At 37.3% G+C, this 60,948-nt stretch overlaps 1 protein-coding gene and 2 pseudogenes across 1 annotated transcript in view; 2 read left to right on the forward strand and 1 right to left on the reverse strand.

The window, feature by feature from the left end:
* LOC122353124 (sodium-dependent phosphate transport protein 2B-like) overlaps positions 1-2,926 on the reverse strand; it is a 6,121-nt gene extending 3,195 nt beyond the window's left edge. Inside the window, 5 exon segments of the mRNA XM_043251042.1 lie at positions 547-690; positions 1,177-1,305; positions 1,486-1,596; positions 1,677-1,740; positions 2,706-2,926. Of these exon segments, the coding sequence (XP_043106977.1) occupies positions 547-690; positions 1,177-1,305; positions 1,486-1,596; positions 1,677-1,737 (445 nt within the window). The 5' untranslated portion in view covers positions 1,738-1,740; positions 2,706-2,926.
* A 42,974-nt stretch (positions 2,927-45,900) lies between these two features.
* Positions 45,901-50,831, forward strand: LOC122353139 (annotated as a pseudogene).
* Positions 50,832-54,439: 3,608 nt separating this feature from the next.
* Positions 54,440-58,766, forward strand: LOC122353211 (annotated as a pseudogene).
* Positions 58,767-60,948: the final 2,182 nt, after the last annotated feature.

The following is a 60,948-nucleotide window of genomic DNA, read 5'->3' on the forward strand; positions in this document are numbered from 1 at the left end:
TGATTATGATTTTGTGTCAAATAATGACATCAGGTATGCAATCCTGATTCGGATCAGTTCGAATCAGTTCTATTCAAATATTTTGCTACAAAAATAAGCTCCAGGCACATAAGTAACAGTACAGTATAACACGATAGTGAATGGTTTACAACTGACAATGGAAGTCAGATATGAAATACTGGTAACACTTTATTATAGGGACCAATTCTCATTATTAACTGGTTGCTTTTTTTAGCATGCCTATTGTCAACATACTGGTTGTTTCTTGAAGTACATATTCTGTATGACCATATTCAACATACTTAACCCCAAATACTAAAGTAAACAATACATTTCTAACTATTAGTAAGCAGCAAATTGGTAGGTCATTGAAGCAAGTAGTAGTTAATTGTTTGTTAACAGCTTAACAGCGAAAATTAGACGTTTAAATAAAGTGTGACCGCATGAAACTCTGTCATTTTTAGAATGCATTGATTGATTCATCTTTACATTATCGAAAACTGGTCATACTTCTGATTGCCGGTGTTAGTTTGATCTGATACTCACATCCGGAGGAGACCATGCTGACCACAATAGACGAGGAAGTGCTGGAGCTCTGGACCAGGAGCGTTACCAGCATCCCGATAACCAGGCCTGCCAAAGGGTTTGATAACACTGTATTCTCCTGGAAAATGTCCCCTGCTGCCTTACCACAAAAAAAAATATTTGGAGCTCTAAAAAATAGTTTGACGTTAACCAAGGAACATTGCTGCAGCCTGCGTGTTAATTTAAAGGGATAGGTCACCTAAAAATACAAATTCTGTCTTTGACTTCACCTTCATGTTGTTCCAAACCTGTGTGACGTCTGTCTTCTGCGTAACATTATGAGGGTATTTAAGGTACATTATGAGGGTACATAGCCTAATGTCAGTTACCAAACAGTTTTAGTTCCAAATTTGACTTCCTATATGTATGTATGTATGTATGTATGTTTGTCCATACAGTGAAAGTCAATGGTAACCAAGACTGCTGGGTTACCAACATAATATATTCTTATATGTTCCACAGAAGTCACATGTGTCTGGAACGATGATGCTGAATAAACGATGACAGAAGGCAAATTTTTGGGTGGACTGTCCTTTTAAAGCACCAGGAAAGTAACGCATTATTCACTAAAAACTAAAAAGCATAGCCTACCTCCAACAAGCTGGAAAGCTGAGCTGAGGATGTCCAGTGAGCAAACAAACATGTAGAGCAAACCAAGCAGCAGAATCAGCTTCGCTGCTGTGGTTACAACTCTCAAGATCTTCCCTTTCGTGTCCAGATCTAAACAAGTAACAGAAAGAGAGAAAAATATGAATTAGCAGTTCATTAATTGTTTAATCTTTTACAGCTTTAAAAAGAGAAAGCATTAATACCTCACTTAAAGGCCTCAGAAATACAGCAGGCTTTAGGGTTAACAACTAAATATGTATTTAGGTTAGTTTTGTAAAACATTCAGCTTACCTGCCCATTTAACTCCAGTGTCCTGCAATTCAGGCATGTCCCAGGGATCATCCTCTATTAGAGCCGCTGTGGAGACAGCAGGGGCCATGGAGAGAGACTTCTCTCTGGGAACTGACAGAAAAGAGGGACATTTTACTAAAACAGCTTTGATTTTGATACACAACTCATGTTTAAATATTCACCGTACGTACCATCAAGTGTTTCTGTAGGCTTCCCCTCAGATTCATTCTCTTGCTTTGTTTGTGGTGCCATTGCCTGTGAAATATAGATATCAGTTATGTTACTGTTTTATTGATTCATTTTCAGTTTTATGGACTGAATGGTTTGGCAACTTCTCTACTGTATCATAATAGTAATGCTTTCTAATAAATCAAACTTCATAATTGTCAGCAATACTTCAGTCAGGTTCTGTAAAGATAATGTACTAATAATTACTATCATAAAATTTTTATTGGTATGCAAAATATACAAGATATATACCAAAAAAATATATATATATATATAATTTTCAGGTTTTAAATATAGTATTTTCTTTTTTGTTATTTCTTTTTAAGTGAATGGATACTTTTCAAAGAGCATCACAACAATCAGAGCTTCCTCAATTGATTTACCTCACATGGTTTTATATTGATTTGTGCTCTGTGCCAAATAATTTCCACACTGGCTTCAGCGCTGGCAATGAACAGAATACGACTGACATTCTCAACTTATTGGCAATATATGCAAAAATTTAAGCTTACACAAGCTTTTAAAGAGTAACAACTAAATTGTTTGTTTGAAATAATAAGAAGCGTTTGGTATTTTCCTAAAAAAGAATGCAATGATGCTGCTGCTGTTGCACAACAGGTTATTTTAGGATACATTTTAAGTCTGCTGACATAATCAATAACGAGATATGTGTGCTATATTTTCATTACAATTATAAAGATGGTTTAAACTGCCAGATTATTTTCATGCTTAGTCTGAAACGTAATGTTCGAAATTCTTTGTGATGTATTATGCATTGCATTTAACTGCATTTGTAATCCTCACTGTTTTGATGTTTGCTTTTTATGTATATATTTTATGTAATAAATTACATACAGTAAAGTACTAATTTAACTAATTACAACATGCATTTTCAGAATTAAGATTATAAATCGTTTTAACTGATTAATTTAATATTTTAAACATAAACTTTAAACATAATTCAAAGGGATTTTCACAGATAAAGCACCCACCTGAGGTATAGTCTGCTTGCCCGTGTTGGCTTCTCAAACACCGTCCAAACGCTTGTGAATTCCTTCTGCCGCGTGTTTTGTCTTGAGCCCACTTCACCTGCCTTTCAGTATGTGACTTCTCTCTTCTGAACTGTGTTCCCTCTCTTGGTTGTTACTTGCAGACCAAACGAAAAACCTACAGCCAGAACTGTAGCACTTTTCTTGAAGGAGACCACTCCAGGTGTCCAGGTGATCAGTCAAAAAGTCTCCTGTTATTCAGAGTGGCTCTGAGTCCAGCCTCTGCTCCGTCAGACACATTTATAGCCCCCAGCAGATCATTTAGGATTCCCTGTCCAAGGTTTACCACGTCAGTGATAGCACTCGGAAAAGGGAGTGTGTGCATGTGTGCCCATTCATGTGGTTCAAAGTGTCCGAGTGTGGCATCAGATAATGACTGTGTAAAGGTGTCTGGTTTTTAAAGTCTGTGATATGGAAGACCCAATGTACAACTGTGTTCTGTGATGTGCCATTATGTGCTATGTGTCATGTTTTTTATACGTGTGTGTGTGTGTGTGTGTGTGTGTGTGAGGCACACACACAGATAAAGTTACAATAGCTGTGCTATGCGGTACTTTTCAAAAGGTAGTACTTTTAAAGTACTAAAATAGATTAAACATAGATTTGTATACACTTTGATTTGTATGTTAACCTAACAAACTAAAAAACTAGAGATACATTTCAAATAAAAACTGAAATGAAATTGCTTGGCCTAAAACAGAAAATAAAATATGAGTAATGATATATGAGCCAAAATGAATGGTTAGCCAAAATAAAAGTTTTTATTTATGATTTATGTGTACTGTTTATATTCATTACTTAGATGTAAAGACGCACACATGCAGCATATAATAGAATTTTTTTACATGTATTTATATGTAGATGTCTGTAGTTAATATATACATGTGTGTATATATAATTGATACATCTGCATGTGTGTGTTTAGTGCTGTCAAACGATAATTCACAATTAATCACATTCAAAAGAAAAGTTATTGTTTACACAATATGTGTACTGTTCATATTTATTATGTAGCATGTATGTACATGTAAATAGTTCTTAAATTTTGTAGTTATTGTGTGTATTTATATATTATATATACATAAGAAATTTGACAGCACTGTTACATAAATAATACACAATACACACACACACACACACACACACACACACACACACACACATATATATATATATATATATATATATATATATATATATATATATATATAGATAGATAGATATAGATATAGATATACACGCATATATATTATGCATGTTTATTTGTGTCTATATATGCATATTTGAGTCCCAAAGGCAACAAAAAATATTATTTGTGCTTAGAAATAAAATTTAAATACAATTTAAATTACAAAATTATATAATTCACTATATTTAAAATTATTCAAGCAATGTTCCTACACCATAGAAGGATCTAGGAGACGCCATATCCCCAAAAAGCCAAGAATTCCTTGGAGAAGAATCTTTATTCATCATACAAAACTATGGCATATATTGTTTTTAATAAATATTAAATCATAATGTCCTCTGAAGAGAACAAATGTGAACTGCTGGTTCTCAGGAGAGTGTGTGTGAGGACAAAACCAGTGTGTGTGTGTGAACAGTGAATCTAGGGCACTGATCAATACATTTCTGTTGCCCTGCATCTGACTGGATCACATGACAATCAGTTTCTGAATGAATGAAATCTTTATTATGACAGCATAGGGAAACATCTATCCATTCATTTCTATAAAGTCTATTCCAGCATCTCGGGCCATTTGCGTGAAATACCCTGAGCAAGGTCTGTTACAAGAAAATATGGAAAACTTTCTCCCCTGAAACAATTACATATCAAATGTCACATTAGGACAAACAGGACAGAATATAATAAATAGTTGTTAATCAAACTTATAGTGCAGATGTATTTCTCAGTTTTAGGCTCTGTATAAGGAAGTTGTGTGCAGAGTGAAACTGCAGTGCTCTCTGCTGGTTTAAAAGCACTGGTTAAGTAAGCAACAACTCATTTCCCTTTTTCTTTCTTTTTTTCCTCTTTTTTGTTTAGGCTATCAAACCATAATTAACAGTGAATCATTTGTGAGAGTTTTGAATTTAGTGAGGGAAAGCACTTATTTAGTATGGTATGAAATATTCCTTTTTGACAATTAGTTAATTATAAACACAAAAGCTATAGATAATTTTTTATGCACCAATACTGTATCAGAGTTAATTTTAAACAACTTTTATAAACTATTATATGATTATAAACATAATAATAATAAGCAATTTCAGTGAACGACATGAAAAAATATATCAGTGTAAATGTCATTTTTGTATATTTTCTAATATTTTTACACTGATAATGTATTTAACCTATATAGTACACATATGTTGATAAAAAAAAGTAGTGAATATATCAAAGACTAAAGGATTATACTTTTAAAAGAAAATAGATTGGAATTCTGTACTTGAGAATGTCTCATTATTACATTTGTTACTTGCCATTACTTTTGTAATTGTTACTAGCAGTATCGCTGTAATTTTCCAGTCTGCATACAAACAGGCGAACCCTGTGACCTTAAAGAGAAGAGTAGCAATACAACTCTGATCGATCACTACACTGAATAAATGATTTTCCTTTAGGACTAATGGAGCCACCAACTGTTTTCAGTCCAGTTATCTTCACTTCTAAAACCACCAGTTTTAAAACCACTGATAATGACACAGAATAAAGTACATAAACTTTGCTGTGACATATTTTCTTTATAAGCTATCAATTATCTAAGACTGAACAGTAAAAACAGCATTGAGTGCTTTTTAACAAGTGCGCTTAAGTTAATCATTTTAACTGATTAACTTAACCTAAGTGTTAACTGTTAACAACTTTTCTGTCAAGCTATTTATGGTCTCAAGTGCTTTTGGAGCTCAGCTTAATCACAGTCACTTAAATCATATAATTTATCCTCAGCGATCTGATAATTTATAATCTCTCATGCAGAATATGAAGACAGTCGATGCCATTATGTATATATTCAATACTGGAAAAACAATGCATAGCTAGCTGTGAGTCTAAGACCTAGGATCATGCAACACAAAAATTCATGCTCTCAGTATGATTTGCATTACAAAAATAAATATATAAATGTATAAATAAATAACAAATAAATAAATATATATATAGTATATATATATATATATATATATATATATATATATATATATATATATATATATACATATATATATAATGTGACAAATGACTTAGTGTGACTTCTAATCAGTGATATTTTAGTTATATTATTTACATTTATTATTATTTTGAATTAGACTTTGCTCAGCAAGCTCATATATTTGATCCATAATAAAGCAAAAAATAGTAATAATGTGAACCAGGTATTTAAAATAACTCTTTTTCTTTCTCTCAATATATTTTCAAATGTACTCTATTGTTGAGACCAATTCAGAAATACATTATCATTATCACCATCATCAAAATATTTAAACAGTTTTCAGTCCAGGACTGTTTGGTGAATATAAAGATCAAAAGATCAGCATAATGCTATATATATATATATATATATATATATATATATATATATATATATATATATATATATATATATATATATATATATATATATATATATATATATATAGTACAACAAAACAGTAAACTTTTGAAAAGTGTATACTATTATACACTCACTCACACACGTACATACATTTTGAATAAATACAAATGAAAATAGCTGCTTAGACCACCACGAAAACCAGGTCAACACTCCAGAACAACAGTTTATCAGACAGAGCCCAAAAAAACAAAGAACAAAGCACAACACCGCAGTAAACAACAACAGCAGCCGTTGGACATGTTTGCCAGCAGAAGGTCAGAATGCTGCAAGGAGAAAATGTCTGTGACCTTTCGATAAAGTTCAATCGGTTTGAGCACTCAAATGCAAAGCTGACGTCAGGCCAGATCCTATTGATCAGAAAGGCCAAATACACAAGCAGCGGCGTTACTGCCGCAGCCCAGTACAAGTGATGTGTCGTCCCAGCTAGGAAGAACCTTCTGTCTCTCAGTGGGACCAGTTTAGTGCCTTTCTATGCCTACGTAATTGAAAAGAGAGAGGGTAGATGGGAAACCCTGCACCTGCCTGTGTCACCACCCGACATTTACTGAGATTGTTTTTATAATGCTGTGATTTCCCGGGAGTTCTGCTCGTGCTCGTTCAAATTTCTCCAAACGCCAAGGTGTTCTCGAAGGTCTCCGATATCTAATCCACATCCCCTCCCGAGCAGAACTCTGTTGCACCGGTATTGTGTCACCAAATCTCTTCCACAGACTGGATTTCTCTGTAATTACAGAGCAGCTGTCTCAGGGCCTCTTGACAATGCCAGACTCCTCCAAACTCTACGCTTCACTGTTTTCTCTCTAAGGCTTTCACATTTCACTTAACCCTGAGTTAACTTCTTTTTAACCCATGTGTCACACTTTCGAAGAGGGTTAGCATTGCACTAACCCTGGGTTATAAGGTCTGTTGACCCTGAATTCTGAAGCAAGTGGTACAATGACACTGGATTGTTGGAATATGTTGGCAAGACTTTTAAATAAAGGTTTAAATGGGAAAAAGTTTTTTCAAGTGGTCTCAGGCTTTTCATGTCAAGCCTGTACTTGTCAGGCTTTACACTGTAAAATCATGAAGCGTGACTAGGTTTAATTGACAAACCGAGAATGGAGGTAAGGCCCAGTCTTGGTATTAATACTTTAGGTTCATTTGTCTGAGTGCTAGATTATATACCAGATGATCTGCTATTGCACAATGAAACGCCAAACAGGACATCTGTATGAGTTTTACTGTGGTCGCTGTATCATTTCCACTCATGTTGTTCTGTTTACAACGCGTTAATTATCATTAAGCAGATGTTTAAAGCGGCAAGAAATGGTGATAAAAGCAGGTAGGAGAGACATCATAACTCCCACATTTACCACAATACATTTGTAACAATAGACATTAGTAGTGCCACATGCGGACTGCTCTCTGGACTACATGAAAATCCAGCAGGCTGTGGAAGAAAGCCAGCGTATAGGCTGTAATATACTGATTTAAAAAGTATTTAAATGACACTGGCTAGTGTCAAGCGCAGCCTGTAATCTGCGCTAACACTGATGTTTGTAGCTGTCCATGAGATCGTCTCAAAACCTGGGGATTACTCCGTTTACAGTCTGAGGATGAATGCCAAAACATTACAGGCGTGAAGTTGTTTAAAAATGCCTTGAGACTGAGTATATAAAAGATCTCTCTTCCTGTCAGTGCGCAGTTTTAATGTTTGATTCTGGTTTTGTTCTGTTAGAGTTTGTATTGTCTGGTGTCTTTCTCATTTTGAATACTGTTGATTTCTTGTTTGCTAATTCGTGTTGCGCATATAATATGCCGCAGATGTCTCTTGTTGAGAACCAAAATGTTTAGACTCATTCGTTGCATTATTTTTCAATGCTCTATCACAATTATTGCATGTTGATATTGTCTTACGCACCGTTTATATTCATATTCGAGGTGCAGGACATTCTTAAGTCTATCTTGAGACTTGGGGCCAAGCAGTAGATTGTAGAGGCAGATACAATGATATAATTGACATATCACGAGTTCACACACATGTAAGTTATACATGTCCCCTTTAAGAGTTTGGTTTGATATGTAGTTACCAAGCAGAAAGACTGAAAAATAAATATGACCGTTCTGGTATGATGCAACAGTCTTGCTTAGATTCTTAGAAATAATAATCTTAGAAAGCTACACTTGATGACATAAAGAAATCAAACGGTGATGGTGGGCCTGTATTTGTGTATGTACACAGCAAACTCTTCACACACACTTAAAAGTCTTATTGTCATGGTAGGGGAAATATTCATTTTATGTTTGTTTTATGACCTTTTTTCATCATTATTGCGTTGATTTATTGTTACAGTGAATTTTTGTTTTTGTAGTATGTTTTTGGGTTGTTGATTATGATTGATTTGGTTTAATTATTGGTGTTACTCACGGAAGAGTGTTATCTAATTGCTCTATCAGGAATTGGTGAAAAAGCACCCATTTCACACATTTTTGCTTTATCCTGTCATGATCTTCTTTTACTTTTGTCAGTGAAAGGACACTTAGGTTCAACTTGAGACGCTGTTTGATGCTGTGATATAAGCTGAAGGCACAGCGCATATGATCTGATATCATCTGTTCTTCACAGAGACACCTGCATTAAGTACATGTCCAAATTCCATCTCTTTTCTCTCTCCTAAGATGGGGCGTCTTTCGAGGCGGGAATCAAAGTCAGATCCACCGCATGGGATGAACCGCCTTTCATCGATCAGCTGGGATTCAGGTAGCTCCAGGCTTCAGGCGTTTGTCTCCTGCAAGAACAGCGGGTACAGATCATTGTTCTTTTTGTAAATTTCTTGGTGCTGGACTCGTATCAAAATGTACAGGACTGCAATTGTCAATCAGTCTGTTATTTAAGTGGTAGGTTTTTGATTTCTGAAGATGCTTTTATTTCTTTATTCCTGTATGTTGAATGTAATTTCCCTACGTTCTGATTGATATTGTGACATAATTTTGATGCTAATGAAGCATTTTTAAAAATGAGTTCTCATCGACGTAATGCAGAAAAATCTAATTTTCCTATATGTGTAAATTTATCACGACAGCTTTTTCCAGGTCCTTCAATCTTAATGGCTGATAAAGTGCAGGATATTCTAGTAGTAACCCAACTCCAACTCTTTAGCCATTTGTCATGGTATACTCCAAATACACAGTATATGCTATAGTTTTTAAGAGTTTTATTAGCTGATAATGTACTAGTTGCTACCTAAGAATATATTTGCTAAACGTTATTTGGAGATGTGAGCTCAAGGCAACTTAGCCCGGCTGTTCAGTGCTCATAAATGAGTAGCTTTACCTTGGCCAGATCTTCACCAGGTATTTGCAGCTAGCTCTGACGTCTCTAGCAGTTAAACGCGAGATATCATTTGTTTGGGTAAATCTAATGGACAGTCTTTAATATCATCAATCTGTTGTTTCAGAGGAAGAATTTTGGCTTAGGGCAAATCTCATCACATTATACTTTATATAACATTTGTCGTGTATTAATGCTCCTTTACTTTACCTAACAGCTTTTATGATGGCTATTGTTTATTAAATATTACTATTCATTAAATTATGAAATAAGTAGTATTTAATATTGAAGGTATAATGTTAGTAATGGTGATTTATGTTACACATCATTCTGCTATTTAATGGTGAGTCAAAGGTAAAGACTTTTATATTAAGAGATTAAAACTGGAGTTTGTAAACAACAGGGTTATTTTTACTTTTAACAACATCAGAGCAGCCAATAAATACCCTGAGCAGCGCCATCGCCGGAAATAACCCTTAACGGATGAAAGGCTGACAAAGTCATCCTTTGTCATACTGATGAAGATACCGCTTTCCTCCAGCGGTTATTCAAACTAATGTTTTATTGTGAATGAGATTAAGCGAAGAATGAATGCTGTTATGCAGAAATCACTCTTGCTCAGTCGTTTCTCTCATAATACTCTACATACAGTGAGCTTTTAATACAGTAATACAATAAGTTCCATCGATATTCCTTCATTACTAGTTCTTAGAGAGACGTTTAGAATTAACTTAACGGAGGCTTGGTCTCAGCTGTTAAAAATAGGGTAAATATATACATTAGTATTCATTTATGTTGGTAGAAGTCACGATGATTTAAATGATAAATCATTGAAGATAACCGGACTTTCACATTTAAGCAATGAGAATGCATTATGAAAATGCGGCAGTAATCACGAACAATATAAAAAAAACTCTTTGTCACAAAATAGGCATTTCACTATACAGAAAAGTCACCGTCATAAAATAGACTTCGTTTCACTATTCAAACATAATTTCCTGTTTTGTTTGATCTGGGCTGAATAAGGGTGGATAGCTTTGTGAGATTCTTAAGAAGGGTGGTCTCGCAACCACAAACATGATTTGATTTACAAATGAGAGCGGACGGCCGACACAGAAAGTCGACCCGCTATCTAGGAATAAATATGTATTTATTTATGGGATTCTCAGGATCCAGGTTTAATTTTCATGAAGGCCATCATGGAAATAAAAACAACAGCTTTGTTTCTGCGAGAAAAAACAAAGCGGAATCGAGTGTGTGCGATCGATAAATAAGAGAGTCAGAGAGACAGGCAGGCGGTTTGACTGGATGAAGACAGACAGAAAGGTGGTTGATATGCTGGGCGGCTCTGCTCTTGCAGGTGGAGGTCAGCGTCTCCCATGTGCAGTGGATTGATTCAGTAACATTTCCCTGTTTATTTCCTCTTACACAAAAGATCAGCCTCCGTCTCTGGATATCACCAGATTCGATGTCACTGGCTGGATTAGCATCCATCTCTGTCTCACTCTCACAATTGCTTCACACAGTCCAAGCGTTTTGGATTGACCTTTGTATTTACTAATGGATGGGACTCTCGATTTCAACGGCGGAAGGTAGAATAATGTTTATTGATAGCGTAAGCCAATCCAGATCCTTGCAAATGCAGGTTAGAGGTAAAATAAGGAAACTTGCTATGGAATCGCCAGATTCATTGGTATGCGACGTTACGCCCTCCACGTAATTAATGTTGCGTGGCACTTGTGGAGGCGGTAGTAAACGTGCTGTACAGTCAGAGTTTGACATTGGCATGCTGCCCATAGCTAACAAGGCAATATCTAACAGCGGAAAATGCTGGACCACGCACAAATGTTGAGCAAAGTGCGTTCTTTTTAGTGGGCTGAACTATTTTTAGCAGCTAGTTTCACCGACGATTTGCAGTGCATTCTGGATTGGATGTTGCAAAACAAGGTATCTTAGGAGCAGCATAATGTGCGTCTGTCTTTCCAGAGCGGTTATAACACCAGGATCTACCTATAATGCCTTCAAATGCTGCCTGTATGTGTTGCCCAGCTTACAAGTTTTCAGGGCAAAGTCAGCATGTCAGATGTTGTCAACAAAGCTTGCATTGTTTTGAACCGAAATATTCCTCTAAGGTTTTTACGTGCAAGCGTTTATAGATAAGCGAATTCATATGCGGTACCGTTGCATAAAGCATAAGCTTGCTTTACGCTTTTTAGTGTCTGCAGCTTGTGTGTGTATTTTAGTGCATATGCAGCACTTGTTTATAATTGTACGTGTGTGCATTTCTCGAAAGCTGATAGTGAGGTGTCTTCAGGGATTATAAGCGTTGTCAAAACCTAGTGATGTACCAAATAGACTTTTTGCCAGAGGCTGTTCCAAAATGTATGCAGAAACATTATGAGCTTTTAAGATACTTAGTTTGGTTGACTGCAGCATTGCATGTATGCTAAATTATTCAGCTTGAGAGAGATATGAACATATCTCAGTACAAATTCCTATATTTAATTTAATACTTTAATACAGGATGAAAAATATTTTTAAATTGTAGACATTTCTGCTTATTAGAATAAGAGAGAAAGTTCTACTAAGGCCAATCTTATTTCTACCACTTGTATTTCGTTTCACCTGAAGGTGTAGTGGTGTCTCAAATCTCTTTTAGTTGGAGGGTAAGAGTAGGGCCAGATGGCATTTCAAACAAAGACTTTTGGGACCACACTTCAGCGAAATGGTGCCCAGCTACAACGCTTATATGCGTGGCTGGCGGACAAACAAAAGACAACGCAAATGTAAGCATTACGGCATTAACAAAAACTTTAAAGGGCTGTAAATTAGACCTGGGATTAAACAGAACAGCTTTGCGGCAGTGCAAGCCGTAAAAATAATACTGTCAGGATTTACGTTCGGTGACAAATTAACATTGAAAAGCATTCGACCTTAGTGAATATGCGTTTGTAAGAAGTTTCCCTTTCAGATGCTAAATTTACGGGGAGAATATAAGAAATAAATCATGCAAAGAGATCGACTAATATTTAACCATTATTACACTTAAAAAGCGTGTTTTGAACTATTTTAGCTTGAAATAAGAATAACTTCGTATCAGCGGAACCTTTTCATAGTACCCATCTACTTGTAGATCTACCCACTTTTTGGCGTGTTGCTACTTGCCGGAAACAACTTCTCTAGGACCTACCACTGGCTATTGGGAATGCGGAAAAGCCATTATTCAAATGTAGTTTGCCAAACCATGTTATTTTACTTTACATTAGGAAATGAGAGCGGCTTGAACCCTCAACTAGGAGTCACGCAATACCAGGTCTATCAAGTGCTTCTTGCAGCACTTTATTTTTGGCCTCGGTTCTTTTCCACACCACCCATGGCTTGTTTATTTGCAACTGCACCTTGGTATATTAGAGTGGCGATATAAACAAGATGTTTTAGAATCATATTTGCCATATGAAAAGCGGCACTAATATTCTGAAATTTTTAGCAATAGTAGCAACATGTCAAACTCCGTTTGGAAGCCATTATGTTTCAGTACACAGGTGAGAGCTATATTTGTGTTGAGCTGTTTTACATTGCACGTTTTTAAATAATGTCTCCAACAAGATGCTGTTAGTGTCTCTTTCTGTCTTGTAGCTGGCGTATCTTCCTCCTCCATGGGGCGACTGTAAGGCTACACCCATGGACTCTGATTTCTTCAGCACCTACAGTATACGCCTGCCGCATCGACTGCGGGGCTGTGATATCTGGTGGAGAGTACAATTGCCGCATGGTGCACATGCCTATTAGCGCACACACACACACACACACACACACACACACAGTGCAGTGTATCCAACAGAACCATATGATATCTGCAGTGCTGCAAATCTATGTGTGCTATTCTCTTCTAGGCAGCCAACAGACAAGGCACCAATTCTTCTCCTAAAGTTCCTTCATTTTTCATTTTTATTCCAGTAGCCTCGTTCTCAATTAAACAAACTTTGCTTTAAATTAGCAGCTGTAATGAAACAAGCGTGAGCATCTCAGCTCCCAGTCAAATCTTTTTAGCGTGCATTCTAGTTTAGCGATATTTCTGCCCAGCAGTTATTTTTAAAAAAAAAAGCAGGCAGCATTAATTGCCAGCAATCTTGTGGTTTGTTATTCCTTTCAGAATGAAACATTCTCAAGATAATAAACTTTCCAAGCTTCGATGGTTTTAAACCCTCACCGTAGCTAAAAGCTGTTTAGCGCGTCGTCTCGCTTAAATTCCTGGCTACTAGTTTTTTTCGGCTTAGCGAAAGTAAGAGGATTTTAACCTGAGCAAGTAAAGAAAACCTTAATTTTCTGCAGCCCTGTTTGGATCCGGCACCCCCACTGCGTTCTGTGCGTCCAGTTTGAAGCGCGGCACCTCTGATCATCTCTGAGGCCGTCATTAACTAGATCAGGGGGCTCCGTCAGACTAGGATTTGCTGTATCTTCGCCATCTACACTGTGACAAAACTGGAGGCTCTGGTTATAATAAACAAAGCCGTCTTACCGCATGCAGAAAGGCGCTGTAAACCAGAGAAAATCACATTATAGCTAAAAATGGTGCAGCCATCTTTATTGATTTTTAAGAGCAAACTAGTTCATTGTTACAGATGGATTTCCTAATATTGTCTAGCTTACTCGGTCTAGACTTGTTTTTCATTCCGCGTCTAAATCGATTGTAGCGCTCTTTCTCTCCCGCAAGAGTCCTTGGGCTCTTGAAACCTTCAGGGCCTGAATAAATACAATTAATTAAAAGAAATCTGATTTTTGAGGGGCGTTCAGAGCGATAACAGTAGCGTGATGGACAGCGACACGTTTTAATTGCAGACAGACGGAGGCCGTTTCATTCACCTTTAGTGAAACATTGTGTGCTTCTCTCTCTGCGGCCGTCTTTACTTATCCAGCTTTTCTTAAAAGGGTGCTTGCACAAAAACGCATTCAGCTCTTATTTCACCCCAAAATCAAAAGTAGATAAGAAAATGCATTATGCATGAAATGGGGCCTGTTTGTATATCTTCTTATTTGCATCACAGTCCTTTATTTCTCATCGCTTTAATTAGTGTGGGCATTTTACCTTAGGGTTTGTTGCGATTCTCATTATTCTTAATGATGTTTCTCATTAGATTCTCATTACTGTAATAAAGTCACAGAAGTGCTTTGTCTCTTTTTATTGACATCAGCACAAATTATAGGCCTTACAGATACTACTTCATATTAATGACTATTTTTTGAGGTAATTTTATTCGTATGCTGATATATACATATATATAGTTTTAGTTTGTAGCATTTTTATGGCAATTTACTTGCCCTTTACCTACTACATTTTAATATAAATCGCACTGAACTGTAGATGTTCTGAGAGTCTTCTTTGCTTATATAAGCTGTCTTTCTGTCTTTAGGAGATGCTCCATGTTGCACTCCGGAACAGTATAAGGAATGTGCAGATCCGGCTCTGGGCAGAAATTTGCGCCTTTATTTGAAACGTTTCAGTCACAGAGGCCGGATTCCTGCTTATCAGATTATCCATCCTCATTACTGATGTCTGAACCCGAGGCCATGATGGGACAACTCGATTTATGACCCTTCTAACCTCACCCACTTCCCCAGGCAGCACATACTTCATCTGTCCCATTGTTGTTTTTCAGCCAGGATTTTTGAGGTTAAGAGAAATGCTCTACCTTTTTCTGGCTATAGATTTTCTGGTGAAGAACCGCGACTACTGCGTTTCAGGCTTACGCCGTGCAACATGGCGCGCTCGGCAAGAGCGTCGCCGTCAAGATCTAGCAAAGCCTCTGCCAAATACCTGGCCAAGAAGTTCAACAAGACGGAGCAGTACATTCGTGAGTTTTGCTTAAATGCTGCTTGTCTCTGGCGCAAAATCGTCTAGAGCTTTGGCCATTGGGCTTCAGAAGTGTTTTGCTAATCTGACAATGTGCAGTTATATCGGAAAATGTTGAAGTTTATTGCAGATGCCTAAAGAAAATCACAAATATTTCTTACAGCTGCCAAATGCTTTTATATTTTGAGGCTATGTTTAAACATAAACCTCTAGAAATAAAGTTACAATTTAATATGTACAATTTATAGTTATTTTATTTACGTCCTATTTTAATTTAATTGTCCAGATTGGTGCCTCATTAGTAATTAACTTGGGATCTCTGCCTGCCCTCATGCAAGATCCAGACGGCCCAATCATCTGGAACAGTTTAAAATCCACACATAGCATGGCGGTAGTATAACACATCACTGCTTTGACAAATACGCTAGAAATGTCAGAAATGTCTCACATCGCAGCCATCTGGAACAACATGCATCCTGATTACGTTCACAGAGAGAGGTCAAAGAAAGCTGCTGTTTAGTTGGATGTCTATTCTACCAGCAGTTCTACTAGTTCGGGTGTTAATTTACATACTAAAGATAATTATTAAAGTCAACATGTTTTAAACAAACTGTTGTTCCTTAAGGCGCTGAAGTAAAACGTTTTTATATTCAGGTGTGCATAATTATTCTTTTACAGATAAATGATCCAAAAAAGATTTAACTCAGACTGAGAAAGTCAAAGAGTGATAAATACCCACGAGAAGGTACGATACCAAACAACGCTAGAATTTAAGTTAATGCATGACCATCAGGCTGGTAGAAGATAACTCATTGGGTCAGCACGGTCAGAAGAAAACAGGTGGAGAAGAAAAAGACACATGTTAACTACATAAGAATTAAGGTGAACAATTAGGTTTGAAGCGATCCAGGAACCATTGTGACCCTGGACCACAAAACCAATCTTAAGTGGCAAGCAATACATTATATGAGTCAAATGATGAAATTTTTTTATATGCAAAAATCTTTAGGATATTAAGTAGATCATGTTCTCTGAAAGATATATTTGTACCTTTCCTAAAATAAATAGATAAACAATTTTTTAGTAACATGTATCAAAAAAAAGATTTTCGATCTCAAGATAGTTTGTATCTCAGTCAAATAATATTGTTCTATGATGTAGTTCAAGAATTCATAATAAGATCAGAATGTCAGTGTGCCTAATATGCGCACTGTAAAAGAAAAAAAGTTTTTCTGAATTTATCAAAATAAAAAATAAAATACTTTTTTTTCAACTGAGTGTTAACTATTAGTTCTGTAAGGAAATTGGTTGTGCCGTTCCATGTTGACCTAAACTTTGAATTTGTAAGAAATTATCACGGCCTCAAGCACAAGCAGTGACAATCACGTTTCATGAAACCATTTTCTTATATTTGCATAGAACTAAATGGAGAAGAACTATTATTTGTAGTATTTTGCATTTTAGAAAATGAAAAGAGGAAGTCAAGTGGAACAATTGTAAATTATTTGCAGTATTTTACATTCAGAACAGGAAAAAGAGAGTTACTGAAAAACTTCCGGGAGAATTTAATCTTCTACGCGCAACAGCTGAATGCCTCTGTTTGGTTTTCTGCTTGTTCGAAGATATTGATGACTATCCATTGAAAGAGCTCAAAGTCTCTGCCATGGTTTCTTATGTTTGGGAAATGAATCCTTATGTAATCTTAAATCCACATCTTTGACAGAAACAGGGTTGTATATTAATCTGTAGCAGAAGATGGTTGTGTTTTTCAAGCCAAATAATGCATGTCTAGTTTTAAAGAAGGAACAATTTTTTTAATATACTGTTTTAAAGTGGCACCTCATTATCATTCTTTGAAAAACCTGCTTGAAAGAACCATTAAAGCTAACCTTTTAGTGTTTTTTTGGCTTCTGGTAGCTTTGAAAAGCTTAGGCAAACACTCATAAAATAACTGCAGCTGTCGCCTGTAGCTTAATTAAACATTTAATATGTATTCAGGACCAGAAAAAATTTCCTTTCACACCATCTGCAGTGACTGTGTGTAGGAATGTTCTTATTAAAACTCAATTTATTTTTTTAAGAAGTTGAGTAAATTAACCAATATGATATAAAGTGTAAACTGCCACTACTTGATGTGCAATAACACCAACAGATGTACCCAGAATCAACTCCAGCTGTCTAAAGGGCCGAGTTTCTTCTGGATCAGACTCCAACCGTCTGCTTACAGCAGTGGAAAATTAGAGGAATGAAATGCCCATGAAATTGGCAGAGATTGTGGATCGATGCTTGGAAGATTATTAAAAAGATGGGGAGGCTCGGTAGAAGTAAATGCACTTAGGAGTCCTCACCTTTCCGCTCTGTTCTGCTCTTTGAAACATCCTGGTGCTGGACATCTTCTTCCCGAGGACTCTGAACTACGAGACCATAGAGCAGAAGAAAGCCCTACGAGTTGCCCCTTCTTGGTGGCTTAAGCGATTTCTGAGACATCAAGATGAATTCACAAGCCTTGAAGTAATTTTTACCTTGATATTTCAGTTCTTTCACTAGCTATGTTTCCATCCACCTATTTTTATGTACATTTGAATATCGCATTAAAAAACACTGGATGAAACACCTAGATCTTTTATAAATTCTAAAAATGCGCATTGCTTATGCATACATTTGATTAGGATAAACTTTATCTGATTAAAAGAAAATTGCATAAGCCCGATGAAAGCTACATTAACTGAATCAATTCCTTCATGCAGTCATGTCACTTTGAGATAGGATAAAGTTAAACGATTTCATTCACACAGCAAGTATTTGTTGTTACATGGTTATTCTAAAATGGATGAAAAAAAAGTCTGTCATCTAGAGTATTTTCTGTATAATAACTATCTTCCCACGACTGACAGATTTTTGAATGGAAACATAGCTATTGTGCACACAGCATTAATTGCTTTCCCAAAAGATGTCAGTTCACTTTTTAGAAAGTCAAACTAACTTAAAGTGACATAAAGAGAACATAAAAATAATAAAGCTGTTAAACAAAAAAAAAAAAAAAGACAAACAGCAGCTTGATTACACACAATCCATTTAAGCATGATGTGGTGCAAGGCTTGTGTGTGTTCTATCATGTGGCTAATTACTGGTTGCACTATTTCCAGGTATTGGAGGACAGATGGGACTGTTCGCCGGGGCCAGTATCTTAACCATCCATAGACTCTTCGACTACCTGTATGAGGTAAGACCTCCCTGATTCACATCCAAGCCTGTACCTGCCAGTTCTTCTTTTCTCAATGTATTAAAGGACCCTTCAGGGATAATTATCTCGAGGCTTCGACAGCTGTGGAAATTTCTGTCCTCAAAACCTTTATATCTCCTTTCCTCATAATTGTGATTGTTCCATGACCTTCACACAAAGACTGTACTCTCTTAACATTGGAGCTTTCTTTCACCTAGTTGTACACTACACTCGGAATCTGAATGGAGTGTAAATATATGATTACTTTTCAAGCCTTGGCTCAGGATGTGATTGCTTTCAAGATATCAATACCTGAAAGGCGAAAGGGTGGAATTGTCTCTGATTGGGAAAAAGTGTCATCGGATGTGATAATGAGCAATCCAGCAGGCAGAAAGCAGAACAGTGCAGAAGCAAGCTACCAGAATCTTATTCAAAGCAAGCTGAGGACTCAATGTTGTTGGCAGATGCAATGCTTCAGGCGTTATGAAGAAATCGTGCATGCACACACTCTGTCATTAGCATCTTAATCAACTGCTTCTGCTAAGAATATTGTCCTCGAATCCTTATATTGAGATATATTTATTAACCATTGGTCTCATCTGCAGAAGTATTACACATGGGTGGGCGATATTTGCAATATTATTCCCCGATTGACAATTTTCCCAGTATATATATATATATATATATATATATATATATATATATATATATATATATATTGTTCATATATTGTAAATCATCACAATACTTATGATTTTGCTTTGTTATATTACCAAACAATCCTACCATGCATTAAACGCATGACTTTTTAAAACAGGGGGCGATGCCAGAAGAGCTATTTTTTCTTGTCTGGTCTCGGATGCTCGCGGGTATCTCTGTGGCAGTGATTGATAATGGATCACGTGATCTTTTTACCAGTGCTGACTTGCACATCTTCTCAACAGACTCACATGCGCCTTTGGTAAATAAAAGCACAAGCATTCAAAATGATTTCTGCTAAAAGATAAAAAAAAACACAAATACGGAGACGTGAAAGGATAGTTCAACCAAGAATGAAAAATCTGTCATAACTGACCCCAGCCAAATGTTATTCCAAACCCTCTTTTTTGAGTAGAATGCAAAACAAGATGTTTAGCAGATTGTCTGTGCTGATTTATGAAGAGTTTCTGTATCCATGCAAAATGTTTGTATTTATGAGTGGAATTACTGCTAAATCTCATCTTTCCCAATGGAGAAATTAGATGTCTTGTTGCCTTTATCAAAAGAGAGAAAATGTGGCTCCCCTCCAGTATACTATTTTTATTCAGACCAAAATCCCTATATTATTTAATACAAATTTGATTTGTTAAGCACAAAACCTTGTAGAACTTTGCATGAGAACATACAACATTTTTTTTTTTAGTAATTTATTTTCCCTTCCTTTCATTTAGGAGTTCTTTACCCAAAACTATTCTTTTGGAAAAATTTAAAGAAATCTAGCCAGCACACTAATTTTGATAAATTGACTTTCCACGTGAAAAACCTCTAGAGTGGTTCCAGACTCAACAGCAGGCTCTCAGTATCGCCCGTGACATTAGGACACAGATGGAAGACAGGCTGTCAGATGGCAGGTGGAAGCTGGGCGTCATTTGCAGGAAATGAGACACAAATACTGTCCAGTTCAGGACTTGTGTTTGTGTAATCACAGCTGGTTTAAAATGACTTCTGGTACATGACCAGCCAGTAACAAACAATACATCACATCCATCCATCATGTTGTTCTGTGTGTCAGCAGGCCCACATGGGAATGGAAATGCCCCAGTTACGAGTTCAGATCTGAGACTTTATATTGTTTCTGTCAATCTCTGGAACAAGCAGCGTTTGAGATGGAAGCAAATTGAGTTCCTGGAAGTTTCTGAATATTAATGCTTTACTTAGGATGCAAATAGGATGCAAATAAGACTTAGCTAGACTTAGATCTACAAGCGTCAATATTTCCAGTTCCTTCATCCATGTCTGCCATTCTAATTTCACAATAGATTTGTTCATCTATGTTACTAAGCATTTGTATTTCATAGAAATTAATCCGACAGTTGAGGTTTTTAAGTTTGTCTGCTTTGCTTCAGATGTTTAAGTAAATTTCCCAGAAGCTCAAAATCTCACATGACCATAGTGTGAACTAGACAGCATGTTTCTGCGTGGAGTTTGTTTTCTCTCTCTGAAGGTGATCAAGTACAAACTGTGTCGTTGCGCCAGAAGAAACACCGCGCAGTAACAACAACGAACGAGCCGTTCTCAGCTTGGACGATGTAAAGCGCCACGTCAGTAACTATCACACAGTATCTGTGCTGGCTGACCAAACTCCTGCTTGCAGATAATAAACACTATGTTCAGAATAGTGTGCGTAGCTGATTCATACTCACAGTATTCAGTTATGTGTGCAGTTTTTATTGGAATATCAGCTATTTATTGCTGGTACAACAGAAAGAATACTGCATGAGATGTTTCATCCCACAATGGAACATTATCAGCTTGACCTTCCAATGACAGAAATATTGTGTAATTTATAGCATCCCTCCAGAGTTAATATTTCATTAAGACTGACGTACTTGACATGCAATATTTTGCCTGATTGCAGGAAGTATTCATTTTACTCTCTTTCCTCTCAGGCTCCTGCTTGAAAACCTTACGTGCCCGTCAACCTACCCAGCCAACATGCTACCTCACCATCCTGGCCAGAACGGCCGAAGACTTCACCTGACCCAGGCATAAAGCAAGGCGACCTGTCTGACAGAGAACAACCGAAGCTGACCACATCGAATCACGGACCCCATTCACAACCGGACATTACAGAACAACCTTCTGGATCTGCCACATACTGGAAAACCACCATGTCTTGAGATATATCAGACGCCCGGATAATGGTACCCGAGCAACAAAGTATATTTTCACTAACACGTTCCATGGAAAACTTTTGATGTTTTGAACATTTCAAAATACTGCCTCAAAAACAGAAACTCCTTGAAGCCTAAGAAATGACAAATTCTGTGACTTGGACATCAGATAGCTTTCATGGCTGGACCCTGATGCCTTTTGTGTACATAGTAGCGGCTCTAAACTGTCTTAAGACCAGTGGCTTCGTGGGTCAGTAGATAAATATGGCGCTTATTCCTGTATGCCAGCCTCATTAGTCCCATCCGCTGGATCTATTCAGCCTCAGTGTATCTCACGAGAATGCTAACTTCCCGGTTAGGGTGACCATCCTGGCGTCAAGAGGGGGTTTTAGGTGCTGGAGAGTTCAGGTCCCATATGACATTGTATTTGGAGTCTCATCTTAAATGCATGCTGGTCGTCCTGTGCATGTTTTAGTTTTATTTAAGATATCATTATTACTATATGGATTTGCCTCAATTATATACAAGCTGGAAGAGTAGATTAAAGTTTGTTTTTCTGTGTATATGCGTGTGCGCAGGTTTTGCTGTTCTTGTGGGGTGAAGTTTCTCAGTGATCCAGAAGAATGTAAGCTGATGACACCTTATCAGAACCTCTCTCTGAGTTCAATATGATACTAAACAAATGTATAAGTTAATATACAAAAAATGCCAAAGAAGTTTTATTTAAGTCTAGAAATCAGTCTAGCCGTATAATTAACATATTTGATAAATGATAAATGGGAATGGGAAGCCCTCAAATTGATACAGTATTTAAAAGGTATTTGGACACTTTCAAACATATCAAAATGTGTTGCTTTAAGATTGCACATCAAAATGCTGCAGGATTGCTATGGTGGTTTTTAGTGAATCTATGATATCTGTTTTCTTTTAAGACTTTTAATGACATTTAATGATGGCCTGTTACACCTGTGGTAACTACATGCTCTTTCTCTGATCGGTTTGTTGCCCGATCCTAAAAAACGTCGTAAAATGCCCTGAAGAAACACTTTTAGGATGGATTTAAATCTGATCGCTCAAACCACTTCAGGAGGTAGTCTGGCTGATTGCGCACAAACCACTTGGCTAACATTACTGTCCGTGATACCAATTGGTACTGAAATTTTTAAAGGGATAGTTAATCCTAAAATGAAATTTCTGTCAGTAATTACACCCTTATGACCTTTGTTCTCTTTGGAACACAAATTAAAATTTTTAATGCATTCCAGAGCTCATTATGTGACAAAAATGGAAAACACGCCCAAGTGACCAGGTGTAAACAAGTCCTCAGGCATTTGTAGTTGTGACTAAAAGTGTTCATTTCTGTCTAGGGCTAATGTATGAATACATGATTGTTTGTAATGCGCATGAAGGTGTGACTGAGCACGAATGTTTTGTGGCAGATGTTTCATTATTTGCGCTGTGTTGCTAGTCTGTTTTCTGGGCGAAAGGAGTTTCCAGGATCAGGAATGTAACAAACCAAAGAGTTTGTATCGCTGGGTAAGACCAGACCGATCACTGAAGTACAACACGGTCATCACCGCAAACTGTTGTAGTTGTGCGTGTGTATGTGTGCATGTTTGTTGTGCGAGACTGTTATTCCTCCGTCTTTATTTTACGTTTCGTTAATGAATACCGAACTTAGCATTTAACGGCTTACTGTTTTATTTCCGCTCTGTACTTGCCCGTCGTGTTGTTAATGTCGCCAAACTTCATATCAGCACAAACAAGACCACCGATATGTAAAGGTGATGTTAAAGAATGATAAAATATTCTTATCAGTGTTATCATATTCGACAGATTCATTGGTATCTTTATTCTTTAGTTTTTGTTTTTTTACCACAAACATACATATTGCCTGATAAGTGCAGTGGCAGATAATAGGCTGTTCTATTTATCTATGAAGTATAATAAATATCATTCATAATTTTACGAATGACTGTTGTTATTCCAAATCAGGTTTACGGTGGATGTCAGACTTCGAGATTTATCTCGTTGAGTTTTCTAGACTGCAAGCTCACATTAGTCTCTATTCAACAACAGAAAAGCCCTTTTGGAAGTGTTTTAGGATAATTTTCATTTCATCAAGCGAAAGAACGCAGACTTTCCAGTAACTGTTAACAAGAACTGGACGTCGTGCAAATTATTCAACTGCAGTATTATAAAAAAGATAAAAATGGTTCTGAATTACAAGTGGCTCGATTCCCTGCCTTACTGTTCACTTACCTCTGAACTATTCATGAATTCAAACAGCAGGTAGAATTAATTTTGAGCCTACATTATGGAAAGTAGAAAGGGAGATGAAAGATGAAGGATGTTCATGGGCATCAGGCGGCATCAGGATACAGGACATGGCGCATGGCCCAGGAGGAATAGAGATCCAGCGTGAGACATCCCGTAAGATGTTCCGGGAGAACATCCGACCGACTCTTCTCAGGAAAATGTATATTAAAGTAGCCTACTGGCATCAGGGCGCGATTAAATATAAATAGCAGTCCGATCTAACGGACTGCGTCGTCAAATCACCCGCCCAGGCTTTACGTCGAGCTTCTCGCGGCGTTTAAAGAGCGGCGAGGACGCCAAATGACTGATGAATGTCATTTCCTTCTTCGATGCGATCACTGCGTGATGTGGGGCGTCTCTGGCGAATGCGGAGAAAACTGCCAAGACTTTTAGGCAGCACAACCGTCAGTGCATTCTGATGAGGATCTTGTAGTGCAACACTAGTACCTTTGAGACATTCCTTGTCACCCAAAACGCATCGCGTTTGGAAAGATACATTTAGTCTTGTCACGGCTGGCTGCTGCTTGTGAATCCACAATTTGTTTAGGGTTTAGAACCAATATCCTTCCCTGACTTACAACACCAAGCCGTCCATCCTAAATAGTATGCAAGGCGTTGCGCACCTACAATCATTTAGCAGATGCAAAGCAACTACGAATGACAATAAACAAACAAAAGAAAATGAGTATCTCTCTATATAAAAAAAAAAAGATGCTGAGTTAAAAGGGTCAAATAAAGATGGAAGAGATGTGTTTTTAGCCATTTCTTGAAGATAGCTAAGGACTCAAGGTCATTTTTGTCCTCTTTGGGATGGCACAATAGTAATAGCAATTCAATGACAAGCTTAAACATAATTCTACAATAAATGATAAATACAAATACAGTTTAAAAGTAAATGGATGGTGTACTATCCACAGGAAGTGTGGGCATGCTTTTTGGCTAATAATATACTAATTTCCAGCTAATAAAACCTCTAATTAATTAGGACTAATAAGAGTATAATGGCAGCCCGTGATTTTAAAATCACGGGACTGTATCTCTGTATTAGTCTAATTAATGGGGATTTATAACTAAATATATACGTATCCAACAAGCTGTCTTACTTTCTGTGGGCGCAAATCATTGCACAACTGCTGTTGCTATTTTTACTATTTATTAATAGGAGTATGTTTAAGCTTGTGTTGGTATTGTGCCGTCCCAAAGGAACATGATCAGCATCTTCAGAAATGGCTAAAGCACATACTCTCCTCTTCGACGACGCTAACCAGCACTTTTTTATATGAAGAGAAGACTCTACTATTCTTTCTTTTTGTTTAACTGTGTCGATAAGTAGTTAAGCTGTTGTAGTCTTTTAGCATCTTGCATACTGGCGAGATGGGCATTTACAGACATGAAACAAATGGAAGATGACAGTTCTAAACCCTGGTAATGGTCCTAACAACAACTATGCGTATCGACTAATGCGCTCTTTCAGCGGCGATATAGCTGAAGACGAAGCTTTACACGTCTCAGATACTAAATCGAAATATAGCCCGGTTGAAACGTAACACGAGAAGTCTTTGGCAGCCCACTCGACATTCACATCAGCGCGATGACGACTGAAAGAAATGACATTCATCAGTCATTCGCGATGTCCTAAAGCTTCGCTAAGCAGCGCTGAGCTGCGATCAACCTATGGTGACACGAACGACGCGTCGATGACGATGGACTACTGTTATATTTAATAAATTGAATTTCTACATTTTCTGAGAAAAGTAGAATTGAATGTTCTCGGCGATGCGATAGATGTCTCAGCAATTTTCTGTATTCCTCATGAACTATGAAACTCATGTCTGTATCTGATATCGATCGTGAGCTGGCGCTAAATGCTCGTGCCTGCTCACTTTCCTTAATGTGGGTTCAAAATGATCTGCCTGCTGTTTGGTCGCGAACAGTTCGGGAGCAAGTGGCTGACGAACGAGAATGGGGCTTCGGAACCGTTTTGCTCAACATGTGCTGCGGCTGGTATGGCGCGACGATCCAGTTCGTTAACGGTGCTTGAAGGGTCTGGTTCTTTTATTGATGAAAATGAATAATAAAACGCGAAGGCTTTCTGACGATAGATCTGTCAATGACTTTACGATGCAGCGTAGATAAATGCCGGAAGTCTGACATCACATTTGTTAAATAAGTATGGTGTTATTATGCGCTTCATATGGAAACGGCCTATTATCTGCCGACTACACTATCGAGCAGCTGTCTGTGTTTGTAATAAAAAAACAAACAAAGAATAAGAAGCCGCAATAGTCTGTCGTTAACACTGTTAACACTGAAACAGAAATATTTTAATTCTTAACATCACCTTATATCGGTAAATTAACTGTTGATAGCATTGTGAGATTCGCGACATTAACTAAAATGCGTATGCGTACAGCTGAATGATAAGCAATAACCGTTAAATGAAGTTGATATTCGTGCAACAGCAAAACGGAGAAATAGCGATGCGCTAGCTCGTACACATGCACACGCACAACAACATTTAGCGATGATATTTACGGTATTAACTCTGCGTGATGCATTCTGTTACCAACGACTACTATCTTGTTTATTACATTCCTGATCTGAAACCCAGATCGAAGGCTAACCAGCAACACAGCAAATAATAGCGTGCGTCTGTATTCGTGTGTCCTTCATCTTTTATAAACTGTCGTATGTTCGACGAAAACGTTTGCTAGTCACAGCACAAGCTCTGCAGTTTTTGTTTCCTGGTCACTCATGTGTTTTCTTTCCATTTTGTCACATAACTGAGCTTTTCTCGAAATACGACAAAAATGTATTTGGCTGTTCCCGAAGAACAGGCAAGTGTATTGTGACAGAAATTTCATTTAGGAGTAACTGTCCCTTTTAAAGCTTTCGGTACCAATTAGTATCGCGGTTCATTAATGTTAACCCGAAGTAGTTTCGGCGCAATCGTACCTCTAGTAGTTTGGCGATCGGTAAATCATCTCAAGACGTTTTCAAAGTGACTGTTTTGAGATAAATTATTGTCGATCGAAGAAAGAACGACAGCGATTTTATATTTGAGCCATCATTAAATGTCGTTAAAGTATTAAAAGAAAAACGAATATCGGAATTCGCAAAGCCACCGTAACTGTCCTGCGGCATTGATCTTAAGCAACGCATTTGTTTTGTGTTTGAAGTGTCCAAGCTTTACGAACACTATCGATTTGAAGGCTTCCGATCTGACATCAGATGTATTGGTATGCGACAATTGTTACAAACGTCTTGGCGGCTGGAGCTGTTAGCGCAGCTGCATTTGTTTGAAACGTCATATTGAATCACCGTGAAGCGTGAGTAACTCTATCGGCTTGCTGTAACTGCGGATCGCTGAAACTTCGCACAGAACAGCGAGCCTGGCAGCGTGCGCTGCTACAAACTTTACCATCAGCTGGCTGCGAGCAAGCTTTGGTGTGTGTGTGTCTAAATGACATGCGGAACGACTCAGCGTGCATTTACAGATGAACCTGTAACACAATGTAGGACCTGTTTCTCGGCACCCGAAAGCCCACTAGCGGCAGCTGTGACGCAATCACCTTGTTGGAGATTATTCGTGGTCCCGCTGAGCTGAATGGTGGCGGATGGACTGTGGTACATGCGATGAATGGCGCTATGTTCTGTCTGCCACGACCTGCGTAAGCCACTGATCTGGGCTGGACGAAACATATATTACTGCAAAAGGCATCGAAGTCAGCACTAACGAAAGCTTATTAAATGTCCCAAATCACAAGGGCTTGTCATTCTTAGGCTTCAAGAAGTTTAGTTTTGAGCAATGTATTCGCGAAATGTTATCAAAGTTTTCATGAAACGATGAATATGCTTTATTGCTGATACCATTACTCGATATAACAGATATAATCTCAGGTGATATTTTTCAGTAACAATAACGGTCAGAAAATTAATTACTGTAATCGATTTGTGAATGAGGTCATACTGATATTGATAAAGCTTTAATTTATTCTGTCGAGCTGAGTCGCTCTTGCTATGTCAACGAAGCAATCTTCGGCTACAACGAATATTGATAACATGTTAACTGAAATAGGTGGCGATCTGAAAGGTTTGCAAAGAAATCTGAAGAAGTAAATGAATGCTACAATCGGGCAAGTAGCTGCATGTCAGCATGTCAATCTAATAGTAACTTGAGGAATCTTGATACACTACTATTCTGTCATTGGAAATCGAAGCGATAATGTTCCGTGTGAGATGCAGCGCTCATGCAATGATGGCATTGTACCAGCAATAGTTGATATTCAATAAAAAAAAAACTGCACATAACGAATACTGTGGTATGGCTTTGTAACAATACACTATTCTGAGCATAGTGTTTATTATCTGCAAGCGAAGTTTGCTCAGCAACTACGCGCCACTGACGTAACTTTATCGTCGAAGCTGAGCAACTCACCATTTCGTTGACATTTGCGCTGGTGTTCTTCTTGGCACAACATACATTTAACTACTGACTCACCTTCGAAGAGAAAACAGAGCAGCGCTTGTAACATTCGAACCGCACTATGATTAAATAATGAGAACACGAGCTTTCTGAAGAAATTTACCAAACATCTGAAACAAATGAACAAGCAAGAGATTGGCCTACATGAGAAATACAAATGCGAACAAATCTATTAATTAGAGGCCAGCGAACATGAACCTGCATGTTTGAAATATTGGGCGTTTGTCGATCTAAGTCTAGCAAGTGCCTGACTTGTCTTCATCCAGAAATAAGCACACATTCCTTCGAAACTCAGCCCATCCCAATTCAGAAGGTGACTGAAAACAATATGAAGTCGATCTGAGCTCGTAACTGAAACATTCCCCGGTGTGAGTGCGACACACAGAAGGCTGATGGATGGTGTGTATTGTTTGTTACTGACTTTCGGCTTTGTCATCAAGTCGTGCAAACCGGCCAGCCACAGAGCACGGAAGTCCTGGAGACGTTTTGTGACGTGTCTGCATTCACTGCAGGTGGCAGCCGGCTTCCACCTGCATCTGACTGTGCAGCTCCATCTGTGTCCTGTGTCATGACGACACTGAAACCTGTATTGATCTGAACACAACAAACTTTCACGTCAGAGAAAGCCAATTTATCAGAGCCAGTGCTGGAGCTCTTTAGATTTTCCCGAAGAAACAGTTTTGAGTAAGCTCTAAATGAGGAAGGAAAACAGAGCCACACAAAAAAAATGTTGTGTGAATTCCTAAACAAGAGATTCTACAGAATTTATTAACAACAATCAAATTTATGTTAAACTCAATATGATTGCCCAGTCTGGAGTAAATAGCATACTGAGTGGTTTCTGACACCTCTGCTGACAAAGGCAACAAATCAATTCTCCATTGAGAAAGATGAATTTGTGCTGTGCTGACTCATCTCTAAACGACTGGCATGAATAAGCTAACTAATAAACCAGCACCAGGTGTCTGCTAAACATCTTTGTTTGCATTCTACTTCAAGAAAGGTTTTGAATAACATTTGATCGTCGGCTATGTTGATTTCAGACCCGAGGCTTATCCCTTTCACGTGCTCCATATTTGTATTTTTTGTCTTTGCTTGAAATGGGCACGAATAACACAATCTTTGTTACCAAGGCATGTGTGCTGTTGAAAAATGTGCAGAGTCGCTTTACATCAAAAAAGATCGTGATATCGTGCTGTCCTTTGCCATACAGATACCCAGGCATCGAAAACAGGCTAAGCTTTGGCATCGCTCCTGTTTAAAAGTCATGTTTTAATACGTAAAGTAGATTGAGTGTTTACTGTATATAACAAAAACAAAAATCATAAGTATTGTGATGATTTAGTAACCATATGAAAGCTCAAATATATATATGTATATATATGTATATATATATATATATGTATATATATATATATACTGAAGGTATCAGTCGAAGAATATATTGCAATATAAAACCCATAGTAATGTAATACTTCTGCGAATGAACACAATAGTTATCAGTCGCAGTAATATAGATGCGAGACAACATTCTTGGCAGAGTTATGTTGATGAATACTAATGACTTGAAGTATGATGCATCTGCGGCCCTATGCACGGCGGCCGTCTGCCCGGCGCGTCTCGGCTTTATACGAATGGTTCTGGTAACTTCTGCACCGCTTTTCTTGCGCAGCAGATTGCCTGTTATCACGTCGATGTTTATTTTCCCAATCGAACAATGCCTTACTTCTTCGAGTGTGATGTCTTGGCTGTCACGTCGGGCTTAATGTCATGTTACACTCCATTCGGAAAGTGTGCTTTCGTCGGGATGAAACTTTATTAGAGAGGAAACACGGCTTTGTGAAGGTCGCCTGTGCATTATGAGAAAATGCTATGTGCCATTTAATTGACGAAAGTTCCACGTACTTGTCGAAGTTCGAATATTGCCTGAAGATCTTAACTACATTGAGAAAGAAAGAACAACGGAAGTACGAGCTTGGATGTGGTATCGGGAGGTCTTACCTCATGCAGGCTGATCAGCTCAGGGGTGGGTGCTGGCCCGGTAATCCCATGCTGTCCTCAATGTCACCTGTGTGCAGTCGACCAGTAGCCATGACAGAACACACTTGCACCATCGTCTTAAATGAATTGTGAAATTACAAGCTGCTGTTTGTCTTTTGTTTAACAGCTTTATTGTCTTTGCTGTTTCTCTTATGTCACTTTGAATTGGTTGACTTTCTAAAAATGAACTGACATCTTTGGAAAACGACAATAAGCTGGGTGTCACACAACTTTGCTGTTTCCGTTCAAAAATCTGTCGATCATGGAAAAGACAATTATTGCTGCAGAAATATAACAGACTTTCTCATCCCGACACAAATAAGCAACAGCAGTACTGCGTGTGAGTGAAATGCGTTGCTATCCCCTCTCAGAAGTATTATGACTTTACATATGAAGAATTGATTCGGTGTGTTTTCATCGTGGACTATGCAATTACCTTTTAATCGAAGATAAAGTTTATCTAATCAGCTGTATGCATAAGCAATCGCGCATTTATGTGCATCTGGGTGTTCCATCCGGTGTTTTTTAATCGCGATATTGAAAAATACAAAAAATAGGTGGATGAAGCTGAAACAAAATGTGAGAGTAAAATCATTTCGGAAACGCAATTAATCTTGATAATAAAGAAATAGCCTTTCACCAAGCGTGCTAAACAGATAACTACTGCTCTATGTTAAGTTCAGGCAGCAGGCTGTCATGTTTTCTCTAAAGAAGCAGGGTGAAAGAAGAGGGATTTCCCCGAAGTGCGACCCTCCCCATCGCGTCTTTCAACGTCGATCGGCTCTGCCAATTTCACAGCATTTTCGTGTCTGATGTTCCGCAACAACAAGCAGGCTTTTGATTGAGCTCGATGAAAAACATAGAACACTTTGGAGTGCAGCTGGAGGATTGATTCTGAGCGCCGTATGTTATTGCACATCAACAGTGGCGGTTACGCACATATCATATTGTATAGGCTAAATTGATTTTTAATAAGTGACCCTACCCGTCACTTACGGAAGCTGGTATAATGAAAGTATTTCTGATCTACAATGTTTAATTAAGTACGAAGCGGCTGTACTACGATTATTTTATGAGTGTTTCTTAGAAAGCAAGCCAAAGCCTGGTAGCAATATTCTTTGGCTGTTTTCAAGGAATGATAATAGTGCCACTTTAAGGCCGCTGTTAAAAAATTGTTTCGCTGTAAACTGAGCGTGCGTATTTTGGTTTATTTGCCAACCATCTTCTGCTACGAATTAATGCTCACAACCTGTTTCTGTCGAAGATGTGATTTAAGATTACATGGTTTCCCCAGCATGAAAACCATGACGGACTTTGAACTTTTTTCAGTGGATGGTCATCATGTCTTGGAACAAGCTGAAGGTAAACGAAGAGCATTCGCTGTTCTTTGAATATTGCCATTTTCAGTAACTATCTTTCTGTTCTGAGTAAAATACTGCAAATGATTGCAATTCCCTTGTTTTCTAACTGGGCTGCAAATGCGAAGCTACAAATAATGGTTCTTCTCCATTTGAATTCATGCAAATATGAAATGGTTTCATGAAAGTGGTTGTCTGCTGACAGTATTTCTGGGTAAGTTTAGTCAACGTAAACATTTAATATTTCACAGAACTAACATTAACACCTCGAATTGAAAAAAAGTATTTTATTTTACATTTTGACAAATTCAGAAAAAACTTTTTCACACGATATAACGTGCATAATATATTACTGTATTCTGTCTTGTATAATTCTGAACCACATCATAAATGTATTATTTGACACAGTACAACTATCTTGAATCAAGCTCTTTTTGATATGTTACTAAATGGTTTATCTATTTATTTTAGGAAAATAACATCTTTCGAAAACATGATCTTTACTTAATATCTAAAAGATTTTGGCTGCTATAATTCAACTCGCCTGACATATAATGTATTGCTTGCCCACTAGGTGGTTTTGTGATCGAGGTGCAAATAATTCCTGGCGGCAAACTAATTGTTCGCCTTGAGCTATGAGGCAACATGTCTTTTCTTCTCGCCTGTTTCTTTGACGTGCTGACAATGAAGCATTCTGCCGCCGATGATCGTAAACCAACAAATTCTAGTTCCGCTTTGGCTGCATACCCTTCTCGTGAAGGCATTTAACAATTCTTGACTCACGGTCTGAAGTTAAATGCTGAATCATTATCTGTAAAAGAATAATTATGCACCTAATATAAAGCGATTTTTCAGCTTGCTCAAGAACAACGGTTGTTGCATGTTGACAACCGAGCCATCTTTTGGTATGCTCAAATTAACACCCGAACAATGAAACTGCGTAAATGAACATCAACTAAACAACGGCTGACAACGAACATGTCTCAGATGCGCTGTTGTTCCAGATAACTGTGAATGAAGACATTTCTTGTGCTGGCGTGTTATTCAGCACGCAGTGATGTTACTACTACGCCGTGCTGTGTGAATTTTAAGCTGTTCGAGCTGATTGGCTGTCTGAATTCTTGAACGAGCAGATCCTGAATTATTAATGGTATAGTCCTGAACAGTAGAGTAAATAGGGCGTAACTAAGCACAACCATAAGTACATGAATTGTAAATCTAACAACTATTTAATGATTTTGCCTGTTTAACATAACCTCAAAAAGCCTCAAAAGCATTTAACAGCTGCAAATATTTGTGTTTCTTTGAAACTGTCTGCACAGCTTCAACATTTTCGGCTATAACACGTTGGCTCAGGTAACAAACATGCAACGCAATAACTAGCTCTGAACATTTTGCGCCAGCGCATTTAACAAGAGCTCGCGCTTAATGTACTGCTCGTGGTGAACTGTTGACCGAGTGTTGGCGAAGGCTTTGAGATCTTGACGAAAGCAGCTTCTTTAAATGGCGGCGGCGTCATCAGGCCCGCGGCGTAACTATAACGCGTCGTTGACTCTCTTTCCGCCGAAGCTATAGCCAGAAAGAAAGGTAGAGCATTCTTAACCTCAAAAATCCTGGCTGAAAATGGTTGAATGAGCCTGAAGGTGAACATCGGTTGTCCCATCGTAACCTCGTAATTCGAACATCGTGTGAAAGAGGCGGATGAGTTCGGGCTAAGAAGAACTGGCCTCTGGGCGAGCTGTTCAACAAAGCGTCAAGCTACAGAAGCTGGATCTGCATTCACTGTTCAGAGTGCTGACATGAATACAAAGACAGAAGACATAACATATGGCAGAAACTCCCAGGCTAATCTGCAGTTCGGTCTTGTTTGCTGGTAAAGGTATTGGCTGAGCGATAACTTGACAGAAGTAAATTGCCATAAATGTGCAAAGCGAAGGCTTCTCCATAGCATGTAAGCACGTGAATAGGTACTCAGCTGGTTATTAATAGTAGTGTGCTACCTATGGTATGCTTTGATGTCAACAAAGAACAAGATTTCTGTGACTTTATTACGACAGTAATCTAATGAGAAACATCATTAAGCTGTGAAGTACAAACAAACCTAGACAAATATACCTGGTAGCGATGAAAATAATCAGCAATACATGATAAATATTGTGCAAGTGAGCATTCTGTGCATAATACATTTTCTTATTATCTACTTTTGATTTGGCAAGCTGAATCGTTTTTTTGTGCAGACCAGCACGAAAGCGTAGATAAAACAAAGGAAGCGATGCGACGGCGCTTACCTGATATGTTCTGTTAAGAGTAGTGGCGACCTCGTCTGTCTCTGTTAATTCCAAAGCGTGTAAGCTGTCCATCGCGCCCGTTGTTATCGCTCTGTCCTAAAAAATCGAACCCTCTCTTTTAATGGTGTATTTATTCGGGCCTGGTACCGGCTCAGTTTTCGGAAGCGCTTGCAATCGGCGAAGACGAAACAATCTAGACAAAAAAAGCCAGACAATATTAGGCGATCTTGACAATGAACTAGTTTGCTTCTTTTAAAATCCCGTAAGATAACTGCTGACGCAACTATATGTGTTTTCCTGTTTAGTCTTCTGCATGCGGCGAAACTTTGACACATTTATTATAACCGGAAACTTCAGTGCTCACAGTGCTGAAAGGCCTGTAATCTGGCGAGCTCTGATCTGGTGTCTTCGAAGATGATCGAAGGTGCGTTTCAACGGGCGTCAAGCGGTGAAATGCGATTCAAACAGCGAAAAACTAACACTGCTCGAGTTAAATCCTCCCCACTTTAGCTAAACCCGAAAAACTGGCAGCTGAAACTGGCGGCATTTTTGCTAAGCTGAACTGCAACAGTAAAACTTCTGTCGAGCACTGAAGCGACCGTCTTGAATGTTTCATTCTGAAGGAATAACAGGCTCACAGATGCTGGTGATAGTTGGATTACAAAAAATAACTGCTGAGCAAGGCTGCAACTAAACAGAATGCGCGTAAGGTGACTGAAACTGGATGCTCTGGCTTTGTTCGTGCAGCTGCTAATTTGAAACGAAAGTTTGTTTGAGAGCTGCGAAGGCTAAAATGAAAATGAAAGAACTTTGGGAAGCGCGCCTTCTGTGGCGTTCGAAAAGAAATAGCGCATGTTTGCGGCACTGCAGATATCGCTGTGGTTGTTGATACACTGTGTGTGTGTATTAATGGCTGTGTGTGTGTGCGTTATGAGCATGTGCACCATGCTGACTGGTAATTCTCTCCACCATGCTCGTCTGCGACGTGTGTATGTGCTGAGAAATCAAGTCATGGAGTGTAGCCTTACAGCTAAGCCCGTGAGAAGATACGTCAGCCTGGGCTGAAAAGACCTCAGCCAGCATCTTGTTGAACGTGTTAAAGCGCCAATGTAAACAGCTCAGCACACAAATAACTCACTCACCTGTATTATCAAAACGCAGCCAGCCAGCAGGGTTGCTGTTGCCTTATTGCTAAAAACTCAAGAGGCAATTAACAGCTTTCTATGTAACCAAATATGATTCTACATCTTGTTTATATATAGACACATATATACCTGAGGCTGTGATGTTGAAAGAACGACAAAGCTAAAGTGCTGCAGAAGCATGATGAGCCTGTTGTGCTCTAGTTGAGTTAGAAGTAAATCTTCTAATGTAAAGTAAAAATAACGTAGTTTTATTAACCATTTGAATATTGGCTATTCTGGCATTCCCCAATAACCAGTGTTATTCAGTTCTAAGTTGCTTTCATAACAAGTAACTAACAGCAAAGGGTGGTGAATCAAACAGGATAAGTACTATGAAAGATTTCGGCGATGCGAACCCACTTATTCGGCGCGAAATAGTTCAGCTTGCACTTTTTAGGCGTGTGCTGGTTAAAAATGTTCAGTCGATCTCTTTGCATGATTTATTTTATATTCCCATGGTAGCATCTGAAAGAAGGCATCTACAAATGCGTATTCACCAGATAGTGCTTTCAATGATTAATTTGTCGCGACGTGAAATCACAACGGTAATATTCGCGGCACCCCACTGCCGCACAGCTATTCTGTCCGAATCAGGTAATTACGGCCTTAAGTTTTGTTGTGTCGTAATCTTTTTACGACTGGCATTGTCTTTACGTCGGCCAGCTGCGATTGCTCTTTAGTACCATTTCGCAGTGTGATCGAAAAGTCTTTTGTTTGAAAGCCATCAGCTGCTATACCTCAACTAAGCTAGTACCACTTTAAAGTGAACGGAAACTGGCAAGTGGCAAGCTGGGCCAGACTGTGGAAACTGCTCTTTATTTAACAAGCAGAAGTATTCTGTTAAAAAACTGTTTTGACTGTCTTCTGTGACAAAATGAAGTAAATATGAAATTTGTGCTGAGATATGTTCCAAGCTTTTGAATAATTGCGCTGCATGTGCTGCAGTCAACTAAACTAAGTATCTTAAAAGCCTGCATAATATTTCTGCATACATTTTGGGTACAACTCTACCAAGCTGACATCATAGGTTTTGGACAGCTATAATCCTGAAGACACCACTATCGGCAATGCGCGCAAGTACACCTGTAATGCTGCATATCTTGCCATCAGCATTGTTGAAAAAACAGCTCTAAGCCAGTCCGTCATGCGTATTCAGTTCCGCACAATAAACTTTGTAACATCTGACATCTGACTTTGCCTGGCTTTTAAGCTAACACGGCAGCGACTGAAGGCATTATAGTAGATCGCGCAGTGTGCTGTGAAAAAGACGAGCGACGACAATATGCTGCCTCTAAAATACGCTGGTGGCGCAAATATCAATCGAAATACACTGCAACAACTCGATGAGAAGCAACGCAAAAATAGTTCGCTAATTAAGCGCGAGCGCGGCACGCGTGAGTGATCACGTATTTTCGCTGTTGAATATTGCCTTGTTAACGGAAACGGCAATATATGTCTGAACTGTGCAACATTGCTACCGCTTTCACAGTGCTAATGCAACATTAATGCGTGACTGAGCTGGCATTTCTGGCGTATTCCATAACCTCATTTGCCCCTCAACTTGCATTTACGAAATTGGATTGGCTGCGTTACTGCGTGTAAGCGTATTCTACATCGGCGCCTCGACAATACGGTGTCAATCAACGCCCGACACTGCCGTGGCTGCTGTGAGGAATGATGCTAGCTCCAGCTGCTCAGTGACGCTCAGTCTGGTGACTGCTCTGAGAGCAGGAGGCTTGTCTTTGTGTGAAGAAAATAAACAGTATTGCTGAGCTCAATCCCACTGCACATGGAAAACGGCGTGACCTCAATTACAGAGCGAGCCGATCTTATTACATGTGCTTCACCCAGCTGCGGCTCGTCTTTCATCGGTCAAATCGCCTGCCTCTCTCTGACTGTGCCTCGTGCTTTTTAAATTATCTTGTTTCTTTCCTCGCGAAGCTGTAAGCACTACTGACTTTATTTCATGTGTATTACTATGAGGTAAACACAATCCCATAAATAAATATTTATTCGAACATTCTCTCAAATCCTCTTCTATTGAAAAGCTCCAAATCATGTTTGTAATTCTTGAAAACAAGTGCGGAGCCAACAAGCTATCCCGCCTCATATCTCGGCGAATCAAATAAAAAACGAGAGAAATTGTTTTGAATGGTAAAGCGAATTATTTTTATGACGGTAATTTCTGTATGGTAAGAGATTTTTTGCTATTGTTACGTGTTATCAGCGCATTTTCATAATGCGATATAGACTAACTGAAATATCGATTATCTTCGTGATTTATCATTTAAATCAATGTGACTTCTACGCGATAAATATGAATAACTGTATATATTTACCTATTTTACAACGGCGTGCTATTCTAAACGTCTCTTAAAACTAATGAATGTCGATAAAGACTTATTACTGGTAAAAAGCTGCCCAGCGTAACAAGTAAGCATTTGAAACTGGAAATGTTTCTGCATAACAGCATTCGTGCCGACTTAATCTCGCTATTCACAATAAACCATTGGACTGAATGTCGTTGAAGAAAGACGTATCATCGTATGAAAGGATGACTTTGTCAACGCTCATCGTTAGGAGCCATTTTCACGATGATGGCGCTTCTTCGAAAATATTTATGGCTGCCTAAATGTTGTTAAAAAGCAAAACCAACTTACTATTGTTCAGACACCAATATAGGAATTTGCAGCACGACTCACCGACAAATAACAGAATGATAACAACACCATTACTAACACGCTACGCAATAAGCTGCTGCTATTTCTATAATTTAATGAATAATAACTATTTATCAAACAATAACCATCATAAAAGAGACCCCTTTGAGCAAAGAAGCAAAGAGCAGCGATGTATCATTAATGTTATATAAAAAGTATATGTGATGAGGACGCTAAGCATTCTTTACTAACGGAGGTGATGATAAGAACTGTCGATAATTGCAAAACAAATGATATCTCATCTGAAAGTGACTTTCAACTGCAAACTGATCTGGCCAGGTAGCTTCTCTCATTTATGAGCGCTGGCTGCCCGTTACCCTGAGCTTTCGCATCTCAGCGTTTTAACAAATAGGTAACCAACTGTTTCATTATCGCTAATGCTTTCTTAAGCATATGGTATATACTGTGTATTTGAAGGTATACATGACGAAATGGCGAAGAGTTGAGACGGGTTTTACTCGCTGCCGCTCGGCCATTAGGTGAAGGACCTAACTGTCGTATAAATTACATATAGAAAATTAGATTTTCTGCATTACGCCGATGCTTTCGCCACAAAAATGATAACTCATTAACATCAAATGTGCATATCGTCGAAGCGTGAAGTACATTCGCAACGCCAGGAATGAAATAAAGGCGAAATCAAAACCGCCAAATAACGAACTGACACAGTACTGATCGCAATACGTTACGATCTGCAAAAGGCCGCAAAGAAAGAACGGCGATCTGTGCCGCGCTACGGCGGAAGATGCGTCTGGAAGCGCAGGCTTCTCGGTCCCGGCTGATTTCGATGGCGGCGATTTCGTCACTGGGTGTGGTCTGGTTTGATCCCGCCTCGGCGCGGCGTCTCATCTTGAGGAGAAGAAAAATGTGGACGGCAACCGCTTAATGCAGGTGTCTTCAGAAAGGCAGACAATCTCGTCATGCGACTATTGCCTTTCAGCTATATCACGGCAATCAAACAGTCTCAAGATGGTACAGTGTCTTTTCACTGACAAAATGAAAGATCATGACAGTGAATGAAAATAATGTGAAAATAATTCTTTCGCAATTCTGATAGAAGCTGACTAATAACACCTTCATGTAGCTACCACTAATTATTTCAAATCAATCGTAATCAACAACCAAAAACATGACTACAAACATAAAAAATTAACAATAAATCAGCTTGCAATAATGATGAAAGATATAAACAAACATAAAAATGATATTTCATGACAATAAGGCTGAAATGATACACAAGCTCACAGGCCCACCATCACCGTTTATTCTTTTATGTCGTCATGTAGCTTTCTGGGTATTATTTCTAAGAATCTAAGCAGACTGTTGCATCGCTCTCAAACGGTCATATTTATTTTTCGGTCTTTTCTGCCAATAACCGCATATCAAGCCAAAAAACTCTTAAAGGAAGGACATGTACAACTTTTACATGTGTCAGAAGACGGTGATATAATCGGTAGCCATCATTGTGTCTGCGCACAATCTTTACTGCTTGGCTTAATCTCGGGCTGAGACTGAAATGTCCCACCTCGAATATGAATAACAAGCGATGTGATAATTAACTCAGCATGCAATGATAAACATTGAAAATAATGCAGCAGAATGGTTCAACGACTGATTCTCAACAGAAGACATCTGCAGGCGCGACCTGTGCGCCCAACACCAGAATTAACTGAAACAGAAAATCAACGATATTCAAATGAGAGGAACGCAGACAACCGGAAACGAACATTAAACCGAATCCAACATTAAACTGCGACGCGACGGAAATATTTTATATACGATCATAAGGCGACCACTAGCTCTCGCGTCTGTCTTTTGACATTCATCTCGAACTGGCGAGGGTAATCTCGGGTTACGAACCTCGGACAGCTAGCTGTCAGTGTTGGGCCCACGAGCTGCGTTTGTTTACTGTATCGCAAGCTGCTTAGTCGGTAATATTACGGCCTATGCGCTGGCTTCTTTCACGGCCTGCTGAATTTTCATGTGGTCGAAACGATGCGTGTTTGCTACGCTGTCTGTGTTTTGAAATGTATTGTGGCTGAAATGTGGTTATGGTGTCTTCCCCACCACTAACTATCACCATTTCTGCGTTCGTATCTGCTTAATGATAATTAGCGGCGCCAAACAAGCGCAACATGAGAAATGATACAGCCACGACCACAATGTACAGATGTCCTGTTTCATCTTTCGTGCGACCAACGGGACAACACTCCAGTGCAAAATGAACCCAAAGTATTACTATCGAACTGAGCCTTGTTAACTCCATTCTCGGTTTCAATCAATTAAACACCTGTCGCCTTTCATGTTTTACGGTGTAAAAAGCCTGGACAGCTGAGGCGACATGAACCATTCTGAAAAACTTTTTCCCATTTAAACAACACATTTGAGAATCTTGCCAGCATGTTCCAACAATCGGTGATAAATGTTGTACTAACGTAATTAAATCAGCAGAGACATAACGGGGTTAAATAATGCTAACCTTTCGAAAAGTGTGACACATGAGTTAAGAAGTTAACTCGAGGTGTAATGGCTGAAAACGATGGCGCAGAGATTTACAGAGGAAGTCTAACGTGTCGAACTCAGACAACTGCTCTGTAATACAGAGAAATCGGTCGCTGTGAAGCATTTCAGAACAGCGTGCCAGTAACGGTGCTGGAGGATATGATGGAGAACACCGAAGGCGCTGGCGTTTGAGCGAAACGACGCAACAGAAGCTCGAGAAAATCTGGCATTATAAAAACAATCATAAATATTAAATTAATGTTACAGTGCAGTGCGAGAACCTCACCGATGCGTGAGCGCAAAAAATTAAGCAGCTCCCCCTTCTACTTTGAGGCTCCATACTTGTGGAATTGCAGTAGCAACGGCGTTTATATGTTAACTCTTTCTGATCAATGAATCTGGCGATGATTTTGCATTTAGCTTTCAAACGGTCGAACTTTGCTCGAAAGGTATCTGGCTGTTTTATCGCTGCGGTATTACTCTGCTGGCAAGCTATGTTAACGGCTATATTATTGTTTACTCTTGATGTTATTTGTTCTTTGTTTGAGCTCTGTCTGACAAACATTATTCTGGTATTACAATTTTAAATGTTAATCTACAACATTTTCTATTTGTATTATTCAAATATATGCGTGTCAATGAAAGTAGTGTGTATAATAATTAGCACACTTTTCAAAAGTTTGCTATTTTACTATTATATATGTATATATATATGTATATATATATATAATATATATATATATATATATATATATATATATATATATATATATATGTATATATATATGGCATTATGCTGATGTGAATCTTTATATTAAACAATCCTGAACAAATATTTGATGATAATATTGTTTGCAGGCCAAATACTCAGCAATAAGCTACATTTGAAAATATATTGAGAAAGAAAAGAGTTATTTTAAATACCTGGTTCACATTATTACTATTTTTTGCTTTATTATGGATCAAATAGTAAATGCAGGCTTGCTGAGCAGAAGTCTAATTCAAAATAATAATAAATGTAAATAATATAACTAAAATATCACTGATTAGAAGTCACACTAGTCATTTGTCACATTAATATATATATGTATGTATATATATATATATATATATATATATATATATATATATATATATATATATATATATATATATATATATATATATTTATTTATTTATTTGTTATTTATACATTTATATATTTATTTTTGTAATGCAAATCATACTGAGCATGAATTTTTGTGCATGATCCGAGGTCTTAGACTCACAGCTAGCTATGCATTGTTTTTCCAGTATTGAATATATACATAATGGCACTCGACTATCTTCATTCTGCATGAGAGATTATAAATTATCAGATCGCTGAGGATAAATTATATATATTTAAGTGACTGTGATTACTGAGCTCCAAAAGCACTTGAGACCATAAATAGCTTGACAGAAAAAGTTATTAATAGTTAAGCACTTAGGTTAGAAGTTAATCAGTTAAAATGATTAACTTAAAGCGTATTCTTAAAAAGCACTCAATGCTGTTTTTACTGTTCAGTCTTAGATAATTGATAGCTTATAGCGAGAAATATGTCACAGCAGTTTATGTACTTTATTCTGTGTCATTATCAGTGAGTTTTTTAAAACTGGTGGTTTTAGAAGTGAAGATAACTGGACTGAAAACAGTTGGTGGCTCCATTAGTCTAAAGGAAAATCATTTATTCAGTGTAGTGATCGATCAAGTCGTATTGCTACTCTTCTCTTTTAAGGTCACAGGGTTTAATCTGTTTGTATGCAGACTGGAAAATTACAGCAGATACTGCTAGTAAATAATTACAAAGTAATAGCAAGTAACAAATGTAATAATGAGACATTCTCAAGTACAGAATTCCAACTATTTTCTTTTAAAAGTATAATCCTTTAGTCTTTGATATATTCACTACTTTTTTATCAACATATGTGTACTATATAGGTTAAATACATTATCAGTGTAAAAATATTAGAAAAATATACAAAAAATGACATTTACACTGATATATTTTTTCATGTCGTTCACTGAAATTGCTTATTATTATTATGTTTATAATCATATAATAGTTTATAAAAGTTGTTTAAAATTAACTCTGGATACAGTATTGGTGCATAAAAAAAAATTATCTATAGCTTTTGTGTTTATAATTAACTAATTGTCAAAAGGAATATTTCATACCATACTAAATAAGTGCTTTCCCTCACTAAATTCAAAACTCTCACAAATGATTCACTGTTAATTATGGTTTGATAGCCTAAACAAAAAGGAGGAAAAAAGAAAAGAAAAAGGAAATGAGTTGTTGCTTACTTAACCCAGTGCTTTTAAACCAGCAGAGAGCACTGCAGTTTCACTCTGCACACAACTTCCTTATACAGAGCCTAAAACTGAGAAATACATCTGCACTATAAGTTTGATTAACAACTGTATTTATTATATTCTGTCCCTGTATGTCCTAATGTGACATTTGATATGTAATTAATTCAGGGGAGAAAGTTTTCCATATTTTCTTTGTAACAGACCTTGCTCCAGGGTATTTCCAGCAAATGGCCCGAGATGCTGGAATAGACTTTATAGAAATGAATGGATAGATGTTTCCCTATGCTGTCATAATAAAGATTTCATTCATTCAGAAACTGATTGTCATGTGATCCAGTCAGATGCAGGGCAACAGAAATGTATTGATCAGTGCCCTAGATTCACTGTTCACACACACACACTGGTTTTGTCCTCACACACACTCTCCTGAGAACCAGCAGTTCACATTTGTTCTCTTCAGAGGACATTATGATTTAATATTTATTAAAAACAATATATGCCATAGTTTTTGTATGATGAATAAAGATTCTTCTCCAAGGAATTCTTGGCTTTTTGAGGATATGGCGTCTCCTAGATCCTTCTATGGTGTAGGAACATTGCTTGAATAATTTTAAATATAGTGAATTATATAATTTTGTAATTTAAATTGTATTTAAATTTTATTTCTAGCACAAATAATATTTTTTTATTTGCCTTTACAGGACTCAAATATGCCCATATATAGACACAAATAAACATGCATAATATATATGCGTGTATATCTATATCTATATCTATCTATCTATATATATCTATATCTATATATATATATATATATATATATATATATGTGTGTGTGTGTGTGTGTGTGTGTGTGTGTGTGTGTATTGTGTTTATTTATGTAACAGTGCTTGCCAAATTTCTTATGTATATATAATATATAAATACACATAATAACTACAAAATTTAAGAACTATTTACATGTACATACATGCTACATAATAAATATAGACAGTACACATATTGTGTAAACAATAACTTTTCTTTTGAATGTGATTAATTGTGAATTATCGTTTGACAGCACTAAACACACACATGCAGATGTATCAATTATATATACACACATGTATATATTAACTACAGACATCTACATATAAATACATGTAAAAAAATTCTATTATATGCTGCACATGTGTGCGTCTTTACATCTAAGTAATAGATATAAACAGTACACATAAATCATAAATAAAAACTTTTATTTTGGCTAACTATCATTATTTTGGCTCATATATCATTACTCATATTTTATTTTTTCTGTTTTAGGCCAAGTAATTTCATTTCAGTTTTTATTTGAAATGTATCTCTAGTTTTTAGTTTGTTAGGTTAATTTATACAAATCAAAGTGTATACAAAATCTATGTTTAATCTATTTTAGTACTTTAAAAGTACTACCTTTTTTGAAAAATACATGCTTAGCACAGCTATTGTAACTTTATCTGTGTGTGTGCCTCACACACACACACACACACACACACACACGTATAAAAAACATGACACATATAGCACATAATGGCACATCACAGAACACAGTTGTACATTGGGTCTTCCATATCACAGACTTTAAAAACAGACACCTTTACACAGTCATTATCTGATGCCACACTCGGACACTTTGAACCACATGAATGGGCACACATACACGCACACCACCCTCTTTTCGAGAGTACTATCGCTGACGTGGTAAACCTTGGACAGGGAATCCTAAATGATCTGCTGGGGGCTATAAATGTATCTGAGCCAGACAGAGGCTGGACCGAGCCACTCTGAATAACAGGAGACTTTTTGACTGATCACCTGGACACCTGGAGTGGTCTCCTTCAAGAAAAGTGCTACAGTTCTGGCTGTAGGTTTTTCGTTTGGTCTGAAAGTAACAACCAAGAGAGGGAACACAGTTCAGAAGAGAGAAGTCACATACTGAAAGGCAGGTGAAGTGGGCTCAAGACAAAAACACGCGGCAGAAGGAATTCACAAAGCGCTTGGGACGGTGTTTGAGAAAATAACACGGGCAAGCAGACTATACCTCAGGTGGGTGCTTTATCTGTGAAAATCCTTTGAATTATGTTTAAAGTTTATGTTTAAAATATTAAATTAATCAGTTAAAACGATTTATAATCTTAATTCTGAAAATGCATGTTGTAATTAGTTAAATTAGTACTTTACTGTATGTAATTTATTACATAAAATATATACATAAAAAGCAAACATCAAAACAGTGAGGATTACAAATGCAGTTAAATGCAATGCATAATACATCACAAAAAGAATTTGAACATTACGTTTCAGACTAAGCATGAAAATAATCTGGCAGTTTAAACCATCTTTATAATTGTAATGAAAATATAGCACACATATCTCGTTATTGATTATGTCAGCAGACTTAAAATGTATCCTAAAATAACCTGTTGTGCAACAGCAGCATCATGCATTGCATTCTTTTTTTAGGAAAATACCAAACGCTTCTTATTATTTCAAACAAACAATTTAGTTGTTACTCTTTAAAAGCTTGTGTAAGCTTAAATTTTTGCATATATTGCCAATAAGTTGAGAATGTCAGTCGTATTCTGTTCATTGCCAGTAGCGCTGAAGCCAGTGTGAAATTATTTGGCACAGAGCACAAATCAATATAAAACCATGTGAGGTAAATCAATTGAGAAGCTCTGATTGTTGTGATGCTCTTTGAAAAGTATCCATTCACTTAAAAAGAAATAACAAAAAAGAAAATACTATATTTAAAACCTGAAAATTATATATATATATATATTTTTTTGGTATATATCTTGTATATTTTGCATACCAATAAAAATTTTATGATAGTAATTATTAGTACATTATCTTTACAGAACCTGACTGAAGTATTGCTGACAATTATGAAGTTTGATTTATTAGAAAGCATTACTATTATGATACAGTAGAGAAGTTGCCAAACCATTCAGTCCATAAAACTGAAAATGAATCAATAAAACAGTAACATAACTGATATCTATATTTCACAGGCAATGGCACCACAAACAAAGCAAGAGAATGAATCTGAGGGGAAGCCTACAGAAACACTTGATGGTACGTGACGGTGAATATTTAAACATGAGTTGTGTATCAAAATCAAAGCTGTATTTAGTAAAATGTCCTCTTTTCTGTCAGTTCCCAGAGAAGTCTCTCTCCATGGCCCCTGCTGTCTCCACAGCGGCTCTAATAGAGGATGATCCCTGGGACATGCCTGAATTGCAGGACACTGGAGTTAAATGGGCAGGTAAGCTGAATGTTTTACAAAACTAACCTAAATACATATTTAGTTGTTAACCCTAAAGCCTGCTGTATTTCTGAGGCCTTTAAGTGAGGTATTAATGCTTTCTCTTTTTAAAGCTGTAAAGATTAAACAATTAATGAACTGCTAATTCATATTTTTTCTCTTTCTGTTACTTGTTTAGATCTGGACACGAAAGGAAGATCTTGAGAGTTGTAACCACAGCAGCGAAGCTGATTCTGCTGCTTGGTTTGCTCTACATGTTTGTTTGCTCACTGGACATCCTCAGCTCAGCTTTCCAGCTTGTTGGAGGTAGGCTATGCTTTTTAGTTTTTAGTGAATAATGCGTTACTTTCCTGGTGCTTTAAAAGGACAGTCCACCCAAAAATTTGCCTTCTGTCATCGTTTATTCAGCATCATCGTTCCCAGACACATGTGACTTCTGTGGAACATATAAGAATATATTATGTTGGTAACCCAGCAGTCTTGGTTACCATTGACTTTCACTGTATGGACAAACATACATACATACATACATACATATAGGAAGTCAAATTTGGAACTAAAACTGTTTGGTAACTGACATTAGGCTATGTACCCTCATAATGTACCTTAAATACCCTCATAATGTTACGCAGAAGACAGACGTCACACAGGTTTGGAACAACATGAAGGTGAAGTCAAAGACAGAATTTGTATTTTTAGGTGACCTATCCCTTTAAATTAACACGCAGGCTGCAGCAATGTTCCTTGGTTAACGTCAAACTATTTTTTAGAGCTCCAAATATTTTTTTTTTTAGGTAAGGCAGCAGGGACATTTTCCAGGAGAATACAGTGTTATCAAACCCTTTGGCAGGCCTGGTTATCGGGATGCTGGTAACGCTCCTGGTCCAGAGCTCCAGCACTTCCTCGCCTATTGTGGTCAGCATGGTCTCCTCCGGATGTGAGTATCAGATCAAACTAACACCGGCAATCAGAAGTATGACCAGTTTTTCGATAATGTAAAGATGAATCAATCAATGCATTCTAAAATGACAGAGTTTCGCGGTCACACTTTATTTAAGCGTCTAATTTTCGCTGTTAAGCTGTTAACAAACAATTAACTACTACTTGCTTCAATGACCTACCAATTTGCTGCTTACTAATAGTTAGAAATGTATTGTTTACTTTAGTATTTGGGGTTAAGTATGTTGAATATGGTCATACAGAATATGTACTTCAAGAAACAACCAGTATGTTGACAATAGGCATGCTAAAAAAAGCAACCAGTTAATAATGAGAATTGGTCCCTATAATAAAAAAGTGTTACCAGTATTTCATATCTGACTTCCATTGTCAGTTGTAAAACCATTCACTATCGTGTTATACTGTACTGTTACTTATGTGCCTGGAGCTTATTTTTGTAGCAAAATATTTGAATAGAACTGATTCGAACTGATCCGAATCAGGATTGCATACCTGATGTCATTATTTGACACAAAATCATAATCAAGTCAAATCACTGATGTAGGTAAATTTCACTTTTTGAACTTCTCAACAGTGCTGGAGGTCTCTACTGCTGTTCCTATTATTATGGGGACTAACATCGGCACATCAGTCACAAATACTGTTGTCGCCATGACACAAGTTGGCGACCGGAACAAATTCCGCAGGTAAGGATAAGACTTTAATATAAACTTCCCAAACAGGACATTGCGTGAACCTGAAACAGATTTCATGTTTCTGAGAGATATTCAGAATAGTTCACCCAAAAAAACAGAAATGAGTAAATGATGACAGAATTCTTATTCCCCTTTAGTTTGATTGTTTATATAGTAATGATATCTAAATGAGATACGACTCTTTCTGTGTCCAGGGCATTTGCGGGAGCCACCGTGCACGATTTTTTCAACTGGCTTTCTGTCCTGGTGCTTTTGCCACTGGAAGTTGCCACAGGTTACCTCGTGAAGCTCACAGATCTCATAGTCAAATCATTTAATATCCAGAGTGGAGAAAATGCACCAGCCCTTCTGAATGTCATCACTGACCCACTCACCAATTCTATCATTGAGGTACGTAAAAGCATGTGTGAGCTCTCTCTGTATGCTGAAAGAAGCCAGCATTAATAACAAGACAGTGAAGGAGTGAATCCTACCCTTCATTAATTATATTGTCCTTCCATACAGTACAAAGTTACAAGGGTTAGTGTTCACAAAGAGCAAGAAAGATAAGTAATCTTAAACTACGCTAGAAGAATAAATATAAATAATTAATACTTTAAATGTATCTTTTTTTAAGCTGGATGAATCTGTGATAAGCGGCATTGCAATTGGAGACCTCGAAGCCAAAAACAAATCTCTCATCAAGATCTGGTGTCAGACTGTCTCAAACACAGTAAGCGATTTCAAATGGAAGAAAAAAATGCCATTATATTGTGAACACATATGCCAAACTACTGGGATTTCTGACAACTGACAATATGTTGGGGTTTTTTTTCACTAGACTGTCCAGAATGTGACGGAATCGAGCTGCAGTGACGCCCCTTGTTGGGAACTGAAAAATGTCACAGAAATTATTAACATCAAAAAATGTGAGTTTAAAACTACATCTGTTTTCTATGATATTGATAATGCAGCGATGTTTGTGCTAATGCAGACTAAACAAGCAGTCGTGGTCACCTATCTGTGGTCTCTCTCTTTTTAGGCAATCACATCTTTGTGAACGCAAACCTTTCTGACCTGGCGGTGGGTCTGATTTTACTGGCTGGTTCTCTGCTCATCCTGTGCACTTGCCTCATTTTAATCGTGAAACTGCTCAACTCGATGCTCAAGGGCCAGGTTGCTGTCATCATCAAGAAGATAATGAACACTGGTCAGCGTCTTTCAGATAGTTTTCAACCAGAGTACAGATTTAAAAGTTGAATAAAGCAAAATCAATAAAGCTGGTTTAAAATTTTTCCACACTATATTTTGTGTTGGCTGCTAAACATATATGCATTTATATGTATTCAAACACACATATATATATATATGGTTGTTTTGTTTTTGTACACAGATTTTCCATTTCCATTTGCATGGCTGACTGGATACATTGCAATTGTGGTTGGTGCAGGAATGACTTTTATTGTCCAGAGCAGTTCTGTCTTTACCTCGGCTATAACTCCTCTTGTTGGTCAGTACAGCCATCTGTCTTTTAATTGTCTTTTATTGTCATTTAATAATGTTATTATTCACTCACCTACACGTTTTACCAAACCTATATGTTACTTTTGTGGAATGCTGAGTCTAATTTATGAAAAAAGAGAAATAAAGAATCTTTTTTATTAATTTATACTCAAATTTGTAAAAATTCATTTTAATCTTAATTTTATTTAGTTTAATTAATTTAGTACTTATTAAATCAGCTAAAATTGCATATTTGTACAAATGTTTTTAGCTTTAGTAAATAACCCTGATTTATGCATGAATTGGACATTGTTACTGTATATTGTAACTTAAATTTGAGTCTGTCTAGCAAGTCATATATATGTGTGTGTGTGTGTGTGTGTGTGTGTGTGTGTGTGTGTGTGTGTGTGTACAACTATTTACCTGCCTTTTTCAAAGAACATTTGGGTGTATTTAACCATTTAACAACACTCCTACAAACTAATAAAGTGTTCTTTTGTTTGTTATTTTTGTTCTCAGGTATTGGTGTTATAAAGATTGAAAGGGCATATCCTCTTTCCCTGGGATCCAATATCAGGAACAACTACTACTGCAATATTAGCCGCCATGGCTAGTCCAGGGGAAACACTTGGAAATTCATTACAGGTTTGCATGACATGCAAATATATTCAGATGTATTCACAATCATGCTCACACAGCCAGTCCATAACCATAACGGCATAACTCTTCTCTCCATTAGATCGCCTTAGTTCATCTCTTCTTCAACCTCTGGGATTGTGCTGTGGTACCCAATCCCCTTCACACGTCTCCCCATTCGAATGGCAAAAGCTCTTGGCCAGCTAACAGCTCAATACCGCTGGTTTCGGGCTTTTACATCATCGCCTGCTTCTTCGCTTTCCCTCTGTTGGTCTTTGGCCTGTCTTTGGCTGGTTGGCAGGTCCTCGTGGGAGTTCTTGTTCCAATAGTAGCCGTTCTGATCTTTGTTATCATTGTAAACATTTTACGGAAGCACAAACCTCATTGGCTTCCCTTCTGCTCTCCGTTCTTGGAATTTCTTCCTCTATGGGCCCCTCTCTTGAACAAGTGGGATAGAGTAGTTACCGTAATGGCCGCTCGCTGCTGCTGTTGCTGCAAGTGCTGCAATGTTACGTGAAGAAGACAAAGAGATGGGACAAGATGAAAATAAAGATCAAGAAATTGAAATGTATGACAATCCGACAATGACTGTTGAGATCAAGGAGGCCAAGAAAACATCAGACAGTTGTGAAATCCTCAAGGCAACCTCTTTATAGATAAACTGAGCATTATAGGTTATTACTGGACATATCCAACTCAAACTGGTTTTGATTTTGAACACCTGCAGACGACAGGTTATATCAGTGGACTTCAGAGCAAGAATAAAGAGGAAAGCAATATTTCATTTAAACATTTATTTTTAAAGTTGTACATTTATATTGCTTCTTATATTGAAATTTTTATACAAAGATGCTATTTTGTACAGGATATTGTTATTGTTAAATACACAATCTTATGTTACACATTATGAGATTTTCTGATTGTTTTATTTGCAGCAACATGAAAAGCATCCATTTATTTTTAATAGCTCTGTGTGGAATTAAATGCAAGCCGACACACAATATTTTCTAAGTCAGATTTCAGCTCTGCTCCGTGCTTTATCCTCCATCTTACTGTTTTCCTTTTATTTATGTAAACTTTATTTAACTTGGGCTTTTTATATGCTGTAAAATCATCTGATCGTTTTACAATATTAAACTTAGTAATTTCTTGCAGTACATTAATGTATTCAGAATTTTAACAGTGTTACAAAACACAGCCGGTTGCATTGTTACACTAAAAAATGAAGACTGATGATAATGTTTCCTCTTGAATAAACAAGGAAGAATTAATTTCGATAATGCTGACACAGATAATTATTGTTATTCTGCAGGAAAATCTCAACATCTCTGTCATATCCTGCTCTTTGCACTTTGAAATCAATGTTTATTGCACAATGTAATTGTGATGAATTGACTAATGTAAAACTTCCTGTGAGAATATGACCACTAGAAGCCAGTTTCTTTTTGCTGCTGTGGAATTTGAAGCCACAGTATGTAACTGTGACTTTATTGTGATCATATAGGAATACAATATTACTAAATATAATGCTATAATAAAACAAAATACTGTGAAAGTACTGACAGGAAAATGCTGCAAATTCATACTAAAAACTAAAACAAATGTACTTTAAATGTACTTTTAAAATAAAACCTTATATATATATATATATATATATATATATATATATATATATATATATATATATATATATATATATATATATATATATATATATATATAAATGAGATTTTATTGCTATTGTTTTGGGGGTGTGTGAATGCTATTATTAGTCTAAACTAAAATACTCTATCTATTCATTCCTCCTAAGGTTTCAATTCAAATTGCATTGATCACAAAATTATCAATATGTGCAACATAATTAATCAAACTAATTACAATTTGTTCACAATAACAATAAGTTTCTATGTTACAGTTCAGACTTTTTTCTTCTCAGAAATCAGAATTTTATCTCAGAATTGTGCACTAAAACGTCTGTAAACGAAAGGTTGATTCACAAACAAATTTGAACCTAGTGAGCAGGATGTCTTAATGAATCTTCCAAATAGACTTCACCGAATAGACTTCACTTACTGATTCAGAGTTACACACACTGAACTGCAAATCTTTTTATTTTTATAAGCCATAGCATCCTTGTGACCCCTCTTTCGCTGATTTGTGCAATGTAACATTCCCTCAATAATATATCTTCCTCTATTAGAGTTAATGATTCTTCTTCTTAGGGCATGATTATCTGTGACATCTCCTATGTGCTTACATGTTATCAGACAAACTCATGATGTATTAGAAACTTTGGCCAGTTTGAGGCAATTACCTTAAGCTTTTGTCTCTGTATCTGTTCTATCCTCTATCAACCGGTTTATGACATGCCACTATTTTAAGGGCCTTCTTCATAAAAGGGATGAAATGGCAGAGGGTGAAGACGGAGGTTGTTAAAGTTATCAATTTAATTGATAATAACCAGAATAACGCAGACTCAGAATGAAGATGAGGGGAACAGCTTTGTCCTTTTTTAGTCATATCTTTATGATTGGACATGTTATCCTGTGGTGTCTATCAGCAATATTTATAGAGATTACCAAGTACTAAATGAACTCTGCTTTGTCATTTGTGGTTTGCTGAATAATAAAAGATCACTAATGATTAAATATCAGTCTAAATATAAGTTCTTGGAACTAACTCAACTCTTTTGACTGACTGTTGTGCAACAATTTTAAAATCGTGCTTTAATGATTTCGTGCATTTCAGTATAAGGACCAGTTCTCACTATTAACTAGTTGCTTATTTGCATGCATGTTATTATTGGCTTTTTATTGTGAACAAAGGAATCTTTCATTTCAGACGTTAGTTGTCAAACTTCCTGAACGAGAGACTGTATCAAATATATTTTTGATAACAGCAATAAGGAGAAGATTGATTAAGTATAGAGTTATAAATATCATCACAGTCTATGAAGAGGGTTTATAAGATGCCGTGTTGTTGTTGACTCACGCCTACAAAGGGATTGTAGTAGTCTGAGTCTTATAAAATTAAAGGCATGAATAAGCATTTCACAGTTTCATGGTTCCAGGCCTTTAAGGACAATTAGTGATTTCTATCTCAGCAGTTCTTGTTGCCGCTTGTTCATTCGTGCTCCTTGGGAACACTGATAAGCTCTAAATAAAAAGAGATTGTTATTTGTTGAATCCTGTTAAATCTGCCTGCCAACAAAATACAGTTGCAGTAGCTAATCAGTTTTATCATGTAAATCATGTTGCAAACTACTATAGATTGTAGTAAAATTACGACAAGACGCTACCTCTTCAGCTCTAAAACATGTTGAAATCACGTGTAATATGATGATATAAAAAGCAGGTAATCCTAATGTCAATATAATAAATAAACTAGGCCTATTTCAGTCTTTAAACCCCCTTGAACTTTTACACAACATCAGAGTTAAATGCCTTTAATGCCATTAAAGATAAAGTTACGGTCTCAAATCACATTATAAGTTAAAATTAAGTATTAAAATGTTCTCATAGACTTGATGAACTTATTGATGTTAATTTAATTGAGGCAAAACATATAATCATTATGTAAGTAGTATATTATCTTACTGTAGTTACAGGTCAACCTGTCATGAAAAAGTGCCTTATTCAATGGGATGATGATCATGAATGATCACCTTGTGTAGATTAAATTAAATGTAGATTAAAACACAAAACAGAATGGCTAAAAACATAGGTGCCAGTAATTTGTGGAGGGCACAGTATGTGTGGTAGCGCATTTGTGTTAAAGGCCACATTCTCATTTTTATCAATTTATCTTGATCTAACATAACTAAAACATAAACTAAAATAAGCATTAATAATAACTATATACACAAACTGTAATAAAAACTTACACACTTTGTACTTTTTACAAAAGGTACTATTATTTCACTATTGTTTTTCTTGTTCTTGGTATTTCTTTGTAATTATTAGTGGAGATCTTGCAATTTAGTGAAATATGTTTAAAAATAAATACTAGCCTACAGAACATTTGCATAGTGAAATAATACTGCCATCTGGTGATGTGAAAGCAGTTTGGTCGTTGTGGCAGATCTATCGCATTAGACCACGTAAAATGTGCAGGTTTATCATTTCAAAATTACTGGAATGTATGCGACTGTAAAAACTCTTATACTATTGACTTTTAATAGCGACATTCTTTTTAACTGCTTCGCGTCAGATCACTATTTCCTGACGTAGGTGCCATATTCCGCGGGCTTCCTTCCTTCTAGAAATCTTTTTCTCACGGCCCGCGCTGAAAAGGTGCGGTCTGTCTTCCCATCGTGAGAACTTTCACACGCGTTTGGCTGGCAGCCGTCCGCAACTTACTCTCGCGATAACAAGGGGCCGGCTCTCATTCGCTCCCATAATAAGCGACGGTGAATTCTCGCGTGACTTCTGAACTTTCCCACGCCTGTGCCCCCCTTCCTGCATTATTTCTCACACTGCCCCTCCCCCTCGTCTGTTGCCGTGTGGTGCGGAGCGGGGGAAGTCTCGCGATTGTTGGCGTTATTAGAGAGAGTTGGTGAAGATGGCGCCTGTTGTGACAGGGTAAGCAGCGAAATTATCAACGGACGGGGCATGGAAAAGTCACAGCTAAAATAAGTTTTATCTGTTTAGTCAAGATAATTTGCTTTGGTTTATGTCTTTATACCCACGGCCGCGTGTCTCTGTGCTGTTGGCCCGTTTCGACGCACTTTTGCGTGGTTATGAGGTTTTCAACGATGGGCTCTTTTATTCAGTTAGCCGCTTAGCTTTTAGTTAGCTGATAGATTTTCAGCAGTTTTCCATAAACACTGTATACTGGGAAGAACAAATCTTTAACTGTAAACACAGTAAGGCTGTATTAACGCCGTGTTTTGAATATTTAACATACTTTAATGTATAAAAATACTTGTAGAAATTTGAACCAACTTGTGAGTTGGTGTACGAGTGAGAGGGGGCAGGTTAGTTAGCAGATGTTAGCCAGCAGGGTTAGCTGGTCTAGTGAGTCCATAACAGAAGCTGGAGCTTTTCAAGAGGATCAAAATGTTCACTTCGTTTCATAGTTATACTACTTTTAGCTTAAAATGTATTTGTAACGTCTCGTAATTTTTCTTATGTAAAATGCTGTTATGTATTTAAACTTTTAGGTTTATTTTGGCTTGTCTCAAAACCTGGTGAGCTGTCTAAATGGGCAGATAGGAGTATCTTATACACGCTTAAACTTGGTTATCCTGCCCAAAATATATCTTTCTTGGTAGACACATAACTGTACTATGACAGTTTTGTTTTATTATTTTGAAGTGTGGATCAAAGCGACTGTTTGAAATTGGTCTTGACTCTGCTTATTTTGTTTGTAGGAAATTTGGGGAGCTCCCTCAGCCAAAGCGTTTAACAAGGTAAATGCACTGTAAACTTCACGTGCGATATTTATTAAATATATATAGGAATATATTGGGAAACAACAGCTTAAACGTTGTGTTTTGCGGGTTTTGCAGGGAGGCAATGCGCAACTACTTGAAGGAGAGAGGAGATCAGACAGTACTCATATTGCATGCAAAAGTGGCGCAGAAATCATATGGCAATGAAAAAGGTGAGTTATGAATTTTAGCTGTAAACGTATGTATTATTAATTGTTTGGACAACATAAAATCACTAGTGATCTTATTAAAATGAATACAGATATCCGGTCTTCTAGTGGGTGATTAATCAGCGTGGAAAAATGTTAAGGCTTGTTCTTATTTACACTGTGTCACCGTTTATACCTGATTTTTAACATCTGTCTTGAGTAATCGAGCATCAATTTTCAGCTGAGGCGCAATGTTAACATCTGTGATTGGATTTCAACTGAATGTTTCACCTTCTTTATGTATGCATTGATGTCCTTTCGCTGTTTTCAGAAATGCATCAGGATGCATTCATTACATGAGTTTCTGATTACTACAAAAGATGGGTCTTTTACTTAAATAGACTTTACTTGAAAATTTGACTATTTGGGAAGTAAATGGATCATGTTTCATGACCACAATGAATCAATCTTTGTTAAAGTGTAGCTAAGCACACTTATTCAAGCATGCAAGTGAATTGTCTTTAATCGCTTAATACTCTTTGACTCCGTTAGATTCTTCTGTCCTCCACCATGTGTGTACCTGATGGGTTGTGGCTGGAAGAAAAGAAGGAGCTGATGAGAGAGAGGGCTGCTCGGAGCAGGAGTCTCAGCCTTGTGCCTTTATCGGCATTGGAAACAGTGAACAAGAAATGCAGCAGCTCAACTTGGAGGCAAGGTGCTTTATGGATTTTATTATGGCAGCGCGTGTTGTAACTGCCTTTGTAAAATAACTTAAAGAAGATCAGTGTACTGGCGCCACAACCTCTGTGCTTTGCTTCTGCAGAATTTTTGCTGCGCGAAAACATTATACATTTCCGACTCAGACAAACGGAAGCACTTCATGCTGTCAGTGAAAATGTTTACGGAATAGCGCAGATATCGGCGTCTTCCTCAGCAAACGAATCAAGGTCATCTCTAAACCTTCCAAAAGAAACAGTCGCTGAAGAATGCAGACCGTGAGTCAAAAGGATTTCTTGTTTTGCTCACTAAATGAGATTTAAACTTGTCCAGATTTTTTTACACGGCTCATTTCTAATGTCTCTTTTAGTGTGCATAGCTTCTGGGACAAAGGTGGCTCTTTTTAACCGCTATGTCCCAGACTGTCAGTCACGCTTGGTACCTTCATGTGGAAGGGGGAAACTTCCATGCTAGTTCACAACAGTGGGGAGCCTTCTATATTCATCTCTGTGAGTTACTCACCATAAGTCTGCTATATTAAAAGTAGTGCCACACAGAGTTCATTACATCTAAAGAAAGAATGTGTATAAATGGCATTTCGGTGTTTAACGACTGCAGTTTTCCTGTTAACTAATTGGTAATAACGTAATTCTGAATTCCAGTGGATGATGATGAGTCAGAGGGTGAAGAGTTTACAGTCAGAGATGGTTACATCCATTACGGTCAGACGGTGAAGCTGGTGTGCTCCGTGACTGGCATGGCTCTGCCCCGACTGGTAAGATTAAAAGGGTTAGGCTAAGAAATTGTGTCCTGTTCAATCAAGGAGTGAGACATAGTGAAAATGCGTTTTTGTACCAATGTAAATAGCAAGGAGCTTTCTGGATGTGAAATGTTGTGTATTTCTTTTGCAGATCATTCGTAAAGTAGACAAGCAGACAGCGCTAATGGGCGCCGATGATCCTGTGTCCCAACTACATAAATGTGCCTTCTACCTTAAAGATACAGAGAGGATGTACCTCTGCCTGTCACAAGAGAGGATAATTCAGTTCCAGGTCAGTCCGCTGAAAATTTTAGAAATGCACTTTTGTTGCGTAGATTTGAAATAATGCCCGATATATCTGAGAGAATTACAATTCCTGATAGTCTTGAATTCTCCTCTTAATGATTGTAAGGATCTGTAGTCATGTTAAATAATTTTTTTTCCTACTCTCAGGCTACACCCTGTCCCAAAGAAGCGAACAAAGAAATGATCAATGATGGGGCGTCATGGACAATCATCAGCACAGACAAAGCAGAGTACACTTTCTATGAGGATGGGCCTGTACCCTCGCCTGTCACACCGTGCCTGTTGTTGAGAGTTTACAGGTAATGCAGCACGAATGCACATTACATCGAACTGTTTTATAAAAAAATAGCATGACCAATCTGTCATAGTATTTGTAAGAATGCAACCTTGAACCCTTTATATTGTAGCTGAATGGAGGAGGAGATGTTGCCATGCTGGAACTTACAGGACAGAACTTCACGCCTAACCTAAGAGTCTGGTTTGGAGATGTAGAGGCAGACACCATGTACAGGTAAAACCACCACACCAATTACAGTGCTGCACAGTTCAGCAAATAGCTAATTATTTTACAATAAGAGTCCTGGTGCATGTTGTGCTTGTTCTTAATTAAAAGTTGTGCATTATGCATATAATTTATTTTTTTGCTTTTTTTAGTAAATCGTGCACATTTTAAAATCGGTGTCTTGTGCATAATGGTGCAATAAGTAGTATTTTTTTTAAGATTATTGATATTTTGATTGCACAATAAACTGTATCTGCCATTTAATTTAACAAACTTTTGCAAGTTGTCTTCAGTGTTTAACACATACATTATATAGAATTTATTATAATATAAAAATCTAATCTGTGGAATTAGTTTTGAGATTATATGGTTTTAATTAGGTATAACTTTGGTTATAAAGTCTTAACTTTGCAGATACTCTGTGATTTTTTTTTATATTAATCTCATTTTGTTTTCCTGTCAGCATAAGATATAAATATATCGAGAATATTCGTTACATGATTGTCAGCGATTCATAGTAACATGTTTCATCTTTGGCAGGTGTGTAAAGCGTGCTCTGCGTGGTTCCTGACATCTCTGCATTTCGCGAGGGCTGGCGTTGGGTTCGGCAGCCAGTGCAGGTTCCTGTGACTTTGGTCCGTAACGATGGCATCATCTACTCCACAGCTTTGACTTTTACCTGCGCGGAGCCAGGACCACGTCCTCACTGCAGCGCTGCGGAGCCATACTGCGCGCCAACAGCAACTCCTCCACCTCACCATCTTCTTCCTCCTCATCCTCCAGCCTACTGCTGCAGACAGCCGTTGACAGCCAGGCAGGATACGCAGCAACAGGGAGCGTATCTTCATCTTCCCTCGGCTATGTCTGTCTCCTAACCTGGGAATGTCAGCGTGTGTGTGTGTGTGTGTGTGTGTGTGAGTATGTGAGCCTTTGTGAGAGATGGTGATTCTTCCACTCGTAGACTCTCCTGCATAGATTCATGGGATACTGGATCGTAAAAATGGATAATGGTGCCACAGAGAGAGAAGAAAAAGAGGACAAGACTTCACAAAGACTGGACAGAAAAAATGAAGATGTCTCTTTTTCTACTCCCCTCAGTCTCTCTTTGTTTGCGGTTCTTTTTCAGTCTGTTTCCTCACTTCGGGGGAAGTGGCAAAAGAAGTGATGCGTGCCGTGGATCAAGATGCCACAGGATCAATGCATTAGCCTTACGTAAAAACAATCAAAAAAACAACAACAAAACTTTCTTTTCAAAACAGAGCCTTTTCTAAGTAAGTGCAAGCTGGAAGTGGCTTTGAGTGATGTTGTTTTCTACTAAAGGGCTAAATGCACTGTTTCGCCAGGCATGGAAGAAAGTTATCATAGTAATATAGTTTTCACGGACCAAGGAATATTATTATTATTATTATTATTATTATTTTTATTGATATATAATTTTATAAGCTTTAGCTAAGGTACATTTTTCACCTTTTTCAGTTTTATAACATATAGTAAACTTTTGTTACCAAATAGTTTTGTATATTTCTTGTGAGCGCTTTGGGCTCAGAAGGAAAAGGTTCATGCATTTTAAAAGCCTGAACTTATAGTTGCCTTTACTCGTCTTGGCAAATGCCTTAAGTCATCTGGAGTTTCACCAGACCCTTTCTGTTTTGTAATAATATTTTTTATGTCATGTATATTGGTCATTTGTTTTTTTTTTTTTTTTTTTTTTTTTTTTTTAAACCCCATTCTTTTTTTCCTTCCACTAAACCGAGATGTAATATTGATACCATTTTTGTGTATTTGGGAGAAGGTGACTCTGCTCTGCTTTTTTTTTTTTTTTTTTTTTTTTTTTTCTTTTCTTCATATGAAGTCTTTAACACAAAAGCTTTAACTGACTTTGCCGGTTGGCCTTATGTGCCATATCGTTATTCATCACATAAGCGTAGCCATTGATCTGGCCCTTTTTCATTGGCTATAGATGTTCAAGCTGCCAACTTAATGTTAAACTATAAAAATCACACCAAATGGCTTGCATTCAGTTGAACATAAACGCACAAAAATCCTTTTAATGGGTCAACGATTCGTAATTATTCTGTTGACTCAAATCCTGTGGTAGGAAGGACTGTACAGATCTCATTTGCATATCATTCACGCTTACTGCCATGTCACTAAACTATACAAAGAATGACTTTTTGGGGATTGTGTAAGTATAGTCATTTTACAAGTAGCATGAATGTTTGGATTCTCTCTAGATAGGGATGTCCAAATTGACTTCTTTTCTGAATCAACCAATTTAGGGCCAGATTTACAAACTCTCTTTCGTGATCAAAATTACTGTCAGGATTTTGTGAAAATGTACGATAATGCATGGTTATTGCATATTTGATACAAAACTAATGGGAAATGTTTTAGGTTTTGCGGTTGTCAGTTAACCATTGTTTAACACTTAAAGTATAGATTGCATTAGTTATTGGAAATGATGTGGATGTTTGTATATGTTAATTTGCACATTGTGATTAGATCACCCACAAAACTTTCCAGTCCTGTCATCGCTTTTATGGTATTGTGGTTCCACTCTAATTTACCCTTGTAAATCTGGCCCTTAACAGGTTGCATGACATGCTTTCGTTGACTAATCGGTTTTATAGTTAGTTAACAGTTTTTTAACTAAACATGGCGTCACTTGTACTGGGACACTCAAATGTTTGTTTGAATGTGATAATCTAGATAATCTAGTCCACCTCACTAACTGACTAGTTTGTTTTTGGACTCATCACTGCTTGAGTCATCTAGCCTATCTGTTTCAAGCTGAATGGAAAGAACCGGAAAAAGCACTTGTTTTCGCATGCCGCGTGAAGACGTTTGGTTGATAGATTACGGGAAATTGAATCTTATCCTGCCTTTTATATATGTTGACAGGCCTTCGTGAGCATCACTGCTACAAAAAACGTGCCCTTTTAAATTGATGTCACATGCAACCTTTTTTAAATCAAATGTTTAGAACCAAATGTTCGCTTCTGTGATAGCTGTAGTCTAAAGCAAACTAAAAAATGAGGCCTTAAACCACTACTGCTTATTAACAGGATCTGTAGGTGAAATATTACACTACAAATGATGTCCTTTTTGTGAAAAGGCACGATTGTTTATACCTTTTTCAGTATCATTCACAGAGCAAAA

The sequence above is a fragment of the Puntigrus tetrazona genome, chromosome 1 (assembly GCF_018831695.1).
Source record: "Puntigrus tetrazona isolate hp1 chromosome 1, ASM1883169v1, whole genome shotgun sequence".
Classification (NCBI taxonomy): Eukaryota; Metazoa; Chordata; class Actinopteri; order Cypriniformes; family Cyprinidae; genus Puntigrus; species Puntigrus tetrazona.